The 72,089-nt window shown below is 38.4% G+C and overlaps 1 protein-coding gene across 6 annotated transcripts; it reads left to right on the top strand.

Moving 5' to 3' along the window:
- The first annotated feature begins 13,076 nt into the window (after window positions 1-13,076).
- On the top strand, window positions 13,077-62,205 carry LOC107655602 (LIM domain only protein 3). 6 transcript variants are annotated; one of them, XM_016443155.1, is made up of 4 exons: window positions 13,077-13,194; window positions 20,877-21,090; window positions 50,627-50,752; window positions 61,576-62,205. In XM_016443155.1, exons 2-4 carry the CDS (start codon window positions 20,885-20,887, stop codon window positions 61,679-61,681), a joined length of 438 nt encoding a protein of 145 aa, XP_016298641.1. In that variant the 5' UTR covers window positions 13,077-13,194; window positions 20,877-20,884; the 3' UTR covers window positions 61,682-62,205. The 6 variants fall into 6 exon arrangements, with proteins under 6 accessions (XP_016298641.1, XP_016298637.1, XP_016298639.1 ...); XM_016443151.1 differs by lacking the exon at window positions 13,077-13,194 and adding an exon at window positions 13,426-13,575; XM_016443153.1 differs by lacking the exon at window positions 13,077-13,194 and adding an exon at window positions 16,297-16,389.
- The last annotated feature ends 9,884 nt before the right edge of the window (window positions 62,206-72,089 follow it).

The raw sequence follows: 72,089 nt of genomic DNA, 5'->3' as shown, positions 1-72,089 counted from the left end.
AAAAATGTCAAAAATAATCACTAACTCCCTGCAAACTTCCACTGTCATCAAACCTGTAGCATATATCTGAATTCTATTCAGCAGGTCAAAGGCACAGGATGGGAGCCGCTAATAGCAGTGCAACAAAAACTCTCACAGATGCATTGAGGAATGGTTTTGTAAGCTGCTACACAGAGGCTCAATAAATGACGGTTAAAACATGACCTCCATCCTACCGACATATGTCGTAACTGAAAACTACTTTCACCTCTATTTTCGCTGCTTTGTGCGTGAGATGTTTCAAGGTGGCTTCATTTGAATCAAGGCTGTCATAGTGCTTGAATAGGAAAGGATGTATAGAATCTTAATAAAACCCTCCACCATGGGCTGCTTTTACACGAAAGCACTTCATCTGTCCTTTAAATGCCATAGATTATTTAGCTAAATGATTGTGTCTCTCATTTTAGGCTTTTGTCAGGGCTCTTTGTTAAGCTTTTGTCCTGTGTAACCTTTTGTACACATCTATTTGCTCTCTGTATATAATTTCCAGTTTCAAGAACACTGAATCAGATTATTTTTCTAACAATGCTTCATAGTTTTCCTAGATAGGCAGACGGATAGATCGATTGATGGATTCTAACAATGCTACACAGTTTTAGATAGATAGATAGATAGATAGATAGAATGGTAGATAGAACGAAAGAACAAAGAACGATAGAACGATAGATAGAACGATAGATAGATAGATAGATAGAAGAAGGAGAAGGAGAAAATAAGAAGGACCAATTAAAATATCTGGTTTATATGATGTTTGCTATTCAATCAGTGTGAGAAACGTGTCATTATATCCAGTTATCTTGTTCAAGTGCATCCACTGAAAGCAAAACTAATGGAATTCTGTGTGGTGGGCTGACTGCCATTTTCTGATCACTAGAAGATTGCACTATTGACCAAATGTCAGGCGCTGAGAGATGCAATGATTGAATAAAAGAGTATACATAATCGAAGGCGAGAACTCTGCCAGGGCCGCCTTCTGTTGCCTCTCTAACTACACCCTGGGAAATTCTCAAAAATCATTACCCCTCCCATCACCACAAACACACAAACACACACGCTGCTGTCATACCACCTCTGCTTTCTTGTGATGCTCTCTTGAAATGCTATTTGTTTTTCTCATTAAAAGCAAATTTTATATGTCTCTCTCGCACACGCCACATCTCTCATTCCAATGCATTTCTGCCCTGTTGCCAACAAACTGCTGCTTGGTATCTGTCTGAGGACATGTTATGAAATATTTTGGGCCCAAATTAATGTGCTATTACTACAGGAGGACTGAGCTGAAGATGACAGAGAGCCTCAGGATATTTAGATCACTACCAGATTGGTTACCGGAAGGAAAAGTGGGTGTTGACCCCTGGAGACCAATAGACCGCCCCAAAAAAACATAACTCACCTAAGGGGGAGGAGGAGGCAGCTAACAGATTAAATTCTGATTAGGGAGAAGATGCCCAGAGGAATTTATTGGTCACTTGAGAGGCTGAGTGATGTTCTACCAGCCTGACAACTGCTTGAACATGCTAATGACGCTGTTGCATTTATAAATGCAACACAAATGTGGCAAATGAAAAATGTATTCCTTCAAAAAGAGGATTTTTTCCCCCCTACTTCTGTTCTAATGTGATCCAAATCTGTCAGAGGTTAAATAAATTACACCATCTCAGGAAAGCAATGGATTTTTTTTAGGGTTCTGGCTTATAGTCTGTATTTTATATCTATTCTGTGAAAATACATTTTTAAAATTGTAAAAGGTACAGCTCACTCAAAAATGAAAGTTTTGTCATTACCCCCCATCCCCCCCCCACATATTTGTCTTTCCAAACCAATAAGACTTTCTTTCTAAAGCATAAAAGGATATTTTTTTTTACATTGGACAGGGTGCTTATTTCTATGGCATTCCATTTCTATAATTGAAATGAATGAGACTTCAAAAAGGACACAAAAACATAATAAAAATCTTTTCATATTTTTACGTGAGGAATAGACTAAAATTTAACTCCAGTGGGCTGTTAAGTGCTGTGACCAAATCATCGAATCAGTGAGTTGAACAGAACTGGATGTGAATGAATCAATTAGATTGTTTTTGTGAATCAGATCAATTGTATTCTCATTGGAGAGTTCTGACTTTTCAAAACAAAACAATTTGTTCACAAATTAGACATTGTTACATGACTTATTTTATTGTTAATTAAATTATATAAAAACTAATTAAAACAACCTATGTGATACATTTATGGCATAAATATAAATATAAATTAAATTAATTAAACATTAAATTAATTAATTTAAATTCAATTAAATAGATGAAAATATATAATGTAAATTAATATGTAATTAATGTTTTTAAATAAATAAATACATCTATTTTTAGGTTATAAAATTATAGCCATGCTATAAATCTATTATTAATAATAATAAAAAATAAATAAAAAATACATCATACAGAATAATTAAATAAATCAAATGCACAACCTACTTTATACATTTATGTTGCTTTGGCCTCCTTTTTGAAGCCCCCCCCTCCCCCCCCCAAAAAAACACCGTAACTGTACTTTCTTTAAAATTCAAGATGGAAAGACAAAGTAATATAGATTTTGGAGGCACAAGTAAATGTACCTTTGTAAGTGTGATGGCAGAACTTTTTTGTTGCACCTGTGCTCTCATAGAAACAGCTCAAGTCCCTCCCTCTCCCACTTGTGCATGCAATTACACCTAAATGCACTAAAACGATTGACTGAACCATGTGAAGGGCATTTACTTTTTGTGAAGCGTGACATAATCGGAGAGGTTTAGATTCCTTTTTATCAGGAGGCCCAGGTAATGATGAAGGCCTGGGATCCATTCAGAATTCTCATTTACAGCTAGGAGAGGATGGCCCCATCTGTTCCGTGGCAAGGCCCCTTCCAGCAATCTTTGATATCACTGAACGCTATTAGCTGAGGAAGAGGCTGGGCTAATGGACCTTTAAGAGCTCATTTATTTGAAGCAATTATTTTGAGGCGACCCCTTTTTGGAGTTGAGCATTGCCCTAACAAACGGGAAGATTATGCCATGTTTGGAGGAGAATGCATTTGACTGAAGGACACAAGGAACTGGAGAAGGAGGAAAGAACTCATTTCAGGGAGGCAGACCCGCAAACAAATGCTCAATGTACCCTTGATGTCAACTCAAGGTAGTGGTTTTCAGTATTCACGAGCGCAGGTTTGAACCAATCAGTTTTTAACAGAACGTTGCAATAGCGAGAAAGAAAAACAATCTCGAAAAGGAAGCAACTGAGTCAGCAGCGTTGCCTTTACAGTGGGCCAGGTCTTCACATCAAAATGTAGATTGAAGAACTCAAAGACGCCGATCATATGTCTTCTACTGCACAAAGGCATTAATACGTTGGATGTCCCACTGTGGAATAAGTCTTTGCCCAGTTCTGACTCCAGTTATGTTTACACACTATAGGGGGAAATGCTGTGATGGATAAATACTTTTTTATATATATTATTTATGCTATTGTTTTGAGGAGCTAAAATATTAAATAAAAAAGCTCAAGAAAAGCATTTCTAGAGGGCAAACACTCCATTTATGAGGACTTTTAAAAAAAAAAAAAACACAAAAATACACAGAATTTCTGTCAATTTGTCAAATATATTAAAACCAATAATGTGAACGATTATTGCTGCTACCTATAAATCCAACAAAAACAGCTGTGAATAATTCACAAGATAACGCAAATAATAATAATAATAAGCCATTATTTGCATAACATTATACATAACATTATTGCTGCTACCTATAAATCCAACAAAAACAGCTGTGAATAATTCACAAGATAACGCAAATAATAATAATAATAAGCCATTATTTGCATAACATTATACATAACATTATTGCTGCTACCTATAAATCCAACAAAAACAGCTGTGAATAATTCACAAGATAACGCAAATAATAATAATAATAAGCCATTATTTGCATAACATTATACATAACATTATGTAAAAAATGACATACATTTTTGGTCTATATAATATTAAACCATTATACATATATAGCTACTCAGCTACTTTTCAATTTTACTCCGGTATGTAAAACCTAATGCATAACATCTAAAATATCTATTGAATGCTAACATTCTGTTAACATTCACATATCTGTTCTGTTAAGAAAGATGCTTTAACACATGCCTTAGCAATGCAATTGGCTAAACACTCAGCGTAATTCAGTGAAATAAAATTACAAGGGCATAACCAACTACAAGAAGAATTGCGTGGCACTATGACTTGAGAAGCGAATCAAAAACTCATGTTGCATGTTTTGCGTTCCAAGAGCTTTTCTTTTTTGCAACACATTCAGAATCTCAACAGATCGACTTTCAACTTTTAAAAAAATTGTCATAAAGAACACTAGCTGCACATATAACCGTCTCCTCCCTCCCGCATGACCGGGGTGCATTTGAGAATATCACTCACTTTGCTAGGATATGAAAGAACTAAGAGCCGAAAGAACATTGCAGTGGCTTCAATACATGACATTCCCAAAGTAAAAAGATCAATCAAATCTTTCAAGATTATGATCATTGAATGTTCCAATCAACCAAATATAGGCAACCTGTGCAATTTACAAGTACTGCGAGTTTGTGATATACTTTGTACCCTTTTGAAATGTGTACATCCGCTTCTCGCCAGCCTTATTTTTTTTAACCTTAGCTGTATTCTGAGATCAGACAATGAGCAAGTGATGCAATATCATGGCCTGGCGGACTCAGTAATGTAGTCAATGGTATAAGTCCTACTGCAATTTAAAACTGCTTATCCGAGCTGAATCCAGATGGGAAATCACTCCCAAACAGTTTTCTCTTATAAGCACTCGTCAGGGCTTAGCCAGGGTGGTGTTCATCTCCGCACAGAGGATGCGCAAATCACTTTAGTAAAAAAAAAAAAAATGTAAGGCCTCATGAGCCATTTGATGAGACGCCGGCTCATAGGCCTCTGTCTCCAGCCTTCAATTTGGTGGGCCCAATGCTTCAGCTCAGTTGCGCATCCACTTCCATTTTCAATATTGCTTCTCCTATCATGGCAAAAGAGTCCCTGCAAAGACAGACAGCCTCATATTGGAAAATAATGGGCCTTGAACTACCTGAGCTGTACAGTCTCTCTACACTCAACTACGTTTTTCGTGTTTCTTTCTGTTCATCTGCCATTAAAATCTTTACATTTCCTGACAAAGCCACAGATATATTCATCCCAGTTGTTTTACGTGTGATAACTAAGCACGTTTGAAGAAGGTGCACCTTATGGGCTACTGTGAAGATGGCATCAACTACAATGGGGCGCGATGTGAGAGGAGGGTGTCTGAAACGCCTTTTCGCACCCTCCCGAGAACGGCATCCGGTCTGATCGTAACTGGAGGATTAGTAACTATTCCACCAGGTCCCCTGACATGCAAAGAGAGCAGCCAATTAAAACATGAAGGAGGGGACTCGCAAGCTCCTACACAAAAACACGGAGGGAAATAAAAAAGGAGAAAGGGGTAGCACGTGCGAGAGAGAGAGAGAGGGAGACATAGAGACAGGAGTGAGATGTAAAGATTCTCAGTTTGCTTGTACATCAACCCCGTTTTCGTCGCTGTGTACCATATGAATCAGGGAAAAAAGCCTCAATCCTAGTTGGCTTTGAACCACCAAAAGAAGCTTGAACTACACGCCTAATTTGCAGCTTTATGCCAGAACACATTCCCATCAAGCTCACAGGGGTTGTGACATGAGAAACCAAATGTAAAAAAAAAAAAAAAAAGGAATGGGTGCGTCATCCGAGTCTGCCGGATGTTTAGAATATTCTCTGCCTTCCGTACTAGGGACTGTATGTGATGAAGACAAACTGGCTGATGCATGGATATAGCTTTCTATTAGCTTAGAGGGTTTCAAACTGTTGGAGCTCCAAAGGGCCGTGAGAGGGTTCCAGAGAGTTCATGAGTTCATACTAAACAATAATTGTCCAGTTTATCATGCCCCTTGCATAGTATTGTTCTTTATACATGAAAATATGTAGCTGCCTTTATTTGTTAGGAAGGGGCCCCTTGGAAGGGTGCCATCACATTTGCGGATTCTTGGCATCAAAAAGTCTCTGATCTTACTAATTTCTTCCAGGGTATGTCACGACTTAAAGCTCATCTATCAGGTCATGTGTTCATTATTTTAAGTGCTGTTGGAGAAGCTTAACCACTCGTTAAGGTAAGGCATGGCTGCATTTGAATAGCTGTGTAGTAATAACATGTACTTAAAGGGATAATTCACCCAAAAATTAAAATTCTGTCATTAATTACTCACCCTCATGTTGTTCCAAACCCATAAGACCTTTGTTCATCTTCAGAACACAAATTAAGATATTTTTGATGAAATCCGAGAGCTTTCTGACCCTCCATAGACAGCAAGGCTCCTACCACGTTCAAGGTCCAGAAAGGTATCAAGAACCTCGACAAAATAGGCCATGTGATATCGTGGTCTACGCATAATTTTATGAAGCTACGAGAATACTTTTTGTGTGCAAAGAAAACAAAATTAACAACTTTAATCAACTATTTCTTTACTTCCACAAAAGTAACAAGACGCATACATGTGCATTCCTCTGCTTATAAACAAGGCGCAGCGCATCTGGGTTCTACGATAGAACACCGGCTTCTGTGCACGCATCGTAGCACTCTTGTGAACACGCATCGAAACTGACATGGAAAAGAAGAAATTGTTGAATAAAGTTATTTTTGTTTTCTTTGCACACAAAAAGTATTTTCATAGCTTCATAACATTACAGTTGAACCACTGATGTCACATAGACTATTTAAACAATGTCTTTACTACTTTTCTGGGCCTTGAACGTGGTGGTTGCATTGCTGTCTCAGGGTCAGAAAGGTCTAGGATTTCATCAAACATATTTTAATTTGTGTTCTGAAGATGAATGAAGGTCTTACAGTATTTTCTGTAGGAATCCAAGTATGTAGCATATTACAACGTCTGTATACTCATACGTTCTTTTATCTATAACATACTAACCACAACCTAAAAAACTATTTACTTTGGCATTGTAGAACAAGGAAGATTTTCTTAGAACTATAAAACTTGAAAAGAGTCACCTGGCTCACATACCTCTGACAATTTAATTACTTTTGAATCTGATGGCTCCTCACCTTCCGTGACATTATGGGATAGCGGTTCTGCATACTGTGTTAAAGGAAAGTTAACATATTCACACACAGGACTTGACTCTGGACATTGGGGTGGATAATTGGCACAGTTTTATGATGTCACGCACATGTGCAGCAGCCGTCGAGGGGATCGCAAAGAGAGACAGTTGTTCTAGCCACTGTGAAATGTGGCGATTAGCCATCTTAATTAGCTGTCGTCTACAGCTCAGGCCCCCGTCTGCATGATGGAAAGTTGTTCTCCAAGGATCGATCATAGCAAAGCGGAGGCAATCGTCTTTAAATCCTTTTTTTATACCTCCAACTTACATACTAGAAAACGGTTGCAAAGTTAGTCAAGGCTGTATCAGAGAGATTCACCATCAGGGTCCAAAATATTAGTCAAATAATGACATCTAAAAGCCACTTCAGCTGATTTTCCTTTCAATCTTTGTTGCATAGTCTTACCTTGAGAGCACTCAATAGCATGGAAATAAGTGTATTGCTTTGACTATGTCTCTTGTTTTAAGCCTATGAGTTTTGGAATCTGCCAAATTCGCAGCCCTTGCTGAAGGTGAAGGTTAATGATTCTCATTCAAACAACAGAGCTGTAGGTGCTTAGAATGCCACCTATTGACGTGCAGAAAATTAATTTCATGCTTAGTATGTTTTGAAAAGCTCACCAAAGCGCAAATGCTTCCATTCCCATGGCCAACAAGGGTTTGAACACTTACCGCACTCTATTCCAGATCATTTTTGTAATGAGGCCATTGTGAGGCCCGTCTGCGCATGCTTTTAGTTCATCCCGGGGACCTCACCTTGTGTGTTTTTGAGTCAATTAGCATTGAGGAAGAGAATGAGCTAGAGGCTAATGGCACTGAACAGAGAGGTGATGTCCTTCAATGTTTCGAATAAAGGGAGAGACAGTACAACGTCAGAGCAGATGGAGGATGGGCCGTCATGTCATTGCCTCTCGTGTGCTGATCAAGGTTTAGCTCCCCCTCCTTGAATCGCAGGCTTAATTATTTTTAAGAAATTGCACAGCGCTGATCTCAGATCAATGTAAAAGGGCAACTTTTACGGTAGCAACACCATGTCATTACACTGACTGACGCGTGTGGGTGGGAAAATTGCAGCAAGAGCGCAGGAGAACATCAGTGACATCAATCATCACTTCATCTTGCCAATTAGTGCTCCCAGATATACACGCAGATGAAAATCAGAGCCTCATCTAACTGGCTGACAGACTCTGAGATCAACCCCCCAGCCTCCAAAACAGCATCAGCAGCGCCAAAATTTTACAACGAGATGTCTGGTTTTGTTCATGGGCCTCTGGAGTCATTTGTCAGCAAGACAAAGTTGCTTGCATATTTTGACTCCTTTTATTTGCAATCAAGACAAATCAGATGTGATTAAGATACTTTTTATGGGTCAAAAAGGGACAAATTGCACCTTAACCTCCATTTTGCTTTATTTTGAGCATTAATACAACAATCAATTTCATTATGAATACAAACCTATTTTCTCCATGTACAGTATACGTGAAGATTTGACAGTAACTGGTGTGTTACAAGGAAACGAAAGGTGAGGTTCAGCGCCCTCATTAGTTAGCTTTGGGATGAATTCTTTTGTAAGATTTAAAAATAAAAAAGATAAGTCTGTCTACTCTCACTATAGATAATGAGATTGAATACATGAGCTTAATGCATGACAGCTTGGTGCTAGTTGATATGAATATTTAAGAGATTGCAATTTTATATTTAGGACATAGTGGAATAAGATTTAGTTGTAGTTTACAATTTTTTTTATTATTATTATTGATTGGACGATGTAGGAGTTGGGAAAAAATAGATTTTTGTTCAGTTTGCACTAGTGGTTGCGCTCGAAATGAAATACTTGAGTTTTCAAAGATAGACCTTGAACTGAACTGAAAAAAACTGACCCTACACGTATGCACCAATAATTGCACTGCTTCTGAGCAGAAGGAACTCAATTAACACGACAATTATACTGCAATTTACAGCATCTCTTTGCCTATAGTGTGTATATAACAAGTCTTGTTAAAGACTGTTTCGTGTAGTACAAAAACTAGAGGTTCCATCACAAGCAAGCCTCCATTTTACTGTCAACTGATGCTCAGCACTGCAATCAGGGATTGTCGGCAAGAGATTAAAAGATATTTTCCTCTTCAGGCGGAGTAAATTGGTTTTGGATTAAGGCTGATTGATTGCCGCAGAGGTATACAGCAGTCTGTTTGAAATGCTTAGTTCCAAACACAAATCATTTCAACCGAGCTACTCAAGGAAATCATGCTGGATAGAATCAATAGATATTATGTAGCAGGTACCAGTATTGCTCAAGGTTATCATTAAAGGCTTGTAGAAATATTATTCAAAGGCTCATCTTCTTGTGGTTTTGAAAACATGTGGCTGTGTGTGGCCTAACACTCAAAAGGCACTGGCTGGTTTATTGACTGTAAAGGCTTCATTGTGATGGAAGATTAAATTGGAAAGCATAAAACTGACCTCCAAACTCCAACGTGACCTAGAAGCTCAAGGTAAAATGACAGCAAAATATTCATCATAATAGATATTTAATCACATAAAATGTTTAATTGTGGGCTCTATGTTACTTGGATGAAGTACAACTATTCCTACATGCATCCATTCACATTTGCAAATATCCAGAATCTCTATTTTGGAATTATTACATCTATATATATAATGCTTCAATATTTATCCAGTGCAGTGGACTGCGGAGACACACAAGATAATGGTCTAATTCATTTAATGGTTTATTTTGTCTGCAAATTTATACAACCTTTTAAAAAGCAGCAGTTTACTCAAAACATAATGACTATAAAAATGCAAACATCACAAATCAGAAAGGTTGACATGAGCAATAGAACTTCAACATCCATAAAATCATCCTGAATGTGAAAGGTAGTCGTACATTAAAATGATCTGATCTCACTGCAGACCTACCTACTTACAACCGGCCTTCAGGCAGTCAAGGAACGCCCTCCTTCTGCAATGGAGTCACGTTGCACTTGGATATTCTAGCTCTCAGACTGGCCTTAACAAATTAATTGCTGGTTGAATTAAGTAATCGCTATTGATTCCCACTGCGACAATAGGATAGCCCAGTATATTGTGGTCTGGGTGTTCTTTAACTTCAAACGTGTCCCCTCAGGCCCATTACTAAAGGTGATTCTTCAGACTTTGCTGAGGAGTCTCTATTATTCGCTTTAGCTGTCTCTCGGCCAAAAACTAAAATTGGTCTACAGGGCAGAGAGAGCAAGGTTGGGAGTACGAAAGTTGTCATTAAAAACTAGGCATCCCTTGACCCTAGTTGAGGGTCACCTACCTGAAGCAATTATTGGGTGTCTCTTTAAGGAGTGGTCGTTAGTGCAAAGTCACATGTGTCCCTTTGTGTCCACTGGGAGCAGAGAATTCTAGGAGAGTATGTGGAATTAGATTGAATGTGAATCTGTACTAGAGTCAGGAGGTGCTTACTAGATTGTGGAAGAATAGTGTGGGTAACTTAGTTTGGGATTTTGAAAAGTGTTAGGAAAAGATGATGAGATATGCTGGATGAATACAAAGGTGCATTCATGAATCTCAATGGGTCAACAACCAGTAAAAGAAGGATATAAAACGCCACATGGCAAAGAATCTGGACACTAACACATGCTATATGATGACTGCAGACAATACATCTTAAAAAAACTTGATTGGTTCTATCTGATTAAAATGATTTCTCTTGAATATAATTACATATGCTTGTCACAATGTGCGTTTAAGCATTGTCCAAGCATTTAACCCTAAGTAAAGCAATGTTTCACACTTGTAAATTTGAAATTTGTCTATCACTCATCTGCGGCCTGCTCACTGTTTGGGTGAAACAAAATAAAATGCAACTTCTATGGCCGTTTCATTATACACATACTCTCACAGTAAAAATTTTAATTGGTCCATAAAAAATATTGTTAGTCCAGCAATATTTGGGACCACGACCCCAGTATCACCCAAAAGGTTCCAAGCCCCTCTAAAGGTGTGGTCTCATTTACCTTTGTATGGCGCAATTCTGCAGGTGAAATGCAGTCATCTCAATTGGAATCCATGCGATTGGGAGATTCACACAAGGGAATGTTTTATTTATGTATTTATTTATTTAATTATATATATTTTTTGGTATTTTTGCATTGTTCTTGAAAGGACAGAGATCTGTCAGGAATCTGTCAGATCTGTCTGGAGATCTGACAGGAAGCGAGTCGGAGAGAGAGGGAGATGGGATCGGAAAAGGTCCGTGAGTTGGGACTCAAACTCGGGACACCTGAAGCAAAACTGCGCTATATGATGGCACACTGCCCACTTGGCTATCTGCGTCAGTGAGGGAATTTTTTTAGTTTGATTGTGTTACTGTTTGTTGAACTTTTAACATGCAAATTTGCTGTGTTTACCAATATAAAGTTATCTAGTTTGGAAGTGTCCTCTGAGTAACTACTACTGACAATAGACCTACCTTGTCCACAAAATTTTGCAGAAATTCCACTAATGTGACTGCACTTCAAGGCTAAAATCACAATGAATACTACCTATTATCAATGAACACATAGAATCATTCATGAAATAAAACGCACATTGCTTATACATTATACAGGCTCTTGAAATAGTGCAAGTTAAGGAAGGAAATTTACCAACTGGACCCTTTTGAACTTTAATCGAACACCTGTAAGACTTGAAAAGAAAAGAAAAATCACATATTGCCATGTTTTGCCAAAGCTCCGCTGCCTACATGTTCATGTCACGTTTACACCACAAACTGTGCATGATCTAGAAAAATTTACGCCAATGATTGGCACCAAACGCACCCACCCCGGCTTCCTCTTCTCCCTGTGTGACGAAACTGTCTCGTCTTTTAAGTGCGTAAGCGTGACATTCACATTTCCCTAAAGTGCTCTGTGTTTTAGCACGGCGGATAATTAAGCGGGTGGAGGGAGTAATTCTGATTGGCATTATAACCGCTGCGCCATCTCTGCTCACCGTTCACAGCACCACCTGCCTCTCCCTCCTGCACTCACGTTCACCATCAGAGGAATTATTACAGATATAAAGGCAAAAAAAGAGATCCTCCCCTGACAGATATTATCATTACAACCTTTTATCAAAAAGTGCAAACTTGTTTTTATCCATCCGTCTCCCCCTCCATATGTGTCTCACGCTCCATCCTTCACTCTTTTTTTAGCAGGGAGAGAAAAGGAGAACCAGAGAGAGCGAGCGCAAAAAACGAGAGGGGAAAAAAGCTAGACTGAGCTCTGTCAATTGGAGTGAGTGCACTACTAAGTCTGGCTTCACTACAAAGGTTAGCAGATCTGACTGTCAATACTGTCAGAGGAATGGAGTCTTAGGGAGGGGAGGGAGCAAAGGAGGTGGAGACACGAAGGTTAGGTGGTGGGGGAGGCAGGAGGGTTTGCTTTGAGAGAAAGAGATACTTTGATATTTCGGAATGTTAGAAGGGTGAATGTGGAGAACTGGAGGTTGGGGATCTAATTACCGGGCCATAATTGGGGGCTAGGGAATAGGTTGCCGTCCTCTCAACTCGCTGCAGATCAATTATGTTAAGAGAACATCTGTAAGTAGAACTTAATGAGGTCCATTAGAGCAACATGCGCTGCCTTCCCTAACGGTGCTTGTCAGCTTCTTGGATGAGCTGGAGTGTGCTGCTAACTAGGGACCTGGTGAAGGTGCTTAAATAGGCGAGGAGACGTGCGGGCCGGCTCAGGTCTGTTTTGCTTTGCTGCCAGAGAGGGAACGAGACTGCAAGCGAAGGAACAGCCGTCGTGGGGAGAAGGAGGGGAATCTTTTTAAAGCGGGAGCGAGGAGGAGTTGCACCGAGGTGGGCTGCGTGTTTTTAACCCGCTCGCCTGGAACTTGACAAGGGAACCGGCTATATTTGAGCTACCATCTCGTCTTAACCGGCAACTTTTCCTCGGTACAGTATCTTTCAATCAGATCTTTTTTTCCTCCTCAAACATATTCTGATCTGCAGCCTCATTAAGAAGCTTGGAAACAATTGTTCGTGCAGTGTTTTAATTTGACCCTAAACCGGAACTAATTGGTGATGGTCTTTTGTTCTAATTAAGGTTGTTAGGATAAAGGATGTAGGGATAATTGCCAACTACCTTGACGGTTTCTCTCCTAAATGAGGAAGCGAAGAGTCGGCTGCGTCTGTTACAATGTGAGTGACTGTGGTGGGTGCGCGAAAGCATTAGATTCTCTGTATGTTACTAGCAGCGGTTTAAAACTGGGATTAAGTTGAAGCTTCCGTGAAATGAATGGTCGCTGGAGATGCTCAAAGGAGGCTTAAACCAGGGTAAGAGTAACAGGAAATATATTTTTTTACTCCAATCCTCCACGAAAAAAGATTACTCCCCTTGTGAAGCCCGGTAATTAAACTCCCGCTTTCATTTCTACCACAAAAACGAACCTGCATTCCTCGGATGAAGTGGGGTGGTCGTCTGTCGGATATCCCTCTCTTTGCTGACGTTACATCGCAAGTCTGTGTGTAAGAGAGAGAGAGAGAGAGATGGGGTGAGCGAGAGAGAGAGAGAGAGCGAGAGAGAGAGGCTAAATAATAAGCAGCTCTTCATTTTAACGACGTCCGTTCGCCAAGACTGCGCGCGGGACTGTTTCGTGCGAGCGTCACGTAACGTGACGGACTGCTGCGTTCACCTCGCTCGGCACAGTCTGGTGATGGCACTCTCAGCTCATCACCCCCAATAATTCAGATATCTTCGGTGAATAATTGACGTGATAATGCGCGAGATGAAGTGGTGGCGGGAGGACAGAGAAAGAAGAAGGGATTACAGCGTCCCCTACTCTCTCTCTTTCCCGCTCCCTTTTACTTAGCTTAAAGCGTCTCCCCCGCAAATTGCATGATTACCAAGATAGCCCGCTTTGAAATAATTCAATCCATGACAAAACCTAATTACTGGCAGGTAATACCCTGTCAGCTTTAATGCATCTCATCACTCATAATGGAAGCGAGGAGCATTTTATGACCCGTCTCATTACTGCTGTATTTTAGGCAGAGAGTGATTGGCATGGGGCCACAATCTTACACTACCCAACTCTGTTACCATCAGTTCTCCGTCTCCACATTCTCGGTTTAGTCTCTTCCAAACAGGGCTGACGATAAATGACTACTTTTGGGCCATGACAGAAAATAAACTCTACAGTGAGTGTGTGATTATGTTTCCTTTTCTCTCTTACTGTGTGTGTATGTGTGTGGGGAGGGAGAGTAGGTGGCACTGAAGGCCTGTGATTCATCCTACCTCGGCAACATGGGTATCAAGCAGTGCTAATTAGAGTGAACAGGTGTAACCAATGGGCGAGGAATAGCTTTAGAAACACAGACTGGAAAAAAAAACTGAAAACAGTGAAATTTATTACTCTCTCGCACACACACATGCACAGTTTTGTCTTTCTATTCATGGACTTTAATTTTGCAGGTGCACAGCGATCACATACATGAAGCGTGAAAGTTTATGATCAATAATGGAAAATTATCATTGTGTGTCCTGAGGTAATACGACTTAATTTAGGCCTAAACGACTGAAGACAAATGCTTTCAGACAAGAGATCACACAATAGTGCTAGATACTGTAGGTTTATGCAAAAATCTTTTTTTTTTTTTTTTACTTAAAAAGGGTATTTTTAAATGTGTGATTACAGATGACACAGTCGACACTTTTTACAGCTCTTCTCTTTATTGTTATGTTTCCACTTTTTGTGATTCCCAACTAGAAGTACACGGATACTGAGGGCACTTAAGGTTTCAGGGGTTACCTGGAAAGATTTAGGTATAACACAAAATAGTGCGTAATGTGTGTGTAAAGTACACTACTTGGTGAGTTTATCTTACATCTACACTTGTTTTTTAAGAGACTAACAATATAGTTAATGCTAAATGATACCCAGTGTAATAGGAGTTAAAAAGAAACACATTTATGGTTTGGCTTGAGCCAAATTTATAGCAAACAGTTTTAGATGATATCAATGATTCTAAATCAATTAAAGCTGCTCTGAACCAACATAGTCTATGAAGTACTACTAAATTAATCACTTAAATACTGAATGAATTAGGTGTGTTGATTTAATATGAGACCAAAATATTCCTGGATTTAAAAACTAATCTGCACCTGATGTGCTCACAGGTGCTGTACTTAATCAAGTGCATATACAGTACTGTAACGCAGTCTGCATTTTCTTACACTCTAAAAATGAAATGTTCCTTAGTGAGTTATTGTGCACCTTATGATCAGCAAAGAACCTTTTTGTCATTTTCAAGTACCATTTTTGTTATATGGGATTCTTAAGTTATTTATATGCTTTTTTTGAGAGAGTAAAACGTTTTTTTTTTTTTGTTGTTTTTAATGATATGTTCTCCATATCAGCATACTGGCTTCTGGCTCTGTTAAAGCATCATTATAAAGATGTCTTTAAGATAAAAAAGTTATTTGTGAAACTTAAGGTTCTTATATAAGGCATCAGGGTGTGAAAGCCTTTTTCTGTTCTATTTACGATTCAAACAGATGCAAGTGCACAAACACCTGTCGCCAAAATGACAGACATATGCATGCATATACATAACTGTGTGCGTTTTATGAATCAGACCGGCTCTGCTATAAAACACTAAGTAGCACCACGAAATTGTTGCCTAGCTGCTAAAACAAAGAGAGAGAGAGCGAGTCTAAACCTGTAGTACAGAGCTCATAGCATGTTGGCGCGCGCGTCTCAGAGAGGTGAGCATTAAGTTTGTGTTAGCGAGCGCGCGCTCCGTTACTCCGACTGTCGGTAATAACCGAATGACCTTTTCCTCCTCGTGTAATGTCTCACTGGTGAGGGATTGGGTTTGAAGATAATAAAGCTAGGCTTCACTATTCCTCGTTCCTCACTCACTGATGGGCAAGTTGTTGTGAGCTTTCTCAGAGTACTCAATACATGACGAGAACACCTGTAGCTTTTGGTGCGAACTACTACTCGTAGATGATCCATGTGGACCTCATTATTTTCAGCCTGAAGATCACTCTTATCCGCTGTGCTCGTGAACTTTTGCTCCGAGGAATATTGAGTTGGAGTCGGTGCTCTATCCTAAGTTAACCTTCTGCATAACTTGGTCAAGAAGGTGAGTTGTGCTTTGTCTTTTCCGAACGGATTTGCTCTAATTCGTTTGGTCCTAAATGCACTGCGAAACTAATTGCTTAACCAAACGAGGATGCATTTAGTAGTCTTTGATGGCTAATACAAAATTCAGTCTTGCATGCCTTACGTAGACGCATAATTTGTGCATGTGATTCAAATTATTTCAGATCAACCGATCATGCAAAGTCAGGTTGTCATTTCTGAACAGCAATGGACAAAAACGAAACGATGTTTCTTTAGGAAGCTACATTGCAACGCATTATAAACACCCAAGCTGTGTGCACGGCAGTAAATAACGACTGATATAAATTACAAACAATAGCTAGACAGCTATTAACACAATAAGAGTGCACTTAAACAACATTGCAAATAGTGGATGTGTATTTATGATAATATACACACTTTATTTGCATTAAAGTTTGTGCATTCAAAAACAAGCAATTAAGAGCCGTTTTTAAAGCTTGAAAGAGATTGTAGAACGTGTTTGTAATATAGCATTCGTGTTTATATTTCTAAAAATATGGCATGCATCACTTCGTAAATGTTTGACAAAATGGGATTTCGTTTTAGTGTGTGCGAGTTCCTGTATGTTGTCTTTTGTATACATCCAACTTGGTGCCTTTTACTGTACGCGCACTGAAATAGGCGAATAGCGAGAAGCACGATAGGATTATAAGATTACGGCGAGCGCGAAGGGGTAAAGCATATGCCTTTGTCATCCGCTGTCATTTGTTCGCCGCCACTTGCCTCGCCACGGCTGCTGGTCGATCTAATTTCATAGTCGAGCACTGTTGTGACAAACGGAGTCTTAACAGCGTGTGGCGCTGAGCGATAGCGGCTCGATCTATCTTTCTTTCTTCCTCCCTCCCGTGTTTTGTTGATTGGTGTTTTCGTCGTTTTCACTCTTTTCTGGCGGAGCGAGGTGGATTGTTACTTGTAACAAAAGCGAAGCACCCTCGCGCGCATACAGCAGCTGCTCACTTTACGCGCATCTTTGGCTCGAGCCTCGTCTTGTTGCATGGTGTTTCTGGGAGCCGAAGCGGGTCAACCAATGCAGAAAAGGGAGAAAAGTTTCGGTAAGAGCTGCGTTTTGCATCCTATCAACGCGAGTGTGATATGTTTAAATGTGTGGATGGGTACTTGGGATGTTTCTATGCATACAGCGGCAGTTTTGCCTAACCTCGTACAGCTGCATTTTGCCGAAGCGACGCATTTTCCTCATTTCCCCGTGCGAATTTTCGTGGTTTGCTTAGACAATTGTGAATAGCGTTTAATATGATGTGCCGTTGCGTATCACCGTTTCTAACGCGTTAACGGTTTCATTTTGTCGTTTTGCAAGCTGCAAATCTTATTGGCCTTTTCAGTGCGCTAGGCTGCCATGGCAACAGTAATTAAACTGATAAGAGGGTGAAATGTCAGCATCTCCGGCTCGCGCAGCTGTGATGTGAAATCAAATTGGTACTTTGCGCCCGGTGTTTGCCAAGTCTCGCCTGAAATTTCTCCATCAGTATCTGCGAACAGGAAAGCGCACAAAGAGCATCGTATCACTATGCGAACGGGACATAATGAAAGATCTGAGTGAGCGAAGAAAGACAAAAAAGACACCAATGTCCCAGGCCTGTAGGGATGAGAATTTAACGATTTTGGTTGCGAATTCGATTGCGCGTAATGATTTCGGTTCTGTAACGGTCCCATTAATTATTCTTTTAGTACTCTTGAGGAGGAAATATTTCGGGAGAAACTGCGATTCGTGTTGCATTTACTGCTCTCAGCAATCTATTTGCAAACCATGAGATAATTTCAGATTTCATCAGCACCAATATAACAAATAAGACATCAATTTAATTCAGTTCTTCCAAAAGATGTATTTAGATTGACGTAATGACTTGTCGTAGACTTTTCAGAGGCGGTTTAGATGCAGTCTGATAATTGGTCCCATTTATATAAGTGAAAATGTTAAACAAAAATGTGGTGACCTAATTCATTAAGCATTCATTTATTTAATAAAATATGCCTACTGACTCATAATGTGTATCTTAAAGTGCTCAACTCGTGCCATTCAGTCAGTTAAGTACAACATAACACAGTGACAGTTCTTGGTTCATTTAGAGTCGAATATGACAAAAGTCATTTTGCGGTTCAATCAAGTGTCCGATTATTTCAGTAACAGCTCCGACTGGTACAAAAGTATAAGTTTGAATCGCTAAAAATAACCGGCTCAAAAGAGTCATTAGTTCAGGACTCGTGTTACACTGTTCGGGCTGCCTGTATTTGATTCACTAAAAAGAGCCGATTCATAAGAGTCATTGGCTCAGGATTCGGGCTATAGCACTGTATGTTTTTGATTCACTAAAAGAACCGGCTCATAAGAGTCATTTTTATCCAATCGAACTACACTGGTCTTGCTGTATAATTCTGAAAGACTAAAAAGAGCCAGTTAAGGGTCATGCATTCAGGAATCGGACTAAAGTGGTCGTGCTTCAAAGAACAGTTGTTGTTGAGTGTTCTACATCAGTAGAAAATCGTTATCAAAATCACTTGGTTTCTGTATTTGTTAAAATGGCTACCCAGGCCCCATTTCAGTGTGTTAGATTAATCTTTTGTTCACCGTTTGATATAGGAAAATCGATGAGGGCATGAACATCCCACACTCCTATTAGAAAAAAAAACAGATTTGGGAATCCAAGCCTGTGAATAGAAGGGCTAGTTAGTTTGTGCCACAATCGATTCATTTAGGACTAACCATGATTGCGGACCGAGGGTGAGGGGAGTCGAAACTCTAACTTCTTTGGCTTGGTAATGAGAGGCGGTGACTTTGTTGTGTTAACCAGGTGAGCTGGGACAGTGCAGATGAGTGGGACAGAACAAGAACGCATAGCAGAGGAAATCAGCCGTGTGCTGCTCTTACAATCCAATCCAGCCAATTAAAAGCTCAACAGATTAAACACAATGGAACAAACAGTGCGGCGGTGCTACCTGTCTGATGTGCTTCCTTGCTGTTTTCCCCTCATCAAGTCCACTCCTTTGAATAAACTCAAAATAAAGCATCATAAAAACGCCAGCGAGGTCGAAGGAATCATCATTATCCCTCGCCTCATTTTCATTGAATGTCCCTACATCTTAACGAGCATGGTCCTACAGCAGAAAGAAGTTGTTCACAGTCTAAGCCTATGGTACTGCATCAGATATTTGCTCTAGGCTATAATTATGACCCTAGAGGGATCGGCTACCTGCTGTTCCTTTCCCTGCATTGTAATGCTCAGTTGAATTGAAACAATTTCACACCTGTCCTCAGTCTTACTAATTGGTGCACTGTCTTGTTTATTTTCTGTGAGGGCCAACTGCCACGCTTTTGGCAAATCATTTTTGAAAGTAATTACCGTCAAGGCCACATGTTAAAAAAAAGAAAGTGGCAAACTCTCTCTATCTGTTAGGTAGGGCAGAGTCTTAATGGTCTCCAAATGTGTTGACATGCACGACTATTTAAAGGGATAGCACACCCAAAAATAAATTCCAACATCATTTGCTCACCCTCATGTTGTTCCGATACATGTATGAATTTCTTTCTTCTGTAGAACGCAAAAGTCTCAATTAAAATGACATTTCATTGCATTTTATTAATACAATGAAACAAGTTTCTAATGACATAAGGGTGAGTAATAATGTCAGAATTTTGCCACAAATTTCCTAAATATTATACCAAATGTTTCACAAACTTTTCTTGTCAAGACAGATTTATGCAGTCCAAACAAGGCTTTTTAATCTCTTATTCCTCTATGAATGTATTTCAGCAAGATTGCCTGGACAACGCATCGCGGCGACGAGCACATTATAACTATCCCAAGGGAGGTCCTCAATTCAGACAGAGACACTCAATTTACGACAGCTGAGAAATCTCTCGGTGACCCTCTCACTCAAAGTTCGCAATTTCTCACTGCTTGCGCTCTCACCCCCCTCCAAGAGCAGCATATACATTAGGTGGAATCTATGGCTCTGACAGCTTCTCCTGCACAAGGTGAGAAATGGGGACTGTCTCAGTGGCAGGACAACTGGGCAGAATCAGACGTACTTGTAAAAATGTAGGACAAAAACTTTTTTGGGCCGGGACAAAAAAAGAGGGGCCGGAGCGATGGCGTAGGGGGGAGCGGGTACAGCTTACTCTCCTCTGTATGGAAGGAGAATACTAATTACAGGCCTTCAGCATGAGACCACATTGTTCCCTCTCTACCCAACAAAGCCCTTTCACGCCCTGTAAAGGCCTACACAATGCCTGCTCTGGGGGCAAGTTTGAGCCCCTCCCCTAAAGCGGGGGGAAGAGGAGGATGTTAGCTACATTGGCTTCTTGTTATTGTTGACCAAAAAGTGTGTGTTCATCTCTTGACTGAAAAACACAGGACATGACTGACTGTCAAAAGTCACCAGGAACCATGTTCTCACCCTCGTGTCGCCCCTTGTCGCCTGTCTTCGCAGGTATACAAATGCTCTCCGTCCAGCCGGACACCAAGCCAAAGGGCTGTGCCGGCTGCAACCGTAAAATCAAGGACCGCTACCTTCTGAAGGCCTTGGACAAGTACTGGCACGAAGACTGCCTCAAGTGCGCCTGCTGCGACTGCCGACTCGGCGAGGTGGGCTCCACGCTGTACACCAAAGCCAACCTCATCCTCTGTCGGAGGGACTACCTACGGTAAGAGGAAAAACTTATTTGTGTCGTAATATGCACTCTAGACACTACAGATTGCAAGTTAAAAGATGTCACTGAAAACAGCTGAATCTGTACCACATTCAAAAGAGAACTCTCTAAGGGCCTTGCGCCAAATCCCAAACAAAGCAAGTGCCACAAAAAGCCATATTGCTGTTAACACTGGCTTTAATGGCTGCCCTTAACGCCCAGAGTTCTCCCATGCTGTTAGATATCCTTTGCTCTTCATAATAGAAAAGGAGCTCAAAGGGGATCTTTATGAGCCTATAAACTGCTGCCATTTCTGTGAGTTTTCAATGGATTCACTTGTTGGATCCAATCAACACACTGAGGCTTGATAGAGGGGCATTGTTTAGCAAGAGACCACCCTGGTTCTTGTTCAATCAGCTTACCTTTGTCCACTGATGGAAGGGTTTCCTTAGAAACCCAACCTCTCAATTTCTCGCTTTTCTATCTGTGTGCCCAGCATGCATCAGTTTTAAAGCAACAAGTCTGCAAGTATGGATTTTTGGCATACGGACAAATATAGACTCCAATATCTGTCATCTGGTCACCCCTAAGAATATTCTTGTTTTCTCTTAATGAGTAAAAAGGAAAGAGTGCTTAAGCTGCTTTCTTGTAGGATTGCATGATATGGAGAAAAAAATGGATATGCAATCAACCTTTGTTACAATTTAAAGCCAGAAAATAAAGACACATTCTACATGCATATATCTGGCTCTTCCTGGCATCACTAAAACTTATCAGCAACCAGCAAAGGATGATATTCTGCAAAAAGCATCCTGCAGAATTAATGACTATCAAATTGAAATCTAAAAAAATTAGAGCTTGTTTTTCATGGACTGCCTGAAGAGGTTTGTGGTATTTAACCTTTGATTGGCTAAACGCAATCAACAAATATATAGTTTTTTTTTATTATTGTAAATCATATTTAATATCTAATTAAATAATAATAATAAATAAATATTAATATGTTATATGAAATATAAAAATAATTACCAATATATAATTTTTAAAAATGTTATCTATTTTTCGTCTTACATTGGCATCACTACTGCTTGTTTACACCATGCATATGACGTCACTAGTGCACAAACTTAACATAAGACAATCATATGACTAGGATATTCTCTGAATCTCCATAAACTTTAAGGATTAATGCATTGAAATCAATAGTTAGCATTGTTACGATATTTTCAAAAATGAAATATAATTATATCATAAAATGTATCATGCAACTTTTTGTCGCGTTAATAAACCCACGTACACATGTGTGCAACGTATGTATATGAAATGATATAAATGCTCAACGGGACGCTCCAGGGAGTCACGGCTTTGCGAGCGTGCTAGAAGCTACAGTAGGCAGGAGGCGCTTTGAAATGGCACAGTTCATTTAATTTTGGCATGGGCGATGAGAGAGTCTCCATTAGGCGCGGTACACAAGCAGGCTTTGGGGAAACGCGACTGTAAAGCATCGCCAGAGGGCCAGAGGCAGGCTGAGATTACCATCTCGCAGTATGCCTCATTGACTGTGCCCTGCTAAACTGCATCTTCATTCGCGACGACGCTTACAAATTTGTGCCTCAAACAACAGCGGCGACGAGATAGATGGCACCAGACGTGTCATTAGGAGACGTGTAGATCCGTCTTCGTGGTACGGTGACGGTTTGTACCAGATGCGACTGATAAGGTTCTTGTGGAAGTGTATGTTCTGTTATGTCTCTTTTAAGAATTTTATAACAAGCTAGTGAGGGAAGAGAGAGGCCAACTGTGCCCATGTGATTCTTTCATCTTCAAAGTTCAAGGTGACTGAATTGATTCGATTCTAGCCATCACATGAGCGGTCTTCCCGTGCCTCCAGCTCGACGTCTCCTCGCCAGCAGCAAATTAGGGGCGAGCGTGGCACGGTCCCAGTTCCTCAAATCACATCTGCAACACAACAAAAGAAAAGCAGCCTCCATTGACGAGCCAATCAATCGGCAATCCTACAAAGCGCTCCGACGCACTCCTCTCGATTGGATCGTTTCCTTATTTATTTTCTTAAGTTAGTGCCGGCGAGATAAGAGATAGACTTAATCCCTTCCTCTTTGTTCTGTGTTCTATTTCGCCCGTTCTTATTCCGAGTAAATTATGCTTGGATTTATTATACAAGATTCCCCATCCCCACATCCGCACAGAATCAATCCAGTCCTGTTTAGCAGTGTGGCATGTTATTAAGGCAGACATAACCAGGGTTAATAGAATTCTTCAGGGGTCTACAACCATGAGCGATGTGATCCCACCAGCTGAGAAATAATAATCCCTATCGCAACACACACAAAAACAAATTAAATAAGGAGAAAAAAAAGATTTATGCCTTCCCAGACCTGTCTCCCTTAGTACGTATTATCAAATATGATGTGGGGTTTTTTGTAGTCGAAGGGAGAGGCAGAAATAGTTTTGGTCTGGGGAAAGGATATCATTCGATTCATATTCAAAGCACCGAGAAGGTAATTATTGATGGAAAGCACGATGCTCGTATTGCTCTCAAAGTATGGGTAAATGGTATTGGCCTGTCACATCAACAACAAATAATTATTTTGATACTGTGCAGACATCTCTATTGATGATAAAGGTAATAACCGGCGTGCCAATGTTTATGCCGATGCGGTTACATTTCATAGCGGGGAGTGATAAAGTTAAAAGCAGCAGACAAAAAAGCAACGGACACATTTAAGTTGAGAAACGGGCAAAAATAAACCCTGTCAGAAAGTAGTTACAGACAGGAAAGCCCAGAATGCAAGCAGGGAGAGGGAAGCTGTTAGGCATCAGTTAATGGAAAACTGTAAATTTCAGGCATCCATTTTAAAGACAGCACAGGGTGACCACTTATTTATTTATCTATCTATTCATTCATTTTTTTTTAATCCAACTTCAATTTTCCTCTACAGTGGTTTTACTAAGATTGTAAATGCAAGCAAACTCACAGAGCAGTCAACATGACTGGATTTATTACCGTTATGGAAAGCTGGCTATCGGTGAAAGATAACCAACATGTAAAGCATGGTTTGGTTGTAATAACTTGTATTTTATCCCCCCTTTCGGCCCTCATTCAGGAACCACTTTGTGGTACCCATCTACCTTGTGCTGTGTAAACTTTTGGAAATGAACCATAAAAATGTATCTTTCACTTTTTCATACAGTATTTGCATCTGGAGTCACGCCGTAGATTGTATGCATTTATGGATGTGCCATATGTTTATCTGTAGGTCAACAAAATGCGAGTAATCTTTGAAGTCAGGAACTTTGACAAATCGAGCTCAACGGAATTGGTTTTGTGATTCATTTCGGTCGCACACTTACAGATAAAGTTATAATTACCTAGTTGCTTGATGAAATGATGATTTCAGGATGCACATTTTGAACGAAAGGATGGTGTTAAGATAAAGTAGCTGTATTAAAAACTGCAGGTGGCTTACACACTATAAAAGAAAAAATAGCATACTTCGGATGCAATCGCTGCTCTTCACCACCATGCAAAGTGAAGTTTGCCTACTATCGCCCTTGAAAACATGAGAAGCTACATACTTGGGTCTGTGCCACGGAGAAGTCCAAAGAGTCACCACCTAAGAAGACAGAGACAAATTATTAGAAAAATCGCAGTATGTGGACTTCAACACAAACTGTGTCCAATCAGCTATTTTAGTTTAATCTATGTTTTGGGTGCTGTGCAGGTGTGCAATGCTCATTTTTTTTTACCTCAGCTAACACTCTCCTTGTAATCTGGAAAAGGTCAGAAATGCATAACTTCTTAGTTCGGAAGTTCTCTAGTTCTCCAGTGCTCTAGTTTTCGCCCTCAGCTGATAAGAGCAATTATTCTCAAATATAAACGCATTTCTTGTAAGCTGACGTGACACTAAAGTTACAAAGTTGCTGCCGTGTTGTCAGTTAAAGGTTAGGCTGGTCTCTCCGGCGGGACTAACACTGTGCAGCCTGGTGTACTTTGTCTTGTGTTTTCCTCAGTCGTTTTGAAGCTAGCTGAAAGATTGAGGCCATCTCTTGTTCTAATGACCAGTGCAGATGTTCACAAACAGTGCAGTGCTCTCTGTCTCTGAAGGGCATTAAGCAGGATTTTGGTTATAGCAAACACGGAACGCTAAAACAGAGCATTGCTAACATTTAATTTTGTTTTTCTACAGCCAGAATCAGTGTTGTGAAGTAACTATTTTGACAGTAGTTTAGGACTTGACAGAATACTGAAGCTTTTTTAGTAACTTTTACATAAGAAGCTATGTAGGTTAAATGGTACATTGCTAGTTTTTGTAATGCACACAAACTAGCGGCCTGTCTTCTGTCTCATACCAACTTTGATATGAATCAGTTTGTTTCAATGATTTATAGTGCTGGGAAAAAATCTGATTTATTTTAGTGAATCAGTTAGTTTGAACAGTTCACGGTTAAAAAAAAGTTTATTTTTCTTTAAAGAAATATCTAGTTGAAGTCCACTATTCGTCACTATGTTTTTGACTCATTTGTATAGATTAGTGTTTTAGGTGTATTTAGTACACATTTACTTATTCAAGTTTATCCTTAAATGAGATCTGTGTTGTCTTTGTGCCATATAAACAGCACTCTGATCATAAACTCTCAGGTGATTTATTTTTTATATTAAAGTTTAGAATGAGCTACTTTTCAATAGCTACTTTTTCAAAAGGTTAGCTTTAATTTACATTTAGAGGATGTTTGAAAAGCTATGACATGTTTCAAAGTATGATAAATTAATATACTGAAATGGCTTGTCGTCCTTGAGGTAATGTTAATGTTTATTTAGGCCTACCTAAAAATTGAGATGGCAAAGTAGTGATAACTGCTTGAAATGAGCTAACTACACATTTTAGCATAGTTCAGAAAAGTCTTTTTTTTTTCAGATAATATATTAAATGTTGTTTTGAAATCCAATCCGCATGAAGATCATTTCTCATCTACAGCAAAAAAAGAAACAAAGGTGAAATAGGCTCTTTGAATAAAGATCTGTATTAATATAAAATCCTTTAATGACACACATAAAACAAAACCGTTGACAGAAGAACAATTTACCATTCATGTTGAGATACTGAACATCAGTGTGATTAAAATGCTACACAACACTTCAGACGCATGTTGTTTGGTTTTAAAACATTAAGACTCTTTATGAGCATCCCGCGTTACTTTTGTTGCCTGTGCCATCTCTAGCTGACAAATTTCTAGGCCCTGGGGGACGTGTTTGCAAGGTCGGCTTTTGAAAACACTCTGCACCCTACATAAAGCTGTTTTCTGTGGGTGCACCTGTGCTGTAATTGTTGTCCCCTCGTCTATCTGTTAAAATAATGGCTTTTTCTTAAAGCTAATGAAGGACTTTGTATTTTTGTCATTTGTCATTATGCCTTTGTGACGTGAAACACATATTTTTGTTTTATATATTTATAGTATATTCCTGTTTTAAAGGCTTATTGTGGTTTTTGCATTATTTTTTTCCCATCTCCGGTTCATCTGTTGATGGCTTTGAAAGAGCTAGACAGCCCAATTAGTCAAGAAAACAATTCTCCATTATGTGGGAAGGTGATGCATAACATTTCCATGAACCTTTTCAAATCAACATCAAAATTTTTGATTAAAATTTGAATTAATGTCTGAGGGAAAATGTATAATTTAGGTACTTTGCCTGGTCACAACATCCATAATAATTAAAAATAAAAATGAGCTAAGTGTTGTAACTTTTAATGTCAAAACCATTGCAGACTTCTGTCGGTACTTACTGGAAAGTTTGGTTTAGCCCTCCATCATTTTCAGACAACAAGACTTTGCGGCCTTATGAACTCTGATTTCAAAAGAGGAAATATTGATGACTTGGAGGTAAATCCTTGTAGAGAGGTGCTCCAATAGGAGTGGCCCTTTGTGTTGCGGGATCACAGGCACTTGAGGTGTGGATTCAGTGGGTGTGCCGTTTCTCTCAGCCACGGATAACGCACGGTCTCAACGGCACTCGTTACAACAGAGCACTCAGCGTGTACAAAAAGGCTTTTTCCTGGTGAAGATTTTTAATGGTGTTGCGGCTCTGGACACTTTACCTCCTTATCCCCCTCGTCTCATTAGACAGCCCCTCACCATCTTCTGTTCCTTTCTGCTGAGCTTTGATACTGCGATTGAAACCTTGTGATGACCAGTTTTCATGCAGGCCAGGTTATTGTTGTCACTCAAGAGTAAGTTTGTTTGGTCCCAAAAACCTTGTAGCTGTCGCAGAAAAGGTTGTACTTTCTTTTAAGTATTTCAGTCATTTATTTTGTGAAAAGGTATTTAGTTCACAAATGGTGTGTAATGTATTATGAATGTTCATTTGGAAATTGTATTTGAGTATTATAAATACTGGGTAATAGTGACACCTGCAGGTGAAATATGTGTAACGTTAGTTGAATTTGTCACGTGATCTAGCCATGTGAGTATCAGATCCACAAAGAAATGCACAAATGCTAAGAGCTGATCGATTGTAAGATTATTTGTTAGAAGGAATGCCTACATAAATGTCCTCTAATGTCTCCTGGATTTCTGATTAGAAGGCGCACACGGTATGTTGTTTATTCTTTGGATTTCATCTGTTAATTTGCAAAGTTAATGTACTGTGTGTATTGATATTGGTTCAGTAAGAAGCAGACTTGGTTAAACTGCGGTAAAAACAGAAACACACTCACAGGTTATGTATCTGAAGGTAATTTTATTTGTTTCAGTTTTTTTTTCACGGTGTCATGATGTAAAGATGTCAAGATGTTGATATCCAAAGGGTGTCACGATATTCAAGTGATGTCGAAATAGGATCAAGATGGAGATGACGCCGATACTTATACTCTTTGAAAAGAAGACATTAAACGTTAAGACATCAGTTGAAGCGTGATTCTTTTAATCAGAAGAAAACCTTCAGGGGCCGTTACAAACCTGTATGATGTTCTTTCATCTGTGGAAAATGAGGAGAAATTTAAAAGAATGTACAAGTTGCTTTTTTCCATGCAATTACAATTAAACTAAACTTTTACGTCCATCTGAAGCATGAAAGTTCCTGTCATTCCTTTTTGGTGAACTATTCCTTTATTATTTGCTTTAAAAATTGGGATGCTTTCAAAGACGACGAGATTAATGCATATTTAAATTTAAAATGTACTTTTCAAACACTTATGTAGGCTCCTGGGAGTTTGTGAGAAATAACAGAACGTAGTCACAAGCTACCATAAATCTACTACAACTACAATAATGACCCAAGAAAGTAAGTAAGAATTTCAACGTCTTTTTACGCACTTGCCCAATGTTTGTTTTATTTGTTCCCCATAGTGTCCTGTATGATTCATGCCCCTGGAGGATGCACAGCGAGCCTCTATACAGCAGTGGCCGCTCCATCGCCACAAGGTGAACTATTCCCCGCTGCGCGTTATTATTAATAACTGTCAGCCAGAGGGGGTCACCCACGACAACTCCTTGAAAAGAACCCAGGGCAAGGCAACTAGGCCGCAGCTGGGCGCCTTGTAAAACAATACCCCCTCCCCCCCGCTTCCCCAGAGGATGAGTGCTTAAGGCAGGAATAATGCATGGGAGCGATTGGGGAGTAGGGCACCGCCATGTTTCCAGCCGTGAAAAATTAAGATGTCACCACCTGGCACTGTTAAGCATACCTTTTGCCAGAGCACGAAGCCATCTATTAGAACAGGACAGAGCAAAGACAGCATTTGAATGTCTTCCTTCCCACCTCCACCTCCAGGCACACCTCCCCCCATCATCCCACCTGATTCTGTGGCGTAAACTTAAAAAAAAAAAAAAAAGAATAGTTCACACAAAAATAAAAAATAATTATGATTTACTTACCTCAGTGTTAAGTAGTATTATAATATAATATAATATAATATAATAAAAATGTATTAAAAATGTTAAAACATGTATAATATAAATATTTTTATTATGTAAAATAATAAAAATATATATCATCCACTTCTGCTGTATGGAAAATTAAAATGTATTAATTTAAATGCACTGTGTCTATACAACATTTAATAATTGATTATTTAATGCAAAATATAATTATAATATTATTTATTTTTATAGATATAAAATAATAACATAAAATATATCATCCACTTCTGTTGCATGGAAAACAAATAATTTAAATGCATTATTTTATTGTGTCTATACAACATTTAACAATATAATATAATATAATATAATAAAATACAATATAAAATGTAATATAATATGTGACCCTGGTCCACAAAACCAGTCTTAAATGTAAATTTTTCAAAATTGAGATTTATACATCATCTGAAAGCAGAAAAAAGAAGCTTTCCATTGATGTATGGTTTGTTAGGATAGGACAATATTTGGTCGAGATACAACTATTTGAATATCTGGAATCTGAGGGTGCAAAAAAATCTAAATATTGAGAAAATCACCTTTAAAGTTGTCCAAATGAAGTCCTTAGCAATGCATATTACTAATCAAAAAATTAAGTTTTGATATATTTACGGTAGGAAATTTACAAAATATCTTCATGGAACATGATCTTTACTTAATATCCTAATGATTTTTGGCATAAAAGAATAATCTATAATTTTGACCCATACAATGTATTTTTGGCTATTGCTACAAATATACCCCAGCGACTTAAGACTGGTTTTGTGGTCCAGGGTCACATATAATAATAAAAAATATTTATTTATATTTATAATTTTTTAGTTTTTTACATTTATTTATAATTATTATATATGTAAAATAACAACAAAATATCATCCACTTCTGCTGTAATAAATTAACATTTATTAATTAAAATGTACTATGTGTCTATACAGCATATAACAATATATAATATAATACAATATATAATTCTAAAATATAATTTATATTTATTATGGATATAAAATAATAACATAAAATACATCATCCACTTCCGTTGCATGGAAAACAAATAATTTAAATGTATTAATTTAAATGTACTGTGTCTATACAACATTTAACAATATATAATATAATTCTGCACAGATTTTTTTGTCTTTGCAGAAATTCGCTCTTTTTAAAATAGCGGATGTTGTCATTCACTGCATAGCTGCACTGTTGTGGTCAGAGCAATTCCAAATAAGTGTTCCTCCAATCTCCCTACACCACCTCTAATCCAACAAGTTTCCATTAAAATTAATGTTATAACTGAAACAGGGCACCAAAGATGTGTGTGGGAGGGAAGTGACAGCAATTTATTTGTGCTTACCTCCTCTCCCGTGCACTCTCACTTTGAATGCATTACAAATCCTGCTTTAATTTTCTCCACTCTACCACATAGACATCCAGCTATATCACTCCAATCTCTCCAAATGAAATTGGTTTTGGAGGGGTCAGAGTTCAGCGCACTGGTCTGTGTTATGATTTCCATCTAATCTGGGAGAGGACTATAAAGACCTAATCCGCCCTACCTTTTCCAGGCACTGCTGCACTCTTGAGCCTGCGTATGGGAACCTTGCAATAAGCCGAGAGGGATAACTCTTTTTCAAGTCCTATTTGTTTTGTGGATTTATGGGAAGCAAAATGTTGGATGGCTTCAACTGTGCCACAAGTAGACAGACTCCATGAGGCCAAGGCTAGATTAAATGTCAAATTTGACCCAGCTTGCTGATCGGAAAGGGCCACCCAGGGGCTTCAGATGAGTTTGATTTGGTCCAGAGCAGGAATAGGGACCCCTGTGAATTTATTGCTGTGGACTGCCACCGTTTCCATGCGAAACCACGAAAGCACGAGCCCTTTCACTGAAGTTAAATGTCCACCGCGTGCCTCGTTTTATTGCTTTGTTCCGCTAAATGTGATTTTATTTTAATGTGTTTCGCTTCACTGGAGTTTTTTATTAGAGTTGTTGTATTACTGTATATCTCAACTTGCACCTGCCAAATTAACGTGTTTACTTTGTCCCAAGAGTGAAATTGGCCGGACAGTCGTGCACAAGATGGACGATCACAAAGCATTAGACAAATGGCTTTGAAATACTGTGTTTGCAGAAAGCCATTATTTCGTATTCACAGTAGCAGGTGATACCATGTAGGACTGTTACAACTAAAATGGTCAGCCGTGGAAAACACCTTGCTAACTGAGGAACACATGCTCTTAAAACACAACTACCTGCTGAGTGTGATATTATCTGTTATTGTAATGCTGGAGGAACAGTTTTCCGCTGCTTACAGTACCTGCACATTCAGCTGTATTGATTTCTTCTGCTATTTCTTTGTATATGCCTACAGTTCTGTAAGATTTGAACAGAATAGAAACAGAGAAAGCACAGCTTTCATGACAGACCTCAATCAATTATTACAGTAGTTATGTAGAAGAAAAAGATTCTTACACAAAGTTTCCACAGGATGAACGAGTACGTTTGCACCTAAATACATTCTTACCCTCATTTTACCCCGTCTATTTAAGTCCCTGAAGCAGTTGAACAAGATTATATTAGGCTTGAATAAACTATTACCTTATGGGGCTTCATTTTTGATGAGATGACTTTCCTGAAATAGTTGTCGTGATACATCTCGTTGTCGAAAGCACTTCCACAGGCATTACTTCCATATGGGTGCTTCATTTTTCCCCGCGGTCTTGTCGTTACATTAATTTTCAGAAACTGTAGCCATCGCTTAATGCCACAATTAAATCCTGCACCTGCTGACTGGACTGAACGGGACGATCGCTCCTGTACCCTGAACTTAACTTTTTCCAAAAGACATTTATGTGGATTTATTTTCCCTCCTCTCCCAACCATTTGATATCCTTGCTCCTTAGAGATTAACCTTTATGCCCTTAATAAATGCTCTATATTGGCATCAAAGGAATGGAGAAAATGGTGCAAGGCCGTCTGGGAAGAGGTCCGGGAGCTTCCCGAAAGAACCCAGGCCTGGGTTCTCCTAAGCGAGAAGCCGTAATCTGGGCTGAGCGTATGGAATTTACCACTCGTCTTTGTCTTTTTAATTAAACTTGAGCACAGTTTGGAGGCTATTTGACCTTTCTCAGCCCCCTCTTTGTGAGGATAGCCATAGGTCATTTCCATGCATATATTACCTCATTTGAGCTCTTCTCTGCTTCTACTGTGTCCATGATCCATTCGGATTTACAGATTAAGCGGAGGTGCAGCTGGAGAATATCGGTCACGTATTATATCTGCTGTTGAGGGGAAATCTTGAAGATCAAGTATATCATTTTAGGGAGGCCTGACTGAGCATTAGCAAGCAAGAGATGTGTGCTGAGTTTATTAGGTCTGCATGTTATGTTTCTGTCTTTCTAATATTCAATTTTAATTTGTTCAGTTCAGTGTTCTTTTACAAGAAGAAGCATTGCCTGGCACAGCTGTAGCCGGGGATGTGGTGCCACTGCATCCTTGGCTGCCATCTCTTCTCTGCCGGCATGCGAAAGTGTGATAACCAGCCTTGTTGCTTGACACGCCGAGATATGCAAGCCCCTCTGCCGCCCCCAGAGCTTTGGCAGACACCGATCGGCTTTTGTTTCTGGGTTGTGTGCTTGGAAGCCATCCGCCATCTTGGCTCAAAACACAGCCATTTGAAAACCTTGCGGCTCATTCTCCAACCTCCTAGTGCAATCCCTCCAAAACCAACTCCTCTTTTACCTGTGATAAAGCAACAGCCCCAGTCCAGCAAACAAGAGAGGAACTGATTCCCTGCCCTGAGAGGGAGGCCAAAAAAATAAACCCTACTTCTCTGAAGCATCGCCTTGCATGGCCTGGTAGCTTTTAAACTATTCATGGGGAATTGTGCAGAGTAACAAAGACAGCCAATGTTTTTGTAGGATCAGACGCACGCTCAAAATTATTTTGGCTGGTGCTTTGCCATTAGGTGTAAACTCGATTTGGTCTGCATCGCAATCTCATAAAACCTACACCTCCAGTTTACGGTTTTCTCCTCAAGTGCAAGTGGCGTAGTCAGTAAATCCGCAAGCTAATTTTTTAAATCCCAGCTGTTTGACTGAGAAGCACATCGAAGGCTAAGATCTCAGACTTATTGTTTAAGGCGTTCTCACTCCTCGCCTTCGCACTTTCTGAACATCCAATTATTTAGTACAGCTTTGTGGGTCCCTGGTCCAAGCAAGTTCCCTCTCTCCAGACCTGTCCACTATGCTTACACCTTTAGACTGAAGGCATCAGTCCTTTTTACAGTGATAAGTTTGCAGAAACCACAATGCCTCTCAGTAACCAACTTGAACATCAAACGCTGTCTCTCTCACATGCAAGTTTAACAACCAAACAGAACAAAGCACCACAGCACCAACTCAAACCTTGGACCTTCTCTGAAATGCTAGCTCAGGTATGTGTTACCCTCTCCCGCTCTGGAACACCTTGCCGTCTTCGCCTACGTATGACTGGCAGCTCTACGGACCTCCACAAGGCAGTCAACCCCACTCGCCGACAGTTACACTGCAGTTCGCGAGGACAGGCTTGGCCTAAGACCCTCAGTTGCACAACCTTAGTAATGAGCCTTTTATGGAGATAAAGAAGGGGAGGATTGCAGCAGATTCTTTCATGGTAGTCATGAAGTGGTGGGGGTTTAGTGGAAGAACCTCCAGATGGTGATTAGTCATGAAGTGGTGGGGGTTTAGTGGAGGAACCTCCAGATGGTGATTGGTCCATGTCAGCCCCACTTACAGGGGCTTGATTTGGATAGGGAGCGCAGTGCAGCAAGCCCCCTGCGCTCAACCCCTGAGCAATTTCTCAATTAGTGTGCTGCCTTGCGGAACTGTGAGACGCCGCTGGATGCTCCTCACCTCAGCCCCACAGCTCCAGGCACACAGCATCTGCCAAAATATCTCATATGATCACATGGTCAGGCTTATTTTGCTGTGGATGTTACATCAATACACATGCTTCTATCGAGAGCAGCAGACCAAAGCGTAGCCTGACTGAAAAGTGCAACAGGCACACAATTTTTTTTGGTATTGGTAAATACCTGAAGAGCACTGCTGGCAAGACATTAAATGGTTTCTCTTCTCAAAATTATTTTATTATTCTGACTATAATCAGAATGTAGTGTTCCCCTTTATATTTAGGTGTTATATCAAGTATTTTTTCTCAATGTTAATGGTGTGGGTGAAACCAGTCCGACCCAGTTGCTCTACTGTGCTTGTGTAAAATGAGATGTAAATGCAGCCGTTTTAACGCCCTGATTTATTCATGAGAGACCCAAAAGAAAGAGAAGAATGCAAATGAGCCCCTCAGGTTTGCCCTTGAACCAGACACATCCACAAACAAGTCCATCTCACCAAAAGAATTAACAACTTTATTAAATCATCTGATATAGCCCTTGTGTAAGTGTGGTGGATACTTCCTGTGTAACTATTTCAACATTACTGCTCTAGAGAAGCGGTCAACCTCACCTGAATCTTCCTATTACAAAGATCTTTAGATCTAGTTTTCTCATACATTTATAATTTTCCCTCTTCCTTCCTTTCACTTCCTTTTTTCTTTTCTCTCCTTCCTCCCTTATAACACCATTATAATATAATCAATGCATTCCTAAAATCACAACCAACCTCTTCACTACATGCATATCTGACATGGGTACTAAATGCATAAAAAGAGAGGGTGCAGCTGCCACATTGATTGTGCTGAATCACACCACTTTTCAATCTACTTTTAATCTCTAAATGCTAAAGAGGCAAAGTGCGCCAAAGTCTGTACAAGTCATCCCTATGTTTTCTCAGCCTAGCTCCTCTGCATTAGCCACGCGTGTCCTGATCAATCGCGCAAACCAGTTTGTTCCTTCATGGCAGCTCTGCCTGAGAGAGTGTCGAGCTGTTGTCCTGTGACTACTAGCACTCTGTGCACATTGCACATTAAACGCTATCACTGACTGGCTATTTAAACGTCAAGACAGAGAGAGAACAGAACGGCAGAGTCTTGTCTGTTTTTCTTTCTTTTTTTAATTGTTGTATAGCATTTACCAATTCAGAGTAAGCAAAGTCACAAGAACTAACATTATACTCTACAGTGAGATGATACGCTCACACAGACAACAAAGTAAAACGGAACATGATGGGCAAAGCAGGCTGTCGTAAAATTGCTAAGCATCTTCCCTCCAATCAAAGTTACTGCGGCATCCCTCCACACTATCCGTTCCAGATATTTGGATTTGATCAGACCCATGGCCTTTGTAAGCTCTCATTTAAAAAAAAAAAAAAAAGCAGTCTGCTCTTGGCCTGTTCATTAGAGACCTCTCCATTGTCAGGCTTGGATAGCAAGATCATTTGCACTGATTCACTTCTCTCTACCACCAATCTGCATAAAAAAGTAGCATCACACCGCGGGAAGTGTAGGTGCTGCTGTCTGTAACGCATTACTCTGATACCCATATGTCCCCGGCACAAAGCGACAGAGGGTTTTGATACTGAGAGAAGTGCGTATAATTAATTTGATTTTGAAAAGAGGGAGGTGGGTGGAGAGAGCGGGGTGCCGGTTAATGTATTGATCAAGAGTTCATTTGGCTTCATCTTCATTCTACTAATTACTTTACTCTGAATAATATCAAGGTGGTTTTCATTTTAACTGCCACTGGGAATTCCTGGGAGAAAAAAAAATACATCCAATCTATTTTATCAGTGATTAAAACATTTCAATCATTGGGTCCACAAAAACACCCCTCAAGCTCAATGTGGAGCAGCATTCAGGATTCTGTCTAATTAAAATCCTACATTAAATATTTCTTAATTATCTTTTTCAGTAAAAGAAAGGAAAGGAAAATTAATCAAGTTGGTTTTGAAGACCTTTCCACAGATGGGATCTGCAAATCTAGTGCTGCAACAATATGGCGCTATTGGTTTTCTCCTTTCCTACAGTCAAAACTCTACATAGTTAAAAGTTACATTGTTTTACACATCATTTATTTAAAAACTTGATTATTCAGTCGTCTTTGCTTTGTTACTTATATAATTGTAATTTAATTAAATTTCTCTGACAAGACAGCTGAATTCAAAATGGATAAAACTAAATGGATGCACATTCAGTATAATAGCATGTCCATCCATCATCGACAACATAAAATCTATTCAAACTCGGTAAAGCTTGTACAATTCAAAACAACTTAAGAAATCTTTTATTGAAGCATTTGTTGCTTCAATTGTACTGACAGACTTGAAGCTTGCATCATATGTAGGAAAAATACATGAAAAAGTTTGTAAAATAATTCAAAATAAAAACCTATTCAAAAATAAACTGATGCAATTAAATATAAATATCTATAAACATATTTTAGACACAGCCAGCATCAAATAACCTGAAATCTTTTTTCTGAAATTCTGCACTGATACATAATACCAGCTTTTTTTTTTAGGACTGAATATCATGCATACATGCAATATATTATGCATGTAATACGCATGACTATATGTTTATGTAATGTCAAATTAAATCTCATTATATTCTTTGGTTGAAATACAAAGAGTGTCTGAGTGTTCAGTTTCTGGCCGCAAACGAGTGATTTTGATCCTTCAATAAGGCCCAAGATGTTTTTCCTTTCATCTCATTCTCCCTTTCTCACAGTTTCTCGTGTCTTGTGACATTTCAAACAGCGGCTCGAAGCAGGAGGCCTCCATATTACGAACAAATTCTCGTCTGAGGAACAGATGGTTTAAGTCTTGCATCCTCAGGAAATAAATGAAAAGATAAAGCTACAGAACAAAGAAATCCAGCGTCACTCTCGCCTCTATTTTGTGTTAAATGAGATGGCGTGGAGATGTTAAAAGCTCTGAAGGCGTCCTGTAATTGCTATGTTGTGCTTGGAAAAAAGCTTTGCCACCATTAACCTCTCCTCAATACAATTCACTTCCCATGTCTGGCAATTACGTGGCCAATAATGCTCCATTCTTGCAAATGTGTGTGTTCTTGACTTCCTGTAATTAAATTGGGCTTTTCACATGTAATCTGAAATTGCGGAGAGGTCAAAATGGGCGCTTGTAATCGCCATCGATCGAATCTGAAGTAGAGGTGCAAATACTTAATCCTCTATTTTTCTTCCGTGCTAAATTGTCCTGATGGAAAGGTCAGGGATTTAGCTAAGGAAGGGGTCAGGGGTAGGATGGCATTGTTTTCTCCCTCTTTTCAATCATTGGCAGAAAATGAGTTCTGCAAAAACGAAGAGCATACAACAAACACTATTTTTGACAGCTCTTTCAACTTCTTAAGAGCGAAGGGCATCTCTTTTTTTTTTTTTAAATAGACCCCATCTCTCAAGTAGATTATGATTTAGAGTATCAAAAAGTTGTTTTGCTCCCTCTCTAAAATGACATTCGCTCCTAGGTGATGTATACTTCAAAGCTTTTCATGTAGCCATAACTATCATTCACCAAAGGCCACATACGCTGCAATGCATCTTTCCAGCATTTTCTATGAAGTTAGACCTTTAGAATGATCCATTTAATGTGCCGACACCTACACAATGCCCTAATGCGCCAGCTCAACACGTTTATTCGGCAATGCCATAAACAACCCTAGGACGTTCTTTCAGCAATGCTTTTCTCTATTAACCAAGGTTATTTTCGTAAACGAAAACTGAAACTAAGACAAACTATTGGTCAAAAAACATTTTCGTAAACTGAAATAAAATAAAAATTTCTAAATAAATGAAAAACTAAACGAAACTGACAAGAGTTACTGAAAAATAAACTAAAATTAAAATAATAATTAGCAAAAATAAATAATCATGTTCGTGATTTAATTAGCTCTCATTCTGTGCCATAAAATCTGACCTGTGGTTGTTTAGGGAAATACCTGTAGATGGCGCTTCATTCACGTGAGCTGAGTCCTAAGCGGCTATTCTATTCACAGAGAATGAGTTTTTGCATTTAAAAAACAAGATGCGGGCAATGAAATGGGAAATAACTATAAAATATGAAATGGGAATAATAATAATAATGCACACTTTACAGCTCACAGACGTTTAAAAGCATGCTTGACGTGCGAGAACAACATGAGAGTGAGTACAGACAAGGAATTACAATTTTTGGATGAGTCAAGTAAAGTCACCTTTATTTATATAGCGCTTTTAACAATACAGATTGTGTCAAAGCAACTGAACAGCATTAATTAGGAAATATAGTAGTGTGTCAATAATGCAAAATGACAATAGTAAACACTCATTTTTCAGTTAAAGGCAGTTCATCATTGAATTCAGTGATGTCATCATCCAGCTCAGTTCAGTTTAAATAGTATCTGTGCAATCAAGTCGCTGGATATCGCTGGATATTAAGTGAGCTGACTTAAGTGAATAGTCATTTTGTCACGCTTTGCGATTACTATGGCAGCATCTGCCTCGAGTCCATGACACAAGCACCGCCTTGACTGTACAAAACGCATTAAAATTAAAGAAATCGGCAGCCACAGTGATTTCGCCGCTTGTCGTGTCCTGTAAAAAGGGGTTTTAGAACTGTGATTGATTGCGTTGCTCATCTGAAGTGCGTGCGCACTGGAGCGACTCGTCAAATAAAGTGCAAACATAATTTAAATTACAAAAAGTTTACAGAGTTTTAATGACGATTAGAAAGAACAGGCTTCCTCAGATCCAGCACTGGAGGGTCATTGTCCTGCAGAATTTAGCTCCAACCCTGATAAAAACTCAACTGCCTGTAGCTTTCTAGAAACTCTGAAAACCTTGATTAGCTTGTTGTTTGTAAACTATTGGCATGTTTAACAAGATTACATATTTAATATGAATGAATATGAACATGAATATGAATGAATACATTTTATACATATAAGTTGCAGATTTTTGGTTTTTGTTCAATTGTAAAGTTTTTTTTTTTTTTTTTAATTATTAAGAGGTTGGCACTAGAGTAAACGGTAAACTGTTCAAAAATTCAACTTTGCTAAAATTTAACGTCTTGCTTTGGTCTACACTTGAAGTGTTCCATTAAAGGGGTCATATGATGTTGCTAAAAAGAACATTATTTTGTGTATTTGGTGTAATGAAATGTGTTTATGCGGTTTAAGGTTAAAAAAACACATTATTTTCCACATACTGTACATTATTGTTTCTCCTCTATGCCCCGCCTTTCTGAAACGTGTCGATTTTTACAAAGCTCATCGGTCTGAACAGCGAGGTGTGCTCTGATTTGCCAGCTATCCAGTGCGTTGTGATTGGCCGAATACCTCAAGCATGTGACGGAAATGTTACGCCCCTCACCATATTGTGATGCCTTGTACCGGCCGGAGCGACGAGACAAAAACATTCAAACGCATTAGTTGCATCCAGTGGGGACATAATTACGGAATATAATGACTTATACTGTTTTTTTACGCGCTGCATTGCATCGCGCCACGTAAACATAAAACCATGTCTGCATTTGTGATCGGAGAAATGACAAACTACAAAAACAGTTGGGTTGAACTGTTCTGGAACAGTGTTGTAAATACAACTTAACCACTGATTTCTAGTCATGTCCGCTTTTGGAAGGCCAAAGAAAGTAGTTTCGCTTTCACAACGAAACACATGGCGGGCTAGAGTGAGGAACGGCCGGCGGCTAGAGTGAGCGGAGGCCAGCTTGGGTGAGTGGCGGCGGGCTTGCGGCAACCACATGTGATGATCCCGGACTGGACTCTGCTTCGTCTACGGTGAAAGCTGATCCAGCGATCCACAGCGCGAAGTTGATGTATTTCAAACTAAAATATATAAAAACTAAATAGAAATGTGTTCACAAAATAAAAACTTAACTAAAACTAACAAAACCATTAATGAAACTAACTAAAACTAAACTGAAATTATAGGAAATGTGAAAATGATATTAAATTAAAAACTAATTTAAAAATTCTAAACTATAATATCCTTGCTATTAACAAAGCAGCAGAATAAGGTTGTCAGCCCTGGTTTAAAGTGCTAAATGCATGAGTTCACAAACAGTTTGGTTATTAACAAAAGTGACTGCCTGAAATTGTCAGGTAAATCAGATAATATAGGTTAGCATTTGTGCACTGAGAGCAGCTTTTTCATAATTATTCCAGTTGTCAATTGTTATGGAAGTTGGCATCTTTGATAATTAGTAGGCTATTGCAGGAACAGAAAAGGTACTTGACTTTAGTTATTTGTTCATACAAACAATATTTGTTTTGCTTCTGACTTGTTAAATAATTTGTCAATTTCAAATTTCCAGTTGTCAATAGTTATAGAAGTTGGCATCCTCAACGATTAGTTGGCTATTAGAATTTAGTGTTTGATAACTTCAATATTCAATTTCTGTACATTTTTCTAGTTGCTGAAGGGAACAGGTAGCTAAATATAACATTTATTATAATGAGGTTATGTGTTACTAAATTAAGATTGTTTTAAGGTCACTTAAATTAGAAGTTGTTATTTTTGAAGTCTAATAAATGTTAAAATTGATAGCTCTCAATTGCACTGTAATGTTGAATGGCTACAGTCAATGGTTAAATATTAGGGGAAAAAAACAATTTCATAGAGAATAGTATCTGTGATACTCTCCTTCAGTCATGAAAAAGATGCCATTAAACAAATCTTAAAAATATACTGTCTTTGTTTTTTCTACATTAATTTGAAGATACATGTGAAATTATAAATATAAAAGTATATTTAAAAACTTTAATGTTAGGTGGGATTAATCACGATTAATAAAAAAAAATGTGTGATTAATTAATTTTTTATCGATTGACAGCACTAATTTAATTACATTTCTCTGACAAGACAGCTGAATTTAAAAAAGTGCATAAAATAAAGAAATGCACATTCAGCTTTGTAATAGCATGTCCATCCATCATCAACAATAAAAAAAATCTATTCGAACTCAGTAAAGCTTGTAAAGTTCAAAACAACTTAAAGCGGTCATCAGATGCCCACTTTCCACAAGTTGATATGATTCTTTAGGGTCATAATGAAAAGTCTATAACATACTTTGGCTAAAGTTTCTCAATAACCTGTCGAAAACAGCTCTTTTCACAGCAAGCCGTTTTGGTACATTTCCCTTTAAATGCTAATGAGCTCTGCTCACCCCGCCCCGTGGGGTGACGTGCAGTTCTCTGAGAGACTGTAAACTTTAGCCGAATTCATCGTGAAACTTGCTAACTAGCACATTATTAGGAAAGGCGATTTGCAAAATTCATTTAAAAAAACGTATACTCACTTCTTCTGAAGGTGAAGCTGGATCACGAATGATTTGCACAAGCATAGACGCATTTAGGTAGATCGGGGGGCGCATTCCCTTCAAAAAACAAACGTAATCCTCTGCGTCTCCAGCGGCTCAGATGCCGGGAGTAAATGTTCATTATTACATCCAACAACAAAATACATCAATCACTTAGGAGCCATTCTCGTCTACAACCGCTCCAGAGTCGAAACAATGGCGGACCAATGACAGCTCACTCAGGGCGGAGCTGTGATAAAACGCTAGTGTAAATCAACTATCGTGGGAGGGGCCTTGCCCTGTGTGATGTCACACTGGCAGGAATCTGAGAACGGCTTGATTTTAGATTTATCGAGATTTAAAAAAAAACACTGAGTGGATTTTTATCATTATAGGTGTTGTGTACACACACTGCCAAGACAAATTTCAGTTCAAACAACATGTAAAAGTGAATTTTGCATCCGATGATCCCTTTAAGAAACCTTTTATTGAAGCATTTGTTGCTTCAATCATATTGACAGACTTGAGGCTTGCAGTGCATGCAGGAAAAATACATGAAAACAGCGTGTAAAATGATTTGAAATAAAAAATTTGTACAAAAAAAAACTGATGCAATTAAAATTAAATATGTATAAACATATATTTCAGAAGTAACCAGCATCAAATAACCTGAAATCCCTTTTCTTAAATTCTGCACTTTAGTTATTTGTTCATATAGACAGTATTTGTATTTGACTAGTTTATTAAATAATTTATTATTTTCAAATTTCCAGTTGTCAGTTGTTATGGAAGTTGGCCTCATAAACAATTAGTTGACCATTGTAGGAATATAAAAGTTTATTCGTTCATAAATACAGTATTCAAATTCAATTCTGATTGCTATTTTATGAACAAGACAATTCGAAAGTCATACCTGTTTGTAAGTACGGTTGTCAATCCTAACCACTGACTGTGTGAATGCAGCCTCTACATCAGCCGCCATTTTGTTTGCATTCAGGAACGTAAATCTCACAACGGCGGCATTTCCATTTGGGCCAAACGGTTTTGAGATCATTCGCCTGGACACATTATGTTTTTGGATGGTCCCCTCCAGTTGAGATTAGCTTAATTAGCTGTGAAGAGCAATGACTTGTGGGACTGCACATGTTTGGTGCAGATAATTGCAGGACTAGCGTGGCACACCCCGGTGCCCAGCTTGCAACTGCAGGTGGGTTGGCACCGAGAAGTGCCTATCAAAGTGCACATCTGGGCCCTGCGGGGGTTGAAAACTTTCATTACACCCTCTTCAAAATACCCCTCCGAATCCCCACACACCCCTGCCAGATTTTCTTGCTGAAAAGCCCTCCAAAGCTTTTGGATGTTTTTTTTTGTATGGCGAGGGCATAATTATTTTGCGTTTCGCTGTGATTTTCACTTGAAAGAGGCTTTGCACCTTTCATCTCGGCTGTTTATTGAATACACAGATGCATGAAAATATTTGACCGCCATTGTTTTTCGGGAGTCCATTAAAGTCGGCGTTTTATCTCCTGATACGAGTCTCTACGTTATTATCTCATAATAGCAGTTTCTCGAGTCAATTCCTCAAGTTGTTGTCTTCTTAGAGAGCTGTTTACAGTAATTACCCTGTTGAGGCAGATAGAGGCAGTAACTTTCGATGTCAGAAAACAATTACCCTTTACTTTCAGGAAGAATTTCTGTGCTCGATCTCACACCCCGGTTGTAAAAACCATCTCCGCTGCGCTTTTACCGAGCTGAGACAGTGGAAGAGACAGAGTGAAGGGCCTAATGAGTGAATGATGTTCATGTGATGCTCATGAGTTTTAAACACACACATGGTCTTTTCTGGGTAATTATCGCGGGTCTCTGCCTCAGCCTAAGCGAGCTGACAGGTCAGCGGAGAGCTGTTCTATCTGCCCTGCAGTGGAAAGCTGAGAGGCCCATAATTCATCATTAGGATATCAGAGTCCAGGTGCAGATTAGAACTGATTGAGCCAGCAGCCAGGCAAAGTCAGGGCACTCAAGGAGGAAAATCTTATCCCACAGACAATTCCCAGGTCACGCCCGCTGTAATTGAAATAATTTTGCCCAAAGAGTTGTTTAATCTTCTCAAATCACACGTGTAGGCGCTAGATTGAAGAAAGTACACGTTTGATAGCATCTGCCAACTGGTCCCTCCAGCTTTTTGTATAGGGTTGGGCGACTTTTCTTTTCAAGGATCAGGATAGGATCAAAACTGAAATCTCGTTACAGCAGAGCATTCTGCCATTTCTGAGGATAAAATGTGTAATTGCAACTATTTAACTTTAAAAATCATAATCAAATAGGCCAAAACTTCAGATTATCAGACTCTTTTTTATTTTGCTTTTATTAACAATAATTATAGACAGTAGCGTGCAGGCACCACACAATTGCGTGGGGCCCCCTCGGAACGCGATTTCTTCCGATGGGAGTCGAGAACCGGCATTTTTTTTGGACCGGTGCATAATTGGGTCAATTGTGACCTACCGATAAGCTTCAGGACAAACAATACTGTTATCGATACGCGCGTTGTTTTATCTCCGTACTTCTGTGTTAATGGCGAATTAGAAGCTGTTCTCATAAACCAATCTCAAGCTCCCATCGTCACTAAAGTTTATAATTTACATTTCTTTTTTAAGTTTGGCCAGTATTTAAACCATTCAGCACTCGTGCACTCTCCAGAGAGAGCACACTCAACAATTGCCCCATTGTAAAAACAAAAATACACAGCATGATCAAACATTTAATTACATATTTTTGAAAAAAACAAAAAGTCTAAAAATTCCCCCCTCCACCACTCAAATAAAAAAAAATCCTCGCCCCCACCAAAGTCACCTATGAGGGGAATTCACCCCATTTTCAAAAATTAAACTCAGCCCCTGAATAAATGTCTGTAAAAATCCTGATTGGAGTATCACTATAAATAATTCTACATGTTAAAAAGATGCCTTTTTTATCATGTAGATAAAAACAGAGATAAAAAAGTCCCTCTAAAACAGAGAGGGACACTCTCTGTTAGGAGAAATCACGCCCGCTCCCTGAGAAAGTCAATATTTTAATTTTCTTAAATAAAAATCGCTAGAGACGCCAGAATTCTCTATTACATTCTGTTGTGCTCCTATGCACATGATGTTCAAATATGTTGTGCTATGGTATACTGAGGAAATCTCTCTCTCTCTCTCTCTTTGAAGGGCCTTTTTATTAAAAAAAATGTGCTTTATGTGCCCTTTCTGTTTGCTTAGAGGCATTTGTAAACTGCAGTAATAAAATAACTTGAAATTTTCAACATCTTTTTACATCATTTATTTTTGCACCAAATTATAGAGAGTAGTATGGATAACTGTATCGATAAGCAGTATCGTATCGGTATCAATAAAATGTCAACGATACCCATCCCTACCCCGAAATCAATCGCAAAATCCACCAAGGGCCCCCAAAACACTAAACACGCCCCTGATTATAAAGCATAATCAATCATTTGGAAACCCCAAGAAATCACTTTTTTGACATTTTTTGCCTTTTCCTCCATATGTACTAGCTTTTCAGGTCATCTATATGCTAGTGTACTTCTAAAAGCTGACTATTTATTTTTAAAACCTTTTCTCTTCATCAAATTCATATTTTTCTTCAGAATTCTGATGACTCATTCTGCACTGCAGAGATTTTTGTCCAATCAGATGCTCTCTAGAATGATACTGCCCCTCCCCCAATAACAGCTGAAACCGACTAGCAAGTAGCAAATCATGACTCACTGTTTTAAAAACAAAAAGGCCAAAAAGTTCCTTTTTCACCAGGAAACACATCTAAGACAGAAAACTGTGCTAATCAAGCAATTTAATAGGGTCTTTAATAGGGCCTATAAAAAAGTCACGTTAGTAAAGTAAAATAAGTCCAGATGATGCTTCTTTTTGCTACTAGGTAAGTGTTTTTCCCCCTCACTTACATGCTCATGACACGCATGCATTTATATGCTAATAAATCATAAAATCACTAGCAAGTTTTTATCTCAAGATCCCAAACACTTAGTCAATATTTGTATGCGAGGATCGATCCTCTCTACAACATCAATAACGCAAGCATCAATATTTAAAGCTATAAGCTGATTTTTTTAGGCTCTCCAGCCCCAACTCACAGCACCCCAAACATTGACGTTAAAGTTAGCGCCGATGCTAACCGCAGACACAGCGCCGCACGGTAGCAGCGAGAGAGCCTGCTGCTCGAGACGCAACAAATCATTTGTCTGTTATTAACCCTGAGCCTGTAATTATGCAGATTGCCATAGATTTTCCCTGGGTGCTGAGAAGTGAGATCCAGGGGTTGCTCTCAGCGTGGCAGGCGGACGCGAGAACGGCCGCGCATTACTGAACTTGCCACATTCATCACTGTGACTGATGGCACAGGCGGCCGGTCCCCGGGTCCCGGTGGTTAATGTAGTGGGTAATTAACTGTCATTTGCCTGGTAATAGGCCGATGATCAATGGTTTGTGAGGAAACAAATTCTAATTCGGCAGCTGATGAATGCATGCTGAGGCCAGAGCGATTGAAGTCGCAGGGGTGGCGGCGGGAGAGAGGAGCAAGATGGAGAGAGGGAGCCACTGTCAGAATTTCAAATGCTTCTGGAGGTGGCGGTGTTATCATTCTTTCTCTTTTCCCGGGAAAAAAGAGGTACAGAAAGGAGAAAGTAATACTTAATTTGTTGCCCTTGATGTTCAGAAAATACCCAAACAAATGAAGCGAAATGAATACAGGCCTGACGTTTCAGATAAACGTTATGCTTTGCTTTGCTCAAAATCACATTATTATTTTTAACCTTTACAGGGCCCAGGACCCCCTACTCAGCCTCTCAACCTCTAGCCCAGTCTCTCAGCTAGAAAGCCCAGAATAAAAAAAGCTATATTTTCTCCATTATAAATTTAATTTAAAACATTATCTACCAAGGTTGTACAGAATTCAGGCTCTGATTCAATTCAAGAGCATCGGAATGACAGGAAATAGAATTGAACTGTAACTGAATTGGAATTCCAAGAAATTCCCAGACAAATGAAGTGTTCTTGCACACTGGCCCACAGAAGTTAATGTATTAAACTAAATATGAATTTATATAGGTGGCATTTCAAACCTCATTCAAATGTATCTGTCTTCGAAGTTTTCCAAAACAGTTTAAAATGTGGTAAGTTTATTTTACAGTGTCCTTGTAACATGTTACATATATTTACTATAGTAGTAACAGTAAAATATGCATACTTTCAAGCAACTAACCCTAAATCAAACCCTAACCCTATAGTTAATGTTGTTCACTATTATTACTCAGTACTTAACTTTATAATTAGACTGTAACAAGGACACCTTAAAAAAAGTGTAACCTTTCATTCTACTTCCTTACATTCAAACTCGAACTGCAATTCTGCATCATGTTTGCTACCTCAATTAATAATCAATTTAAATTCAGGAACTGAATTAAAATATAAAAGACATTCTTAATTCAGTAGTGAACGGTGCAGAACCCTGATTACTACACTGGATCATTACGTCGAAAATTTGAAATTAGTTAATAGTTAGAAATTAAAGGGATAGTTCACCCAAAATTGAAAATTCTGTCATCATTTACTCACCCTCATGTCGTTCCAAACCTGTATGAGTTGCTTTCTTATATTGAACATAAAAGAAGATATTGTTGGGTGAACTATCCCTTTAAATGAAAATGTAATTATCTTCTCAATGGACCACTGGTTGAAAACCCTGAGTGTAAAGGGTCCCAAAATGACACAGTTTGGACCATACCACTGTGTCTCATTTCTTTGTCTTATCTGAATCACTTGCATATTAGAGTCCTAGAGGGTTCTCGTTTGATAGGGAGTAATTTACAAGGATTTTGTCGAGCTGGATGAGAATATCGAGGTGACATAGCTCATGCATTTTCCATTGGGGCACTGTCTAATGATTACAGTAAAGCTGCACGCTTGAGCCTCGCTTCTGTGACCACTAGGATAAAGCCTTGTGGAATAATTTAATTGGTGTCTGTTTTCCTCTCATCAAATAAGTGCCATTCAGCTGTGAAAAGCCGCTGTGCACCTCCAACACCTTTTGTGTCCAATCAGGTGGTACTGATTGCGCATTCTCTTTTAACTTATGAATCCGAGCCGCCATGAATTTTAATTTCACGCTGCCTCTTCAGCCTGCTAAAATATACATGCCATTTTGTCAGCCTTTATGTCGAAGGGAGTTTGATTTCCTCTATAACACTCTACAAATATTACACAGCCACTGACCATTGACTGAAAACCGGACTGAGCGATAAACTCAGTTGAACTGTTGTACGTTTTCTTCACCCGACGGAACATAAATGGGAAGAACGGTCTGCATTTGTCTCCGGACTCTCAGGTTTTTCTCTTGCAGACTGCATTTAGAGAACATGCACCTCCGAATTTATTACAAGCCATGCACGCTTAATTTGCCACCTCCCTTGAGGGCCATTAGCGTCTTCGGCATCAAACTGGCAGATCGGGGAAAGACAAGTGGCAGGTAGGGCTTCATCCATCTTACCGCCCCTCCCCTTTTCCTGTTGAGCTGAGAAACAGAGCTCTCTGAGAGTCTCCTGTACGGAGGGACGTTGGATGCTTCTGGCACAGTTCCCTACTTTAAGCATCAGTGGGTCTTTTAATGTCTGTGGAGGTTCACCACTAGTGGTCAATATACAGCAGGTATATTATAGATATTTTATATACATACATAAATACATACATACATATACATATATATTTTGTTTTATATATTTTATAAAGTTTGGGATCAATATATGTACAGTATATATATATATTTTTTTTTAAAGAAATTAATACTTTTATTCAGAAAGTAGCAATACATTATTTATATTATATTACATTATAATACAAGTAATTTTACAAATAAAAGCTGTTTCTTGAGCATCAAATAGGAATATTAGAATGATTTCTGAAGGATCATGTGGCACTGAAAACGAGTAATGGCCGCTGAAAATTAATTAAAAAATAAAATAAAATAATTGATTAAAATAGAAAAAAAATCACAATATTACTGCTTTTACTATATTTTTCATCAAAAATAAATGTCTTCTCGGCTTTTTATTAAAAAGCTATAATTTAAGGATGACTCAAATTTTTTTTGCTAATCAACAATATGCCACAAAAGCTGTAAATAGAGCTGAACTTGTATCGAACATTTTTAATCTAGTGTTTAATACAAGATATGAGTTCAGATACGTAAATATGCTGGCTGGCAGAACCATTTCAGTAAAATTCTCAAGACAATTTTCACACGATCTAACTCAAGTCGAAACTCAAAAATAAAGGAGTATATTAATGTGCTGTGTGAAAATATGAGCCCAGAGTAAATCTGTCAGTTTCGAAACAAGGGAATAGCTAAAACCAGCAGTCAAAATGAAGCTGCAAAACAAATTCCCCAAAGAACATGGTTGTACATCAAGATACTCCACTTACATCTAGTTTCTGATGGATCACAATCCATTACACAGAAAAAATACAGTCAGTTCTTTAAATAAAAACACATCTATTGATTTCTCAGTGCAGCGCATGTAATACACAGCTAGATTCTCTTCACTCAATGCTTTGTGTGTTTGCAAAGCACAGACCTCTGTCCTCAAATGCTCAAAGCAAAAAGGCATGACTGTCCAATTCCAGGAAAGGTATTGGTTACTTTAAATTTGCACGAGACGAGACGTTTTGAGCTCACAGCTCGCTAGAGTGGCAAACCCAATACTAGTTTGATTCAACCTGATGACAAAAAGACCTTCAAGCATCATTTTTTCATATGGATATCATCTATCATTCATCAACTGAAATCCAGCGCGTGCATTAATGCGTCTTTTCTTTTCAGAACATGAATTAATGCACCATAATAATTTTCCTTATATAAGCGAGTTATCGTACAGTGAATCTATCATCCTTTTTATATTTGCATTTAGATCTTTGATATATATAATAATTGCAAGATGCGAGTGGAAAAAATATGCCTCATCATTTCATCTCTTTCATGCTGAGGCCTTCTGGCAATACACTTTTTCTGAAAATAGTGGAGACGTGATATCGCGAACGTGTCTATATTTAGACAGCTCAAAGAAAAAGGCATAATTCCTTTAATTAAATCGACAGCACCAATCCACAGGACGAACTCTCGTTTTCTTTCTCATCTTACCTGGAAAGCTATTGGAGATATCCTTCATCGTCTCAAGGTGTGTTGACAGTAGCCTTTAATTTTGTAGGTATTCATGAGAGTACAATCTATCTGCTCGGCTCTTTTTTATTTGCTTGTGGGAAACATAGTTTCTGAAGGTTAATAAACAACCCTGCATATCCCAGGCCTCGAGATCATTTATCAGATTGTGATCTCTTACAGAGCTGGAGAGTGGCATGCAGTTTTATCATTTTAACAACGACGGCTAAAAGTGCCCGAAGAAGTCCGCCTAATAGGTTATTTTGTTATATGATTTCGTTATCAGATATTTCTTTTCCCCCTTCCCCCCTTTACTCAGTCTAGGTCGCGGTGGAGTAACAGCCATGAATCCCTAATGAATCCTCTCCGTAATGTCCCACGAGCGGGCTGGAAAATAATAGGCTCGTTCCTGGGCAGCGGCTCTGTGGTGCTAACCTCACCCGGCCTGGACATCTCCATGATGTTCACATCGCAGTCCACTTACGTGTTTTTGTCCAATGCACAGTCTTTTTCAACCTTAAATATGGTAAAAAATTATCTTTCCCATTATGGGAAATATTGAAGTAGGCTTCGTATCGATACTGTTTTTTGGTTCTGTTCACAAGCTCTTTGTTCAGTTTGATTCATGTTGTTCAGTTGTACATATCTCAGCTATATAGTCCATTTTGCGTTCATATTTAATACATTTCATATGAATTCAAATACGTTTCTCAGGCAATGCTACACAGGGAACCTTGTGACAAAAATATTTATTTAAAAAATGAATAGCAAACAGCTGCAGATATTATAATCAGTCTTGAGTAAAACACTGTAATAATTTATATAATATGATAAACTTGTGTAATAAACCCCATAAATGGGAATGGAAAAAAATGATTTGTTTAAGGACAGACTCATAAGAGTCATTTGTTTGTGAATCAGACTACATTGGTTATTTTTAAGTTTTTGATTCATTAATAAAAAGTCATTAATAAAAAGTAATTTGTGAATTGTACCATACTGGTTGTTCTCTTTGATTCACTATAAATAACTTGTTCATAAGAGTCATTTATTTATAAATCACCCTAACAATCCCATTTCAGTCGTAATGATATGGTTGATCCAATGGTTCTGACTCTAAAACGTCACATCTTTTTCAATCTGTCAGGTTGTTCGGTGTGACAGGGAACTGTGCGGCTTGCAGTAAACTCATCCCAGCATTTGAGATGGTAATGAGAGCCAAGGAGAACGTCTATCACCTGGACTGCTTTGCCTGCCAGCTGTGTAACCAGAGGTTAGTCAAATCATATTCAGTTTTTCAACATTTCGAAATACTTAAACATATGTATCTCTGTGCAGATGTGCTGAGCCTTTTAAAACTCAAAGGCTGTCTTGAATCCAAAGCATCTTACAGTCCATTTACTACAAGGACGGTCCCGCTTAACCCCTCTATCGTGTCTTGCTCAAGGGCAAAATGGTGATAGGGAATCCCAGCAACTGTCCGGTTCATGAATCAAACCTTCTAGGGTTTGAAAAATGACCTTCGGATTAAAGCCCACCACCCTACCACCGAAAGACGGTTTGGGCAGATGTTTTCTTATCCAAATTACATCAGTGTGTTTACTACAAGTACAGTCTCCCTGGAGCAAGAAGTACATTGCTCAAGGGCAAAACAGTGATAAAGGGGATAACTCTCCAGCACATGAATCGCCCTTCAGGGGTTTGAACCAGCAACCTTTGGATTGCTGGCACAGTAATATTAAAGTATTGAACCACCATCATTTGCAAATTTTAGGGATTCTTACCAACATCTCTGAACAACAAGCCCACATGTGTAACAACAAATAAATGCCATTTAATAGACATGTTCGTATCCAAAGTGGTTTATAGTATATCTCACCCTCAAGCATCATGCCTTTCTCAGGGGCACAGTGATTATCAGGAACAAAATATCCCTCAAAATCACGAAATGCCCCTTCTGGAGTTTAAACAAATAACTTTCGACAGTTACAACCACTGCCGATCATGTTAGGCTTGAAAAGTAAACAAGTATTTCTATTACATTTGATTTTATTAAATTTACTTTAATTCTGAATAGTAAATCATTATTGTGTTTTGAAATTCTTTTTTTACATTCCGTCACCCCTAATCTTGAAAATTTGCTCACATCCTTTCTGTTGCAGTCTGTCATATGTCATGAGAAGACCACGCCATGCTTTTACACAAATTCTTCTATGGATGCTAAAACAAGAATTGTCCTAAATCTTCTTTGCATGTTAAAATGAATAGTTTGTTTTTCAGTGGTTCACTATCAAAAACAGCAATTTAACACTTAAATATTCTGTGGCTTCTGGTTTTCTTCATTACTTTGGGCAAATTGTGTTATTTGTCCTCATTCAGTCTAAGAAGAAGAGGCCATTTGTCTTAGAACGTGGCTAAAATAAAGAAGAAACCTCATGCACGGCTGTTCATTAGATACCTGCTTCATACAAACACACAGGTGCCAGAGAGCAGTACACATGAGAGGGGCAGATTGCAGGATCTGGTTACTCTCAATTAACACCGGGTTTTTGTCTTGCCACTTCACTTGACTGCACGAACCACGCACACCTAATCTAAGAAGTCAGCTAATCTTCATCAGCAGAGTCACAGATGCTGTGCCCCTGATGCTCCGCCGGCCCGGCATTATAGCCCATTTAGAGGCGGGCAAATCTTTCTTTTTACATTAGGCCAGCCTGTTTAATAACTGTTTAATAAAATCGGCGTCAGTCTGCTTTACACGCTCTGACGAGGCCTCTATGCATCTTTCATTCCCCCATCACAATTTCACTGGTGTTCACCACAAGATTTATAGCACGGAGCCGGTGCTAATTACCCATATCTCAGACTGAAGCTTGAATTTCCTGTCAGTTTATTGACATTTTTGGATGTTTTGGTGGAGAGATGGATGAACATAGGTGTCCTTAGCAACAAACTCACATTCAGCGGTCCTAAAAGTATTTGGATTCTTACACCGTGCTTAAAAATGTATTGCATTACATAAAAAATATAAAATGAGATCCAATTTATTCTGTGCAAAGTTTGGGGTCAGTAAGAATTTTTGAAAGGAATACTTTTTTATTCTACAAGGACGTATTCAATTGATTAAAAGTGACAGCAAAGACATTTATACTGTTACAAACGATTTCTATTCAAATAAATGCTCAAATAAACTTTCTATTAATCAAAAAATCCATTAAAAATGGTTTCCACAAAAAATATTAAGCAGCAAAATGGTTTTAAACACTGATCTTACAAAATGTTTCTTGAGCACCAAATCAATATATTCTAATGATTTCTGAAGGATCATGTGACACTGAAGACTGGAGTAATGAGTACTGAAAATTCAGCTTTGCATCATAGGAATAAATTACATTTTATTTCAATAAATATGAATAGATTTAAATAGAAAACATTTCAAATCATTTTAAATTGTAATATTTCACAATAATTCTCTACTGTACTGGGGATCAAATAAATTCCTTGGTGAGCATAAGAGACTTCTTTCAAAAGCATTTAAAAATCTTACCCCAAACCCCAAACTTTTGGACTTGAGAAGAACTGATTTCCCACACACCTTGGAACAAGTTGGTTAAAAGTAATTGCAAAAAAAGGTAATTGTTTATTTGATGCCACTTTGGTTTCTAATTAACCAATTTAGTCAACCAATTAGTTTTCTAATGCACTGAAATTCATATAAGCAGCTTGTACAGTCTTGCATATAGCCAGATCTTCAGACAGAAGGTCTGGGAACCTTTGCCACTTAGAATGGCCAAAGCCCACCCAAGAGGCCGTATGACTGACAGGTAAAGCAACCAATCACGTTTCGTGCTGCGTCATGTTTATGGGCGTGAAAATGTCGCCACAATAACAGACCGGTGTGTAAAACTCTTGGACATATTTTAAAGATTCTATGCTGCGAACTTTACATTTTTCACATACTTTTGAAAATCCAGCGTTTAGTTGATCCTGTTAAGCGCTTATCATCACAGTCAGACTTTTAACTCCATGAGAGGGTTTGGCATCACGGCATCTTAAAGAACGCGACACACACGTCTCCCGGAAATCCTGTATAATTTAACCAATCCGATGACGACTTCGAAACTTCGAAGTGTTTCCAATTTTGAGTGCGATATGCATCAGACGTTCAGCCAGCGGTCCGTGGGCATGACGTCTGAGGTTGAGACTAGTACATGTCTAAATACGCATTAGGCCCAGTATACATATACAAATCACTTAAAGCAACACAGATCATAAAGAACTTCCTGCATCGGCTCTCCTATGGTCTAAACACTACCCGAGAGAGCACCGCATCAACAGTCTGATATGCAAATACCCCCCATTTGACCAAGAGAAAATTCATTTGTCAACAAGCTGACGAGACATTATCTCCACAGACACCCGCCACCCGACACGTCTCAGACACTTTGTTGTTCTGTCAGTGCCTTTTGAGAAAGGCTCGCAAATTTTGATGGACTCCTAAGAAAGAGAAAAGGACGGCGGGGCTTTTCATGACGCATCCGTCATTGTGACAGCTCGCCACATTACCCGTGTACAGCCTCAGTCCAGTGATGCTCTTTGATCAACATCAACACAAACAGCAAGTCTGTCTCAAGAGCCTTTGATGGAAGGAGATCTTTTAGTAAACACATTGCGCATTATTGTTTTCACTAGCCAGTTGGGCCTGATTTCATGTTTCCCATCTGTTTTGTTCTATGCACTTCGTGCTTGAATGAAAATGATGAATAAATCAGGGGTAAAATTACTCATTTTTGTAGTTCAAGGACTACCTGAAATCAAAAATAGTTTTATGGCTTATATTCCATGTTTCTTAATTTCCAGGCTGTCTGTATGCTAATATATTTCAAAACCTTGAACAAAATTAACTGTAATATTTACAGTCACAAATATTGATGACTCATCCTGCACTAAAAGATCTTTGTCCTATCAAATGCTCGCTAGAATAAAAATTCCCCGCCTCCTTTCCTTAAATAAGGATTGTTTTGTTATTTCCATTCCCTTTTTTTGTCTATTTCCCTTCTATCTACTTTCATATACATCCTACCCTGCTTTCTCCCTTCTCATCTCTCCTCTTCAAACAATATTAAAGAGGCCATGGCCTTTAAAAGAGCCATCTAATCCATCTTACAAAACGCTCTCCTCGCCATCAGTGACGTGTGACAGGCATTCTGATGCTTGGAGCAGGCTATCGGGTTGGTAGAGGTCACGCCGTATAATTATGCTTCTCCATGAGGGTCAGTAATGTCCCGACATTACCGTTTGATGCTTAAATGATTACAATCAAGCTTTTAATACAGCTGGGCCACCCCTCCTTTTCCCCACACACATCAGCTAGGCCATCATCTCCTACAGAGTCGTTTCATTAGTCAGGCCACACAAAAGCACCATTAAATACCGCCCGTGATTAGCTTGATTTCCACAAAGAGAGTGCTGAACTATGTCTGGCTTACGTATATGAAAACCAGAAACTTCTCCATAATATGGTAACGAATCATAAGTGTCAAATCTCTCACTTTTGAAGCATGTGACTGTTTGGCTTTTCCTGCCTTTAAAGAATGACTAGCATTTGACTGTGAATTTGACTCATTAGGACCAACTAAATCTATATGCCGTTTTTTACTGAACACGTCAGTGTTTTGAGTCTGAACGTAACGAGACTGATGAAAGGAAAATTGCAGTATATTAGTGTATTGCTGTCCAGGGCTGTCCTTAGCTGATGCGGGGCCCCCTCGGTCCGCTCAGTTTCGCGATTGCGTTTCCCCTCGGTCAGTTCACCACGGGGCCCCCTCAAAGCGCGGGGCCCAGTGCGACTGCACCAGTTGCACTGCCCAAAGGACGGCCCTGTTGCTGTCATTGTTCATAGTTTCTTTAAAGTAGTTTTGATAGGTCTTTATGATTCATTGGAGTCAATGAGTCGATTTGTTCAAAACACACAAAAAGACATTGTCGCCACCTACTGCTGTAACAACGTGACCTGTATAAAGAGCCCTTGAACAAATCAGTGATCAAATCTTTTTGGAGGATGGACTCGAAGGATTCATTGAGATGAATCAAAATCGCATTGACCTATTATATAGCAAGCTGTGCTCATACTTTTTGTTAAAAATGCTCATTTTTCACAATCTTATCACAACTGTGATGATTAAAATCAACTTCTGCCCAAATTACATTAGGGAAGCTTCATGTTGACTAATATTATTTTAGTATTATTTATATACTATTATATAATTTTTAAAATAATTTTTAAATTAAAAAAAATTATACATTTTTAAATAAAAATATTAAGCTTTTTATTTTTTTACAGTCGGTTTTAATCCTTTTTTTTATTTTTATTTTTACATTTTTTTATATTTAGTTTTTTTAATATTTCTACTTTTCAATTGTTTATATCTATCTATCTATCTATCTATCTATCTATCTATGGGATATATTATATTTAGATAGATTTATCTAAATATAATTCTATCTAAATATAATATATCCCATAGATAGATAGATAGATAGAACACCCTTTCATTCACAAACAAATGACTTTTATGAAAGGTTCTAGTGTATTAAAAATATAAAGAGCAACCTGCTTAGTACAGTTCACACTAGACTCTTATGAACTCTATTTTTTTTTCTTTCAGTAATTCAAAAACATACAAAGCCACCAGTGTAATCCGATTCACAAACAATTTCTCTCATGAACCGGTTCTTTCTAGTGAATCAAAGACATACAGAGCAAACAGTGTTGTTGGATTCACAAACAAATGACTCCTATGAACTAGTTATTTTTAGTGAATCAAAAACAGTGTAGTCCAGTTCACTAACAAATGACTAAGTGGAACCGGTTCCTACTAGTGAATCAAAAACATACTGATCAACCAGTGTAGTCCAGTTCACAAGGACCTAGATCTGTGATCTATCTATCTATCTATCTATCTATATATATATAATATATCCCATAGATAGATAGATAGATAGATAGATAGATGTGTTTTTGTATATCTAACTATATTATCTATATCTATATATCGATTAATAAACATTTTAAATTAAATTAATAAACAAGGATTTGTAATAGATTTATTTAACAATAACTGCTAATCACTGACTGAACACTGAACAGTACGTTCCAGACTTTTATGACATCAGACATGCTCTGTGTCATCCATAAAGTATCCCATCATTCTGTGCAGCCAGACTTAATCTGGAGTGATTATTCATGGGTTGGATATGATCTGTTCACCTGGTTTGAGGTTATATCCGCAGCTTGGTTAACAGGGATCAGGGCGACAGCCGCGGCGGTGAGCATGAGAGCAGTGTGTTTGTGTGGTTCTGAGACTCTAGCCGGCAGTTAGCCACAGATCAGCCCTGAAGGGACAGCTAATCGATGAGCCTGTCGTCCGCTCAGGCCTCATCAGCCAACCTCAGGAGTCCCAGTTCCCGGTGATGAGCCCGGGCCGCGGTGCTCTGAAGCCCCATGGGAGATCTGGAGAAGGCCGAGGCCTGGGTGGCAGGGCAGGGGGGTCACCGGTATGGGTCATTGTCCTTGTTGGAAAGTCTGGAAAGCCTGAGCCAAATTGGGCTGCACGTGCGTCAGGGACTGCGGTAACTAAACTACGCCACAGACGGCGGTCTCGTCCCCTCAGAGACGTCTGCAAACCTCAGTTCTAGACGTCATTCGTTAGAGGAAACCATGCGGTTGCATTGCAGACACTGCGGCAGATCTACTCTATTCTGTCGGATAATGTCTTGTTCACATCCGATGACGTTCACTTTCTTTCTCTCCGTCTATAAACCTCCCTCCGTGATTCATTTCCTCTCTCTTTTCCCTCACTCTTTCAAGTCCTCTGTCCTCCACTCAGCTCCAGCATGTTATTTCACAGAAGAGGAATGTTACTACTCTAGTTAACACAGACCTCAGAGGCAAATAGCTGACATACATCATTAAGTCCACTGCCTTGGAAGCCATCTTTTCTTTAACAAGATGGGTCTCAATAGACATATTCATCATTACTGTCACACCTGAGGAAAAGGAGAGAGGGAACGACGAAGAAATTAAAGAATGGGAATATAACCGAAAGACTAGAAGAATGTAAAGCTATTGTTAATTAAGAAAAATCGAGCTGTCAATCAATTAAAAATGTAACCGATTTAATTAGAAGGATATTCTGATTAATTCATAAGATAAAATTGCATTTAATTGCATATATCTATAAATGATTTGCTTCGAAAATTAAGAGAATTCAAAGACTTTGATTTAATTTCTTTTAATAATGTTATTTTTATTTTCTCAATCTTGAAAATATTATTTATTCATGAATTGTTGTAATGAAATAATATTTTTAAATTTATATAAATTATTAATTTATGAAAATCATTATTGTGACAGCCGAACACTTTTAATAGTCATTGAGGGGCCATTTACACTATTTTTTGGCATGTTTTTAAATCGTTTAATTAGTTCGGCAAAGGAAAGTTTCATATAGTCAGCTATAATTGCACAAAAACAAAGGGAAGACATTATGCAAAAAATAAGGTTGTACTTCTTAAATTGATCAAATGGTTGAAAAAAAAAACAGTACATTTTAAAAGAAGGTTCAATTTGTTAATGCATTAAGTATCATGAACATTTTTACAGCATTTATTAAACTAGGTTAATGTTAATTTCTAAATATACTATTGTTAATTCATACTCACAAAGAAAAAAAAACCGACCACACCAAAATCCAGTAAATCACAATAAATGCTGTAGAAGTAATTGTTAAATCATGATATTTAATGCATTAACTGATGTTAGCTAATTTAACCTTGTTGCAAAGAGTTACCAATTTAAAAAATATATATATATTTTAAATAATTACTTACAATGCTCTGCTAGTATTTTGTAAATGTAATTTACATAAAAAAATCCATTAAATGAATTACGTTCATTTTTATCACATTATTTTCTTTATAATTAATCACACTCAATTAATGTGATAAAATGGCAGCCTTAGAAAAAAATACATAAAAAGCCCCAAATTTATGGTCATACCCGATCAAACACTATATCAAATGCATTCACTTTTTTTCTCCTCCACTTGATGAGAAATACTAAAAAGCAATTAACGCAGTCTGAAGTTGAACTCATCTGGGATGAGAGATTGAAAGGGGAGGGCGAGGGGGACGCATCAAGCTAAGGGTAATGTAGGTGCTCGGAAACATGTGGCGATCGGTAATGACTGCATGAGCAGAAAAACGGAGGGCAGCGCAAGGGCATTTATTACCGCTACCTCTGATGGGCTGACTGCAATATCCTCGTCATAATTGGCACACAGATGTCACAAACGCTGTTGACATTTCACCAAGCAGAAACAATTTGGCGCTGCGAAACGGGGCGGCGACGAGGCTAAGAGGGAACAGAAAACACAGGCTGTAAATAAACACAGAGAGATCCTATTAGCCGAGAAAGCGAGAGAACGAACGAGCGAGATGGAGGTGCTCAGAAGAGGAGGTGGAGAGGGCCAGGATGTCAGAGAAGACAGACACTAATGGATTCCTGGCAAGAATGTGTCATTTAAACGGGACGTTTTTATTGGAGTGAATGACACCATTACATTAAGCACACCTCTGCTTTGTGTTAATCACCGTGTCAACAAGCGCGATTAATGGATATTACTTGTTGATACTTGGTCCAAACTAATGGCTGCGCCTTCCCGCTTGACATTGCCGTGTATAACGAATAAAAAAAAGTTTGCCGGAGTGTGTGTGCGAGGGAGGGAGGGAGGGAGGAAGGAAGCCGTTTACAAAGTATCCTAGCACTCGCTCATTGTATTCAACAATGGAAAGGGTAATGGCTCTTAGATCTTATTCGACCCCTCCTGAGGATGTTTGAAGGAATATTGTATGTTCAATACAAATTAGACATACTGTTGATAACCACAAAAATGAGTGTTCCCCCAATAAAAAAGCCAAAAAATTTTAGTCACAGTGAAGCACTGAGTTAAAAAAAATCTAATCTTTCGTGTAAAGATCCAATTTATAACATTGTTACCATGACAATGTACAGCCTAAAACTCTTAAATGACTTTAAAAATGATAATTTAACATCATTACAGGTCAAATAGTGCACGTCTTAACAAGAATTAATAAGTGCCTTTATATTTAGGTTCATATTTCTGCTTTTAAATCCGGCACAAATTCTTAGGTTACATTTTATTTTGATAGTCCACTTTAGACATTCTAGACAACTACGTGTCAACTAAATTTTCCATTACATGTCAACTAACTCTCATTAGAGTATTAGTAGACTGTTCGGTTACAGTTAATGTTAGTACAATAAGTTGACGTAGTTGCAAAGTTACTTACAGACAGTAGAAAGTCTGTTGGCGGACTATTGAAATAAAGTGTTAGCAGATATTAAGCAGACAGTCTAGTAATACTCTAATGAGTAGCATTTGACATGTAGGTGCAAAGTTACTTATAGTTAGTAGAATGTATAAAGTGGACTATCAATTGGCACCATTCACTTCCATTGTAAGTGCCTCACTGTAACCTCGATTTTTGCTTTTTTTAAAGAAAACAGTGGAAAACAAATTATTTTCTTATCCACAAAGCTCTCAAACAAAGTCGTTGTGTAACAGAAGTAGCGTTTCTTCCATATATAATATATTTCTTCAATATATATATATATACAGTATATATATATATATATATATATATAAAATAGACAAGCGAGCAAACGAGCAGAGAAAAAGGTACTCCTCTTAGAAAACATACAAATAAAGACAATTTTAGATGTTTAATTACTATTTGGAGCATTGGGATTGCTAGACGAGGGCTTAATGAACTCATTTTTGTAAAAAGCTGAAATTTGACCAAAATCGACATTTTTCACTTTTTTTGTCTATAGCTCAAAATTAGCCCGTGCGCATTCCAACTCAGTTTGACAGCACGGGTCACATATATATATATACAGTATATAGGGCTGGAACTTGGTTCAGACCACTGGTTTTGATTGGATGAAGGCAGATCTGAATGCAAGCTGGCAGTCGATTATAAGAAAGTGACAGTGTTTTGGCAAGGTACGAAACCTGTTACTGGGTCTTTAAAAATGTACTATATACCAGGTCCTTTAATGTACTTTCCTTTAATGTCCTTTAGGTCCCTTAATGTACTTATATGCACCCTTTAGGGATAAATAAGGTACAAAAGTGCACCTTTTAAAAAAAGGTACTGTCCCAGTGACAGCTTTTGTACCTTTTTTTCCTAAGTGTGTGCAGGCGAAATGATTGGAGACGTCTGGAACAAGTCACCAGAGAGAATGTCTATCAATTCACCAGTAAATCGAAGGATGATATTTAGAAAAATTATGAGGTCAAAACTAATTTTAAAAAATGAAACATGCATTGCTGGCCAATTCACAATAAGATCAATAACATGCATTTAGAAAATAGATTTTCCATTTCCATTTCTGACTTTAACTCGTAATGAACCCAGACTATTTCTTTAACATTTGCCTAACGTTGCATTCCCCAAACTAACTTTTAATTGTTAAAATGGGACCAGCAGACACGCAAACGCATCGTCTTTCTCCTCGTTCACAGGCGTCAGGGTTCGGTAGGGAACGCTGGCCAGTAGACATGAGCTCTCGCTGGCGCTCCGACCTTGTCGAACTCTCGCTGCGAGCAAGATAAGCGGCCCTCAGGACGGGTAAACACACTGAGCGCTCGCTCTCGCTCTCGTTCCCTCTCTGCTGCCTTCTTTGTCTCTCTCTTCTGCCTGACCAGCATAATCTTCTTTCCAAAAGGTCAAGTGAGACAGCGGCCCGTCAGGCAGCGCTAAAGCCTGCGCTCCATCTGTGGGGTATATTTATGAAACAGCTGCAGGTGGAGAAGATGCTAGGTGCACTCTGGAGATACTCTTTCCAGACCGAGCGACGTGTCCGCAGGATAACGTACGCTAATATTTGAGTGGGCGGGATGCGGCTCTGTGGGGAATCCTGCAAGTTTTGCTAGTAATGAGTCCTTCTGCGTCCCTCTCGAGTTACGTAAACGCCATGTTTCTGTTTCTCGTTTCGCCTCCATGCAGGTTCTGCGTTGGAGACAAGTTCTTCCTGAAGAACAACATGATCCTGTGCCAGACAGACTACGAGGAAGGACTGATGAAGGAGGGCTACGCGCCGCAGGTCCGCTGACCACCCCACGACCCCGCTGCTCGCAGGAGGGGAAAGAGCTGCGAGAGGACCTGAAGGGAACATGCAATCAGACATAAGAAGCACTAGTATCCTCTCCAGCCCCTGTCCCCATTACATTGTATATACGAAGAGCCCACATAAGGGACGGTGTACTGTACAGTTTAGCCATAGACGTTTTTGGTAAGTGGGAGAATGTTCGAAGACGGACCAAGACTGATGCTGCCTGACGGCCTTATGAAGACCAGAAATCTCAATGGCCCGACTTTTGTGAACTTTAACACACACAAACGTACAACCCCAAGTCCACATCGCAATTGCATTTCACTTGCTTTACAGGGTGAAGACCACATAGTAAAAAAAAAAAAATCCAGTATTTATTGGCGAATGAGAAGGACCCATGTCAACATAAGATCTCAGGTTGAATGGGTTTCCTCATTGTCCTTTCTATTTTTCGTTTTCATCGTGTCTTAATTGCGTTTCCAGCAACAAGCTATTTGGATAAACACAAACAGCCAATCAGAAGATATTTGATGTTTAATGTAGAGTTACGAGAACCAATGAGATTTCACAGTGGGCGGAGCTACCCAGCACAATGCTACAGATATAGAAATGAAATATCCTGGCTGTTAAGGACAACTTCGTGAAATGGCACCTTGTTAAGACATGGTGTTAGCTTTCTAACAGATCTTTGAGCTTCGACATCTTCAACATCAAGTGGTGTGATTTCATTAGTGACGTTTTGAAAAACTTCTCTCACCCTGTTTTATACCTAAAAGACCCTAGCTGTCAAACGCGAACACTTTGAACATTTGGGTTTGGCACGTGTGTAAACGATGGGTTTGTTACTTTCTTCACTGTATTTATTTAATAGGCTTTTCGTCATTGCGCGTAACTCAAGGTTCTGTTCCTGACATGTTTATACCTGAACTGAATCACCGCTCAGTCGCCAAGCATCTCCTCCAGACGTGACGAACGTCGCCTCGTATTTTTTTGTGTGGCCCATGTTGATCAGCTGACATAATCCTCTTTAAACACAATCAGGTCGCATAAACTGTAGGCATTACTGGAGCACGTGAATACCTGGTCGGAGGATTTGCCTTTACCGGGTTTTGTTTACTATCGACTCAAGGCGACATGCAAGAGCAAATCACTACTGTAGCCTACTACGTTGATACTCCTTTTACGGGCTATGATTACCTTTGGAAACCGAGGGCATAGCCTAGAGAAATTATGAGGACAAACTTCATTTGTATATGGTGGTTGTACATATTTAAAAAACCATATTCCTTTTTGCTTGCTATTGTATATGGATTTTCTTTTTATGTGTTATTCAGCATGAGATGTTTATTTTTAGGATGTGTACATACTGTACTGTAATCATTTTAAGCACAAATGTAATACAGTTTTATTGTGTTAGCACTGTGTGGTGGCTTTCTTTGTGTCCTCTTTGTTTTTTCACAAAAAGCATTTGCCACTTTCCACAAACAGGGTACAAAATAGAACATGAAATACTTTAGATTCTTTGGTTTGTTTTTCAACAAATGGTCAGCGGAAAGAGGTGCTCAAAAACAAAAAAAAACTAAAAAAAAAGTTGACTAAACTTAAAGAAATGTACAATTCTAAATTGAATTAAATTAAAAAAACAAAACAAAAAAAATGATTTTATTCATATAATTTATGTAATGGTTGATCTTGAGCTTCCGCAATGGGTCCAAATAATGTTACTGTTTTTATTTTTAGGATAAAATCAAGATGATCAAGACACCTGAGGTGGAACTGGTCAAAATCCCTATTTAAGGAGACATTATGCATTTAAAACTAGCTGATTTTCATGCTAGGTTACCTTCAGGTTAGATAATAGTTGATTAAAACATATGTAATAGTTCTCTAACAATAACAAATATGAAATTTACACCACTAAAAAAGTCAAGGTACACCAAAATTTTGGGAAAATGCCATTTGGAGAATAGATCCCTCTCTCTCTCTCTCTGTCTGTAAAGAAAGCCGATGGGCCGGTTTGCATACACTGTTATTTCTAAGAAGGAGTGTTTACTGAAGCAATTTGGGTTAAGTGCCTCACTCAAGGGCACAACTGTCGATGCCAAGCAGCCAGTGGTGAACCTTCGGGTCTCCACTCCATTAGCCTATCCACCAGACCATGCTGCACTTCCGGTTCTGTGATTGATCATAAGTGCAATTTGTCATCCATTTTGTTGTCACTGCCCCTCAAAAATTTCCACCCCTTTAGTCTGGGGAAAGGAAAAAAGGGTGAGAGAGAAAGAAATAGATCCACCAGTCCAGCTAAAAACAGCTGCGTGTTTAATAGGGAGGTGTTTTATCATAAAGGTAGTCACCAGGTCAAAATTAACCTTGATTTTGGCGATTAAGACCCTAAAACAAAGCAGAGGGCTCTTAGTTTACCCTGTAGGGGTTCATTTAGGCAATATGATGCAAGCAGAGTGCAGTTTTGAATATACTGAATATCGTGTAGAGATTCAGAACAACAGCACAGCTGCAAGTTTGAGATTCAGTAAATTTGTAAACAAGAACTTAATATTGATTGACTAAATAACTACATTAAATATTGTTTTTTTTAATTTTTTTATTACAGTTTAATTGTTGGATGTGATTTGGATCCAATCCTAAAATGTAATAAATAAATACATAAATATATTTTTAATCCGATTTCAATTTACGATCAGGTCTGTAAAGGTCAGGTCTTGATCTCCTGTTCTGTTTTACTGACAACTAAAAGACTAAACCGATGTGAGTCGGATTCATATGATAGTTTTTGCTTTATTACAAATAAAAAAAAAATACACTTGTATACTCTTATAAAAAAAATAACCACTACAAATCTCAATCGTCTCATATCATTGTGTGGCTGCTCTCTAAAACAAAAAATAAAATAAAATAAATGTGAATGTAAAATAAATGTGAATGAGAAATGTAATTGAAAAAAATCAACCACAAAATGATACAAGAGGCATAAAATCATAGCTATGAATCTAGGAAATCAGCTGCTTGAGACAATAATCGGATACATACGGTCATAATGCAAACATTTGATGAGAATTATGTATGCCAGACAGTTGTGTAATGAAAACTTGCAATATTGTCTGCCTATAAACCTATAGATGTATGTAAGGAAGGCCCACACTTGAGCTATTTAAAAACTTTTGTAGTTTGCTTTGCAAGCAAAGCCAGAATATTGCTTGAAGATCCTCTTCACTGTACAATTGAAACACTGAGATTAAAGTTCTCCATCTAATTAAGGAGGCTGTTTAAAGTAGCCTGTGAAGTTTGACAACAGCGGCACTCACATCACATTACAGCTTATAATAAGCAGACCAATTAAACTAATTGAATTTCTTTAGCCTGAACACAGAGGGAAAAATGTCTTTGATTAGACTCAAGCTGTTAAGTCCTTCCATAAAAGCAGAGACGGCTCTGAAACCTCGCTAGATAACAATCCACTCGAAGGGAACTGGAGCGATCTACTCCGCTAATTTACCATAATTGAAGTGTTTGAAGGAAGATTTAATGAAACCATACCGTTAGTGGTAACTGTGGTCATTGAAATATATATATATATATATATATATATATATATTTACACAACATAAGAACTATAGTGCAATACAATCATGCACAATACAATTTAGCAAAGTACCATACTGTTGAGTAATATCACATAGTTGGCTACAAAAGAAAAGGGTGAGCAACAAATGAATGTGTGCACACAGTTTGAGCACGCTTTGTATGGCACTACTTGCATGCTACATTATTTAAATAAAATTTTAATCATATTTCAGTTGTAGTTTGGGTCAGGTTTTGAAATTCAAATAAATAAATAGTAATCATATTTAACACGTTAAATGTAATTTGTATCAGTTCTTAAAATAAATTAATGAATAAATTAGGTCTTGAAATATAAATAATTAAACAAAATGAACAAAAACAAATACAAAATATACTAAATGTCATAAATAAACAAACAAACATTTTGATTGTATTTTAATTGTTGGATGTGGTTTGGATCAGATCTTGATATTCAATGAATGAATCAATGAATGAATGAATTAATGAAATCAGATTTCAATTGTTTGATGTGATTTGGATCAGTTCTTGAAATTCAATGAATGAATGAATGAATGAATGAAATCAGATTTCAGTTGTTAGTTATGGTTTTGATCCATTTTGATCTGCTGTTCAGACAACAAAAAACTAAACTGATTTGAGTCAGATGCACCAACAAGCTATTTTCTACCTATTTCAACAAAGTCAAAATAGATACAATAGCATCAAATTTGGGTTTTTGTTCCTCTGTCAGAACCCCTCACCTTGCATTGTTGTATTTCTATGTAAAAGGAGCTTTCATCACGTCTTCTTACTCAGAGAGAAAGAACACTCTGAAAGCACTGAGGGAGAGTCTTATTTAACACACTGTTATTGTTTTATCAGGGCTATTCACAGGATCGTTTGTTTAAGACCAATGCTCGACAAAAGAATAAAAGATAACGTGTGTATAGCGCAGAAACATCTCGTCTTCAAACCTCCAGCAAACAGCAAGCTGACTAAAGCAAAACGAATAATAAAATGCAAGATCCTTTCATAAAATAGTCATTAGGGGCATTTAGAAAGAGAATTAGCTGCCAGGGCATGTATCATTTGTGGCTCCCCCTCCACACCGCGGCTGACCGCCGAGTCTGAGCGGTGGCCGCTTTGCTCACACGGCTCTTCTCGTTTGGCAAACGGCTCCAGGGGCGAAAATAATGATCTGCATAGACATGCCAATGCTATCTGGACCAGATAACGCTGTCTTAATGACTCCTTATCCTTCGGCCTCTTCGTAGAGATGGGTGCCACAGCAAATATATTCCCGTCATTGGGTCATTAGCTCTTTATTGCACCGATAATGGACTTAAGAATTTTTGGTCCAATTCGAGTGTACGGTACCCAGCGGAAAACAGCCCTCGGATAGATTAGCCAACGGCTAGTACGGATGCTCAATGAGCTCTTTTCCCATTCCTGATTAGTGGATCATTAGCTGGTATTGGCTAAACACAATGACACTTTCTTACTCAAAAACAAAACCTGATAAAGACGTTGTAATAGGGTCTGGATAATGGTAATCACTGTACTCAGTGTATAAAACACATCCCTAATCACACTTAACATTCACAAATCTGGATTTTGCTAGCCTTTTTGTTCAGAGAAGCTGCAAAAATTTGTAAAATCTGATCTATGTAGATCCTTATATAAGAAAAGAGTGAGCAAAAATGAGGACACTGGCATGTTTGTCTATCCTGCTTAGTAAAAAACAGTTAGAAATGCTTTGATAGATCAAACGTTAATTAATAAATACAATTTCACTACAATATATGGTTTGTCTTTGTTCTTTATGGCGTGTCTCAGGTATTTGTACAAGAATAGGGCCTGTAGGGATGTTTATGTGAGAAATTAGCCTTTAGCATTGAATAGAAAGCTACAAACAATATCTTTTCTACCTCATTCCTGACTAGAATCGACATACAATCAGTAAAAGAAGGTGTTTTATACATAAAGCTGGATTTTAAAGTAAATTTGAGTAGTTAAACTAATGTAAACTGTCATGTCAACATTTAGCTTATGCTAAGCTAAATGCTATTTTTAACCTAAACATGAACGAATTCATTTAAATTGTCAACATTAAGCTAACTTAAGCTAAGCTAAAATGCTATTTTTAGCCTGAACATACACCTGTTACCAAGCACGATTTATTGAGTATATCAAGAAAATCGATATCAGATCATAAACATTTCTGTTAACTTATAGTAAGACATATGATAAGTATGCTTTTTGCCTTGTTTTACAGTTGAAAAATCCTTAAAACAAGATAAAATCACTTTTAAACAACACTAGCAGTGGTTTTCTTGTTGATTTAAATGAAAGTTCCACAAACAGATGGATAAACGAGTTTTATGTGAGGTTTTGCTTTTAAGACTCAATTTGAAAACGGATTTGAGTTATATGTGCTAAAACCAAATAATTTTTTATGTTCATTCTGAAACAAACCATATATCAGACGAGTCGTGTGATTCTGTTATCACTGCTTAAACCATTACCATAAAGATTAACACAACAATCTGTGCACATGGTACACAACCACAGGCCTGTCAGGGGTCCGTAATGAAGATACACACACCACAAAAAACTCAAGCTTGCACGCACATTCAAACATGCCTCTCCATCCTCGCGTCAATCTCAACTCCGCAGATGCACATAAGTGGCTCATCATACGCTGTTAGGCAGGAAGAATGCTAGTTATTTCACCTTAAATGTCACTGGCAATTTATTCCATGCGGCTCATTCAGCTGATCTGTGATCTGTTATTTAAAGAATGCAAGACGTGTTATCGACACAGACGGATCTGCAAAGGCGGCCTGCCATTATCAGTAATGTGCTCTGGATAGCACAGTGCCGACAAACGAACTGAGAGAGATTCAGAGTTCGCAGGCCCTGTGAAGTTCTCCCTTTTGATGTGGCACACTAACCTAAACCAGATGGACCAGGATTGGTCCACCAGGAAGGCCCAGCAGTGACACTGAAATGCACATGCCAGACAAATGGAGATATAAGGAAACACACCCATTCAAAGAGACATGTAAGTACAAAACAACAAGCCTATGTTAATGTATTTGGTCTTTGCAGAATAGATCTGCTATGCTGCTGCTAATTTTTGATTAGTAATATACATTGCTAAGAACTTCATTTGGACAACTTTAAAGGCAATTTTCTCAATATTTAGATTTTTTTGCGACCCTCAGTTTCCAGATTTTCAAATAGTTGTATCTCGGCCCAATATTGTCCTATCTTAACAAACAAACCATACATCAATGATATTTTTTATTCAGCTTTCAGATGTGATGAGATTATAAATCCCAATTTTAAAAAATTGACCCTTATGACTGGTTTTGTGGTCCAGGCAGGGTCACATTTATGAATAACCCCCATAGCAGATCTATACAGGTGGAGCTGGGGAAGGTGGAGGGTTTCTGAAGCGTGCTGCTACTGCTACAGCAAACACTAGCCAAGCATTTGAATGTTGAGCAGCAAGCTCATCAGCTACCAACACAGGAGAGAACCGATCAGCTGTGACGTGATGATGTCATTATGTCATACTGAGTTAGATCTATCGGACTGCGCCATCTAGTTTCATGCCAGAACTTCATCATCATTACTTCTGTCTATCATTAGTATGTCACTTTTCTATTTATGTATTTGTTATTTATTTTACTTTACACACCTTAGTGGCCCCCAGTTTAGTAAACCACAGACCAGGATGTACACCTCAGGTCAGCAAACATACATCACTGTGTTATTGCAGACCTTGAGTTATAAAGACCCAGATTTGTGGAATTTAAATGAAGATTGCATGTGATCCAGTCATGCAGAGCAGCGCTAATGGCTATTTCAGTGTCTTAGTTAACACCTTCTTTCAAGTACATCTACACAGCTGGAGCTGAGAACAGCTCTAGCCGTTTATGACGGGCTATTCCCATTTGACCTAATCTATACTAAATTAGAGAGATGATTGTATTCAGCAGGGGGTGCGAGACACGCGTAGCTCCTGACAACACCCTCACAAACCCTTTCAAAGCAAATATTTGAGATTATTCAAGGCAATTTTCTACCGTCCCTACCTCGAGCTTACGTACTCAGGACGGACGTAACGACTTGAAACATTTTATTTTGCCAGGCTGTAATGGCTGCGGCAACAGGGAGAGCTGAGCTCCGGGTTTTCTCAGCGGGTGATTTAAGAGTAATCAAACATTGCTGCACTGCTACGGGAACCGACTAAAGCCCGTTAAACTGAAGTCCGGTGAGATAAGAACAGCACTAACTCATCTCGAGCAACCTCAGAAACAAGCGCAAACCCTCCTCCGAGACTTATTTGCGGCAGATGGGCTTGTGATTTCTCCAGCACCCGATGAGCGATATGAGAAGAATGTTGATCTGTTAGGCATTAGCGCTCAAAGACCTGGGCCGGCGCATACGTGTGGCCTTGAGCGTCAAGCCGAAGCCTTCGCTGGATGAGAGCTTTATTTCAGGTGCATAATTGGACTCCTAGCTTTTATGGCCTCATTTACTGGAGGAGTGCTTGTGCACTACCACATCTGTGAAGGTTATGTTTGCACCCAAGGATTTCTGCACACTACTGCTGCGAGGAGCTGCGTAAACCAAATTCTACTACTAAGCATGGACTCGAATCACAAAAGCAGTCCTAACAAACACAATAAGCCAGAGGTTCTCGACTCTGGGCTCGCCAGAGCTGCAAGTCGTGAACTGTATCTGGCATATACTGTTTTTATTTCTCTGAGCTTGACTTAGCATAATAGACTATATAGAGCTATATATGAAATACACAGCTTCTCTTTAATTACATGAAAATGAGGCTAAATCGTGACCTAGATGAAAAGGAAAACTCAATGTAATAAGGCAGCAATAGGTGAAGGTTACCAAGTGCTCTAAAGCTACCTTTTGCTTTCAGAATTCAACAATTTATTTGTATTAAATCCAGATACTGATCAAATAGATATAATACAGCATATAATAGCAGAAATTAAATGAACGCTTGCAACTGTGAGGGACTGGTCACACAGGGCATGCTCTTGGATTCAAAATGCATGGGTTACTAGACATGATTTTCGAAAGATGAACAACACCTTACAAATGCAGTATAATGAAATTTATATGTAAATTTATCATTATTACTACATAAGATTCTGTGGGAGAAAAATGTCAGCATGATTTTATAGACGAGAATGCCTAACGTCAGTATTTAATAATAATAATAATAATAATAATAATAATAATAATACATTTTATCATTATTATTAAAATAAATTAACAAAAACAACTATTATTTTAATTTTTTTCTGAAATTTTCTGAATTTCTGAAATTATATATACACAATTACATAACATTCTAATAATAATAATAATAATAATAGTTATCATGTTAATATTATTTTTAAATATTGTTAAGAATAAATTAACAACAATAACAACACTAATAGTTATTTCATAATTATTTCATTGCACTTTTTTAATCAGTACTTAAGGAATAAGTACATTTATAATTATATATAAGACTCTGAGTGAGATAATACAAGATATTTGTGAGAAAAAAAATGTCTGCATGATTTCGTAGACAATAGACAAGAATGCCAAATGTCTGTATTACTATTAATTATATAATAATAATAATTATTATTATTATTATCGTCATTATTATTAATATTATTAGTATGTATATATAAAAATAAGTTAAATATTAACAACAAAATCTATTATTATTTATATTATTACTTTTATAAACACAATTTTTTCTTACCTTTTTTTTTTCCTGAAATTGTTTATTTCCATTCCACCGAGCTACTTTTTCCATTGTTTTTGTTGTAAGCACATGCTAGACAAACGTGTTTGACCACTGCACTCACATCTCATGTCTTTTGCAGTGTCTCATGTATGACACAGCATTCTAAAAACGCAGTACTCCAGCTCAAGTTTAGTAAAAATTTTATAAAAAACATTTTTTTTTAAATACAGGTCTTGAGTCTCTCTCTTTTTTTTTTTTTCACCATTGCAGTGTCTGTGTCTCACATTTTTCAAAGTAAAAAATGAATGGCCCCTAAGATTGTAATTTGTCACCTTTATAACATGTATAACTTTTTTTTTTTTTATGTGGTTGTGGTCACAAAACTTTTGAAACATAAAAACGGGTTGCGAACCAAAATAGGTTGAGAAGTCTAAGCATTCTATACCTTGTATCCACAGCGCTAGCAAAAAGAAAAAAAAGAAATGAGAAGAAAGAAGAGTATGGGGTGCTAATCAGACCATTGAGCCACGTTTCTAATGGGCACCCAGGGGACCCGGGCCAGTGGACCCTTCCAATCCACGACATCTGTTTTGACAGGAATCACCGCAGAGCAGCGGAGCCATGTAATTACTGCCCACCATCACGCTTGTGATGGCTGTAATACCTGACGAGACTTTAGCTTTACACTGGACCTGAGTCTGGGGTCTCATCACTGACCCATCACTAACCGATCAGAGATTGTAAGCTAACATCAAGAAAAAAGTAGCTGCAACAAAAACAACAGATTTTGACAATGTTCTTCGAGCAGGAATACAGCGAGGGAATTCTGAAGAACTTTTTCCCTCAATCACGAAATGTGCAAAATAATGGACGTTGCTGTCCGCTCATCTCCACTGTTTGTTTATTTGCCGGTTAAATGTGTTTATATTAGTAAATGGCAATAAAAGACGTCTGTTTTCCTCCTCGACTGGTGACCCGTGACCTCTGGATGAAGCTGGAAAAGTACGCCCACACTCCTGCTGTGCTTTTGGGTCTTGGGTCAGA

Source organism: Sinocyclocheilus anshuiensis, unplaced genomic scaffold (genome assembly GCF_001515605.1).
Source record: "Sinocyclocheilus anshuiensis isolate Anshui unplaced genomic scaffold, SAMN03320099.WGS_v1.1 scaffold916, whole genome shotgun sequence".
NCBI lineage: Eukaryota > Metazoa > Chordata > Actinopteri > Cypriniformes > Cyprinidae > Sinocyclocheilus > Sinocyclocheilus anshuiensis.
The sequence above is the reverse complement of the archived record's forward strand: the minus strand, read 5'-3'. Positions and strand labels throughout refer to the sequence as shown.

Excerpts from the sequence above, each read along its gene's own strand:
- LOC107655602 (XM_016443149.1), top strand. The coding sequence starts at position 17,425 with ATGGTGTTTCTGGGAGCCGAAGCGGGTCAACCAATGCAGAAAAGGGAG. Across the intron at positions 17,483-20,876 it reads GAAAAGGGAGAAAAGTTTCG|GTATACAAATGCTCTCCGTC; the intron begins GTAAGAGCTGCG and ends CTGTCTTCGCAG. Across the intron at positions 50,753-61,575 it reads TGCCAGCTGTGTAACCAGAG|GTTCTGCGTTGGAGACAAGT; the intron begins GTTAGTCAAATC and ends GCCTCCATGCAG.